At 34.9% G+C, this 67,720-nt stretch overlaps 4 protein-coding genes across 6 annotated transcripts; 2 read left to right on the top strand and 2 right to left on the bottom strand.

Moving 5' to 3' along the window:
* Nucleotides 1–32,893: 32,893 nt before the first annotated feature.
* On the top strand, nt 32,894–35,112 carry LOC133309208 (transcription factor TCP13-like). Of its 2 annotated transcripts, none has more exons than XM_061509957.1 (2): nt 32,894–33,079; nt 33,598–35,112. In XM_061509957.1, the coding sequence occupies exon 2, from the start codon at nt 33,760–33,762 to the stop codon at nt 34,747–34,749; it is 990 nt and encodes a 329-aa protein (XP_061365941.1). In that variant the 5' UTR covers nt 32,894–33,079; nt 33,598–33,759; the 3' UTR covers nt 34,750–35,112. The 2 variants fall into 2 exon arrangements, with proteins under 2 accessions (XP_061365941.1, XP_061365940.1); XM_061509956.1 differs by having other exon boundaries at nt 32,894–33,091.
* A 4,910-nt stretch (nt 35,113–40,022) lies between these two features.
* On the top strand, nt 40,023–45,432 carry LOC133309209 (transcription initiation factor TFIID subunit 8-like). 2 transcript variants are annotated; one of them, XR_009751291.1, is made up of 3 exons: nt 40,023–40,255; nt 40,444–41,851; nt 45,077–45,432. XR_009751291.1 is itself a non-coding variant. In XM_061509959.1 (2 exons), the coding sequence occupies exon 2, from the start codon at nt 40,548–40,550 to the stop codon at nt 41,691–41,693; it is 1,146 nt and encodes a 381-aa protein (XP_061365943.1). In that variant the 5' UTR covers nt 40,023–40,255; nt 40,444–40,547; the 3' UTR covers nt 41,694–41,903. The 2 variants fall into 2 exon arrangements, 1 of the variants encoding a protein (XP_061365943.1); XM_061509959.1 differs by lacking the exon at nt 45,077–45,432 and having other exon boundaries at nt 40,444–41,903.
* Nucleotides 45,433–47,433: 2,001 nt separating this feature from the next.
* Nucleotides 47,434–52,441, bottom strand: LOC133309243 (protein LONGIFOLIA 1-like). The gene is made up of 5 exons (XM_061509999.1): nt 52,303–52,441; nt 50,591–50,643; nt 48,603–50,516; nt 48,377–48,530; nt 47,434–48,221 (listed from the first exon to the last, which is right to left on the bottom strand). The coding sequence occupies exons 1-5, from the start codon at nt 52,439–52,441 to the stop codon at nt 47,434–47,436; spliced, it is 3,048 nt and encodes a 1,015-aa protein (XP_061365983.1).
* Nucleotides 52,442–62,261: 9,820 nt separating this feature from the next.
* On the bottom strand, nt 62,262–64,762 carry LOC133309242 (uncharacterized). Its single transcript, XM_061509998.1, has 7 exons — nt 64,759–64,762; nt 64,235–64,549; nt 64,042–64,123; nt 63,891–63,957; nt 63,352–63,537; nt 63,190–63,250; nt 62,262–62,641 (listed from the first exon to the last, which is right to left on the bottom strand). Exons 1-7 carry the CDS (start codon nt 64,760–64,762, stop codon nt 62,475–62,477), a joined length of 882 nt encoding a protein of 293 aa, XP_061365982.1. The 3' UTR covers nt 62,262–62,474.
* Between the last annotated feature and the right edge of the window lie 2,958 nt (nt 64,763–67,720).

The following is a 67,720-nucleotide window of genomic DNA, read 5'->3' as shown; positions in this document are numbered from 1 at the left end:
TTGCAGTAGGACAAGTTATTTATAAGACTATGGTTTTGGGTGACTGTTTATTTGTTCCAGATTTCAAGAGGAATTCAATTTTTGTTAGTTGTTTTGGTTAAAACATGGGTTGACAATGCAATTGATTCCTCAGTTACATTTCGAAGTTCATCTTCGTCTTGTTTGTTCTGGTACATTGTTTAAATAGTCTTTATTACCTATGTCCTATAACCTTTTTAAATTTGTTATGTTGAATGGAAATGATGATGAACAAGGATTTTCACCAAAGAAATAAAAGTTTCAAAAGAAACATAACTTTGGCCTTTGTGATTGAGTCACATTATCTCAAGTAGAAAATATGTTTTAGTTAAAAGAGGAACTGAAAGTTCAATAATCTTTTAACTAACAGCTACATGTTAGTCCTATTTGGAAGGTAAAGTGGCCAAGCAATCCTGCAAGGGCCAAAAAGGTTTGCGCAACTATTCAACTGGAACTGGTACATACTAATGTATGTGGACCAATTAGCGTTCAGACCAGAAGAGGTGATGAGTACTTCATTATATGAATGTTTACTTTGGATTTGGACAGATGAACCAAGTGCCCCATAAGTCTAAAGCTTTTGGAAATTTCCAAGAGGTTTAGTCTGAGGCAGAAAAGCATGTAGGTGTTCAAATCAAAACACTTTGGTCTACAAGTGTTTGGCTACCTGTCTGGTAATTTCAGGTCTTACCTGATTTAAGAGGGGATAGTTTTTGTAACTGTCAACTCTAAGAACGCGTTAGTTGAATGAAGTTGCAGTATGCGAAAATCAAACATTTCTAGACTTGGTGAAGATCATGTTCAGTTATTCATCTTTGTCAATGTTGTTCAAGGGAGATGCCTAAGAGAAGGAAATCTACCTTCTTAACTTGGTTCCGTCAAAGTTTGTTGTAAAGACACCTAAAGAATTATGGAAGGGGTGCAAGCCCAGATCAAACCATATTCGAATTTAGGGTGCTACGGCACACGTCCTACAACATCAGTCAAATGAGATGGAATCTTGTATGGAAGAGTGCATATCTTTTGGCTACCCTAAGAGAACTAGGGATGATTTCTTATTTAGTCTTAAGGACAAGATAATCTAAGTGAGCACTCACATGATTTTCTTAAAGGAGGACTAGATAAGAAATTATAAGCTCTTAAGTTAGGTTATTCTTGATGAGATTTATCTCAGATCAAGAATTTTCAGAATCTCTAGAAGCTTCATCCACTGTTCCCTTGATTGTTCAAGAGGGGATAGATATATCTGTAAGTGAACAAACAAGAGAACCATGATTGGAAATTCAACATGATAATATATAAGTGAAACTAGTAGAAATTTTAGTATCACATGTAAAGGAACAATATCAAGGATAAGCGGATCCTCAAGAGATTGAAGATCCATCATTTCACCCACTCCTTGTTTTACCTATAAATACACAAGGTCTAGTGCAGTACATTCGTAGTGGGAGAAAACCTTGTTAACTCTCAAGTTGTCTCTTGTTGAGTGATATTGATCCTACTAGTTACGATAATGCACTAGAAGATGTTGGTGATCAAGTGTTGCTCAGGCTATGAACAATGAGATGAAATACTTGTATTTCAACTCTGTTCGGTCCTAGTAAAGACACCAAGAGGGGTAAAACCCACAAGGTGCATGTGGACATAAAAGGCAAAGAGAGGATGGACAGGAAGGTGAAAACCTTTAAAGCTAGCTTGGAGGCAATTTTTGCCAGACGCCATGCTTGAGTCTATCCAGATTCTCTTAGTTGCTATAAGTCTCAATTATGAGATTTCATTTTGGGAGTTGGATGTTAGGATATCTACATACAACAACCAAAATGGTTTATAGCAAATGGGTAGGAACACACGGTATGCAAGTTGTGAAAGTCTATTTCATAGACTTAAGCAAGCATCCAGGTCTTGAAACATCAGTTTTGATCAGGTTATCAAAATTTTGATTTTGAGAGAACCTTGATGAATGATGTGTATTTGTATGTAAAGGATACAACGGAATACAGTAGCTTTTCTGGTACTTTATGTAGATGATATGCTCCTTATTAGAAACAATGTGGAGGTAATATCAAGCATAAAGAGTTGACTAAGTTAGTGTTTTGGTATGGAAGTACTGGGGAAGCCAATTATATTCTTGGTATAAAACTCTTATGAGGCCGGAAGAATAAGTTGTTGGCATCACCTCAGGCTACTTACATTGACAAAACTCTTGCCAAAATTCAACATGAGAATTCTAAGAGAAGAATTATAATTCTCAGATGTGGAATTCATCTTCCTAAGGAGTGACCAAAGACTTCTAAGAAGGAAGAATGCATGAGCAAGTTATCTTATGCTTTGGCAAAGGTAGACTCACGCATATCATGTTGGGCGTAAAACCAGACATCTGTCACGCAGCGGGAGTAATGAGATAGTACCATTTTGAACCTAGAGGAATACTAGATTATTGTTAAGCATGTACTCAAGTATCTTTGGAGAACGAGAGATTATATGCTGGTATATTCTAGTGGGAGTCTTGAAAAGCTGAGTTTTCAAAAATTCAGTTATTTCAAGTGGATATTGACTCAAGAAAATCAACCTCGAGCTATGAGTTTTTCACTAAACTCAGATAGCATTAGAGGTGGATCTTGCAGACCCAGTTACTAAGAGTTTTCCTGAACTTGTGTTCGAGAGGCATGTTACTTCTTTGGGTCTTAGGAGGATCCCAGACTTGCATTAAGCAAGTGGGAGTTATTGGTTTCATTGTGCTCCTGGAGTAAGACGATGAAACAATAAAATAATTTTCTGAATTTCATAAATAAGGTTTTATTTATTTATTTTGCGCACTATTTACAAACATCAAGGTCCGGATCAAATTGTGGAGTATATGACCATATGGATACGTTCATGGAGGACATGATCATAGGTTCTCACAATTGATGAATGGAGTCACAGTCGTTAAATAAAGTTGGGCACTTTATTCAGGCTGCAATATTTTATGAAATGGTTTTGTCCGAATCATTGTAAAATATTGGTGTGAATTAACATTCACATTGAAAGGATCAAGGAGAGATTTGATTAAGGTTGTTTTTCTGTCATAAGGTATCAAATCTCCAGTTAACTATAGTTATGTGATTGCTCTTAATCCTGAGTTTATTATAAATAGGTAATCAAATAGTTTTCATTCTTTGATTTACCAACGGGTGAGGTTCGATCTATTGACGGCCAATAACTCGGTATTTTGGGAGTGAGATTATTTGATTATCGGTATTTATGAGATTAACAACATGGAATTTGTAGGATATGTCCCCTTGATATGTTTCGGTACTTGGATATTAAAGACACTGGCCAGTGCATGTAATCCATCAGAGAAACTATCATAGTCAAGGGAATAAATAATTGATTGAGTTACAGAAAACTTGTCAATCAATTATAGACATTCTACAAAGGGGCGATGCATATTCATGTTATAAGTGTTGTTAATCTTGGAGTTCAAGTTCGGGCTTTTAGTGGAGTAGCACCGAATTAGATAATCATTCGTTGATTATCAGGAGCCTTGATTAATAACAGATGGTAGATCCCCAAGCTAGCTTGAGACAAGGGATGGGGTATTTTTCGGATAGATGATGACTTATGGGTTACATGATCTTGGGTTTTACGACTCAAGTTTGTATCCAAAAGAGCAAGTGGGAGATTGTTGGGTTTGCTCTTTTACTAAAGCCCAAATGGGTTATTAGTATGAGAAGAGCCCAAGGAACCTAGAGCCCAATGAGTTAGGATTTCTTGGAACCCATATAAATAGTACCTCTTAAGTCATCAGCCAAAAAGGTCTTTTTGTGAGAAAGAGGCAAGCTCTGAATCTAATCAGTGCCCACACACTTCCCCTTCCTCCTCGAGAGATAGTTTGGAAGATCTGCCACAGTCCAGCTTCAAGGAGGTTGTTCGTGCTGCGGCGCTGAGATGAGCTGTTCGTGAAGAGGAATCCTACAAGGGAAGATTCTACACGAGACCTGCGCACCGAGAGGTAATTGTGAAACAAGGATGATTCGGTAAGCATACCAATGTACTAGGTCCTACACCGCTTCCGCATAAATCTAAGATTTCCTACAAGTTGTTCACTTCGGTACCCATTTGTATTAATGTATTTCTCTTAAAACCCTCAAATTAAGAGTAAACTTGGAATCTTGCAGTGATCTTACCTCAAATTTAAGCCTCCCAACAGGATCTTGTCATTTCTTTCGGAACGTTTTCCTCCTAATTATCCTTGTTCAGAACTGTTAAGCTCACATAGGGGGAACTAAAAAAGATACAACTAGGGGTGTGCAAAAAATCCAATTGAACCAAACCAAATAGAAAATCAAATCAAACTGATTCATAAAAACTGATTTTTTAAAATGGTTTTAAAACCAAACTGTTTCTTATTTTTGGATATGGAAAATGGTTTTAAAAACCAAATTATTTCTTAATTTTTGGATATGGATGAGATCTTATCTTTTAAAACTGGTTCGGATATCATGGTTGACCAATCCACTTTTGCTAGCCATAATAATCTGATATATATGTATGTATATATAATGAAAAATCGAACAACAATACATTATTACGTTCTAATATAAAAATATCACCATATCAATTCAGTAACAAACTCATTAACTTTTATACATTAAGCTTCACAAAAAAGTAAAGACGGAAAGTTCCTTTATCTCTTCGTTTTTAAAGTCTGAAAGGGTGAAAGAAAGTCGGTCTATTAAGTTATTTTCAACCATTTTGCTTATTTTTTTTTTTTTTTATAACAATTTTTTTTTCTTAGTAACTGGTTATTATACACCCAAAAAAAGGTTAATGATATTTATGGACACAGTAAATAAAGTTGCTTTCTCTTGGATTTGAACCTGAGAAGAAAAGAAAAATCCATGTATGGATTTGATTTGATTTAAAGGGCTAATGATCCTTAGATTTGATTTAAAATCGGTTTCATAACTGATTATAAAATTGATTTAAAAAAATTAGTTTAGAACTTGAAAATAGATTTTGATTTCAATCTGGTTATGATTTAAAACCTTGTTCTAAATTAAAATCCGTTTTGAAACGGTTTTAAATCAAAATTGGTTATGAACCATAAATTGGTTTTAAAACCGGTTAAAAAAATCCAAACCGATTTTATATAAAGAAAAATTGGTTTGTTTTAAAAACCAACCAAACTGTTAAAACCGGTTTGGTTTTGTTATGGACCTGACAAATGCCCGTATTCTAGAAGGACCAATAAAGGACAGCACAAAAGGAAGGGAATCTCCTATTGATGACAATCATATCCAGACAACTAAGCAGTTGGACTTGGGCCCCCCAATATTCCAAAGAGGCCCAAAAGTACACTCCTTCAGGTAACCCATCTATAAATACGGGATTAAACCAATAAGGTACACACTCTCTAACCCTCTCTCTTAGCTTGTCACTGTGCACACACCTCACGCCTTGACTATGTCGATTATTATTATGCACAGTGATTAGCCTACCCTCAAGGGTATCTCTTTCATAGATACTTGAGAGAGGGCTTCTAGATCCTACATAAAATATATCAGCCACCGGTTGGACATCTCTGTCTTTCAGACAGAACATTGGCCCCGTCTGTGGGAAACGATAAACTTCGATTCCCACCCAATAATGGTGAAAGCGCAACAGCCGCCGCCACATTCAAATCCTAATAAGATGAGCGCAAAGTACAAAAATAAAACTCATCAACCGTTCGAGACCGATCACAATTCGCAATGGCTTTAACAAACACGACGAAACCAAGATAAGGGATCATGATTATGGTAAAAATCGAGATTGGTACTGGATCAAGATCATGACCATGATTATGACCATCATCACCATCGTTGAGATCAGGCTGAGGTCGAGATGGAGACCGAGACCATGACCGTGGCCGAGATCGGGTGTAACAAAAGAAAAGGGCAAAAGTTTTTCTCCCTTTTTCTATTTGCATAAAAAAAAAGGATTCACCTTTTTTAATATTATTTGAGAAAAGAATCCATCTTTTTGAAATATTATATATTAATATATGTATTCAACATATAATGGAAATTCAAATGGCAGCACAAAGGGATACAATCACTCGAGCCCAAAATAATATGAGCTAGGGTGGAACCCATCAGATTGCAAATTACAGAGTATTATTCATCTTTAAGATGATGACATGAGATTTTCGTTTTTCATACATTTGATTGGCATTATTTTTTCCTGGTTATATGATAACTGTTTCTATGGGTTTAAACTTAATTGGCATTATCAACACCGTGACAGCATATAAAGGAAGGTAATCAAGGCTTTTTCTTTAAATACTAAAAAATAGCGTGCATTTTTCCAGCATTAAATATCAATCATCATGGTGATATTAATACTATTCTAATCATGTAATACCTTGATTATTTGCGTGATTTTTGCACACTGTAATTTGACTGGTTTGAACTGCAAATATTCTTGTGATTATTGGCAACCTGGATAAGGGAAGTGCAGATAATGTCATTACAAGAATACACACAGACTGCACCTCGAACTGGTCCACATATGGTCTCCAACATGTTTTGGAGATTTTCATTAGCAATAGAATATTTTAGGAACATTTTCATTGGAGATTTTCATGGTCTCCACCAAACTGCTCATTGTCAATAGTAAGCCAATGAGAGAATGTCTTTGTGCATAAAGCAAAAATATTGAGATCACTTTAAAGGTCAATCACCTTATGAGGAGAAGGCCAAGGAAGACAAATCCAAGATTGAAAACCAGAACATTAATTCATCTTTGGTGGAACTGTTAGAAACCATGCTTTAGAAACTGCAATATTTTTAATTATTTAGGAGTCAGTTCTTATTTATGTTTTAATGAGTTGTTAAGTAGTGAGCAGTTATTTTTCTGCTTTAATGGGTAGTTATTGTGAATCACAGGTCCTCTAATGGTGTTTCTCTCAAACACTTAAAACACACAAAGAGTTCTCTGAATATACCTCTTTGTATATCTCTCAAGCCTTACATACAAATGATTTACATGGTACTATTTAAAAGCAATAGCAAATAACTAGAAATACTAATGACTAACTTAGGAAATCTAAACACATTAATTGTCCACTAACAAATTCCTAAGGGACACACCTCTTCACCAAAAAAATCCTTTCATTTTCTATTTTCTTTTATTCAAATAAAGTTTAAAACCCAACAAAACTCCTCCTTAAACTTTAATATCTCTACCATCCTTCATTCCCATCTTCTTCTTGCAATTTTCAAACAACAACGTCGGCAGGGGCTTTGTAAAAATATCTCCAACTTGATCTCGACTTGCAACATGAGTGAGCTCCACTTTTCCTTCTTTGACTTGATCTCGGATGAAATGAAACCTGACATCAATATGCTTACTCCTCTCATGATTGACCGGGTTCTATGCTAACTCGATTGCACACTTGTTGTCAACTCGGATTTCGGTTGCGCCGACTTGCCCTTGCTCCAGCTTGCTTAGTAAATTCCTTAGCCATATTGCATGGCAAACACACCAAGATGCCGCAACATACTCGGCTTCACATGTAGACAGGGTCACAATGGGTTCCTTCTTTGACACCCACGTGAAAGTCGTGTTTCCCATGAAAAACACATAGCCAGCCGTGCTCTTTCTATCATCAACATCTCTGCACCAATCACTGTCTGAATAACCCGTCAACTTGTATTTGTCTGACTTCGAGTAATGAAGTCCTTGTGAGATTGTTCCCTTCACATATCTCAGAATTCTCTTAGACGCCTTCCAGTGAGTGTACCCCGGGTCTTCCATAAATCGACTTATGATCCCAACACTCAGACACAGATCCGGCCTCGTACACGTCAAGTACCTCAGACTTCCAACTAGACTCCGGTAGTAACTCGGATCAACTCTCTCTCCTCCATCATACTTCGAAAGTTTCAAACCGGGTTCCATTGGCGTTGAAACCAGGTTGCAGTTTGTCATTTTAAACTTCTCTAAAATTCCTTTTGCATAGGCTTCCTGAGAGACGAAGATCCCGGATTTGTCTTGTCTGACCTCCAGACCAAGAAAATACCTCATCAGACCGAGATCCGTCATCTCGAATTCTTCCGTCATTTTCTTCTTGAAGTCTTTTATCATTCTTTCATCATTACCCAGAAAAATTAAGTCATCAACATATATGGCAACAAGTAAAATTTTACCTTCCTTCTTCTTTACATAGAGAGCATGTTCATATGGACACTGCTCAAATCCATCCTTTTTGAAGTAATTGTCAATTCTTGTGTTCCAGGCTCTTGGGGCTTGCTTCAACCCATACAAGGCTTTCTTCAGTCTCAACAATTTTCTTTCTTGTCCGGCTTTCATGAATCCCGGAGGTTGTTCCAGATACACCTCCTCTTCGAGTACTCCATTTAAGAATGCCGACTTCACATCCATCTGATAGATCGGCCATCCGAATTGGGCTGCTTGAGAGATCAACAGCCTGATTGTCTCCATTCTTGCTACGGGTGCGAACACCTCGTCATAATCAATGCCAGCCTTCTGCCTATACCCTTTCGCCACTAGCCGGGCTTTGTATCTTTCGATCTCCCCCTTAGCGTTCATTTTCTTCTTGTAGACCCATTTCACACCAATGGGCCGACTTCCTCTGGGCAGCTCGGCTAACTCCCACGTCTTGTTCTTTTCTATCGCCTTTATTTCCTCCTCCATGGCTGATTGCCATTTCTCATCTCGGATTGCTTCTTCAAAGCTTACTTCTTCAGAATCTGCCAACAGACATACCAAGTGTGCTTCACTGGTGGAATCATACAAATCTTGTAGACTCCTCAATCTCAGTTGTCTCTGCTCTTCATCACTATCTGAGTCATTCGGATTCTCAGGAATCCGGGTCGAAGGTTGTCCGACCTCAATTGATTTTAGTCTGGGTTCCATATTGACCCCGGATGGACTACTCCAGTCCTATCCATCTTCCTCATTCACTTTTACATCTCGGCTCACCAACACCTTTTTATTGACGGGGTCCAGCAACTTGTACCCCTTCGTCTTCTCATCATAGCCAATAAACACATACTTCTTACTTTTATCTTCTAGCTTTGTCCTCAATTGATCTGGTATGTATGCATACGCAACACTACCAAAAATCTTGAAATGAGCCACTGATGGCTTTAGACCACTCCATGCTTCTTGTGGAGTTCTATCATTCACACTTGAGTGTGGACATCGGTTTTGCACGTACACGGCACATTGCACGGCTTCTCCCCAGAACTCCTTTGGCATGTTCTTCGTTTTTAGCATAGATCGGACCATATCCAGGATAGTCCGGTTCTTTCTCTCAGCTAATCCATTTTGCTGGGGCGAGTACGGAGCGGTCAGGAACCGCCTTATCCCATGTTCTTCACAATACTTCTTGAAAGCTGTTGACACGTACTCCCCACCTCGGTCTGAGCGGACCAACTTGATATATCTTCCAGTACCATTCTCTATCATTGTTTTGAAACTCCTGAATGCCTCTAGCACCTCAGATTTTTCCTTCAAAAAATATACCCAAGTCTTTCGACTAAAGTCATCAATAAAAGTTACAAAATATTTCTTACCACTGAAGGACCCTGGAGTAATGGGTCCACACAGGTCGGTATGTATCAACTCCAGAGGCTTCCTAGCTCGGTATCTTGCCATCCTTTGGAACGGGCTTCTCGCATGTTTTCCCAATACGCAGTCCTCGCAAAATCTTCCTTCAGAATTAATCTTCGGTAGTCCCACTACCATGTCCTTCTTCATCATCTTGGTCAGACCACCATAATGAAGGTGTCCAAACCGTCTATGCCACAAGTCCATTTTATCTTCTACCCCGGCTTGCAGACAGCCGACCTCCATGCTCCTTAGACTCAACTTGTACATTCTGTTCCTTTCCATCTGAACTCGGACTATCAGACGCCCTTGTTTATCTTTCAACAGTAGAACTCGGTCTGTCAATAGAACCGAGTAACCCTTCTCCATTAGCTGTCCAATGCTTAATATGTTAATTTTGAGCTCGGACACGTAATACACGTCCCGGATTGTACCAACTCGTCCATCCTTTTGCAAGAAACAGATCGTACCCCGGCCCTTTACTTCAATTTTGGACGCGTCTCCAAAAGAGACATGTCCGGCTTCCACCGTCTTCAACTCCTTAAACAAGTGTTTGTAACCACACATGTGATTACTGGCACCGGTATCCAAATACCACTCTGTATCATTCTTTGAACTGGTTTCACCATGGGCTAGCATAATAACTCCTCCATCTCCTTCTACAGCGAGGTTTGAAGCCTCATCAATTCTTCTTTCATCTCGGCAATCCTTAACGAAATGCCCAACTCGGCCACAGTTGTAACATTTGTCCGAGTTGCAATCTCTTGAGTAATGGCCATACTTGCCACACTTGTAACATTCCACATTTGTTTGATTTGACCACCGGCCTCTTCCACCTCGGCCACGTCCTCTTCCTCTCTGACTCGACTCAGCTTTTTCTTCATTTCTCCCCTCATGACCTCGGCCACGACCACCACGGCCATTTCCACGTCCTGCTCGTCCACGACCTCTACCTCGGACATTTTAAGAATAGAGCGCCTTCTCATCTTTAATGTTTGCTTTTGTCTGGAGTGCTTGCTCCAGCGACTCCTCTTTTTTCTTCTTCTTGCGCTGCTCATGCGCCTCAAGGGAACCTGCTAGCTCTTCAACAGAAAGCGTAGCCAAGTCCTTCGACTCCTCAATTGCACATACCACATTTTCGAAGTCGTCGGTCAGCGACCTCAGAATCTTCTCAACAACTCTAGTCTCAAATATCTGCTCACCATTCTGCTTTAACTGATTCACCACGGCTTGAACTCGGGTGATGAACTCGGATACACCCTCTGAATCTTTCATCTTCATGCCTTCCAACTCGCCACGTAGAGTTTGAAGTCGGACCTGCTTTACTCGGTCAGCACCTTTATAGACATTTTCCATGATGTCCCATGCTTCCTTAGACGTCGTTGCTCCTGCTATCTTCTCAAATCCGGACTCGTCTACAGCTCGGAAAAGCGTGTATAAGGCCGACTTGTCCTTCGCACGCGTCTCTTTCAACGCCTTGGTTTGAGCTGCTGTAAATCCTGCATTGGTTGCAGGTTCAGCAAAACCGTCCTGAACAACATCCCAAGCATCCTGGGATCCGAGCAACGCCTTCATCTGGATACTCCAATTCATGTAATTCGCCTTTGTCAGGCGGGGCAACGACATACTGGAAGTGCTCACACTCTCCATAACTCAAGCTCTGATACCAATTTGTGAATCACATGTCCTCTAATGGTGTTTCTCTCAAACACTTAAAACACACAAGGAGTTCTCTGAATATACCTCTTTGTATATCTTTTAATATTCAAGCCTTACATACAAATGATTTACATGGTACTATTTAAAAGCAATAGCAAATAACTAGAAATACTAATGACTAACTTAGGAAATCTAAACACATTAATTGTCCACTAACAAATTCCTAAGGGACACACCTCTTCACCAAAAAAAACCTTTCATTTTCTATTTTCTTTTATTCAAATAAAGTTTAAAACCCAACAGTTATGAAGTGAGCAGTTTTCTTTTCTATTGATAGGAAGTTATGTAGTCGTGAGCAGTTTCTTTTTATTATTTTTCTTTATAAGTTGTATTGTTATGCTTCAATAAATAAGTACTTCATTTCTCAATTATATTTTTCATCTCCAAAACCAACAATTGGTATCAGAGCCCTTTTCTCACGGGACCTGTAGAATGGATTCTGAAACAAGTTTTTCCCAAGCAGCTCTTCCAATTTTCAATGGGGAAAACTATGATCTTTGGGCCGTCAAAATGGAGGCTTACCTAGAGGCTTTGGATCTTTGGGAAGCTGTAGAAGAGGATTATGAAGTCCTTCCTCTGCTGGACAATCCCACCATGGCCCAGATCAAGAATCATAAGGAGAAAAAAAACTGAAAAGCAAAGGCAAAATCATGCCTTTTTGCTGGTATCTCTACAACCATCTTTACTAGGGTCATGACTCTCAAATCGGCAAAAACAATTTGGGACTATCTAAAGGCAGAATATGCTGGAGATGAAAGAATTCGAAGCATGCAGGTGCTTAACTTAATGAGGGAATTTGAGATTCAAAGGATGAAAGAGTCTGAAACAATCAAGGAATACTCAGACACATTGTTGGGCATTGCCAACAAGATAAAGTTACTGGGCGGTAATTTTGCAGATTCCAGAGTTGTTGAGAAAATTCTAGTAACAGGGTACGAAGCATCTAATACTTTTGCACAAAAGATCTGTCTAAAATTACTCTTGCAGAAGTGCTACATGCTCTCCAAGCCCAAGAGCAGCGAAGATTGATGAGGGAAGATTATGCTGTTGAAGGTGCTCTTCTAGCCAAGAGCCAACAAACTAATTACAACAAAGGAAAGGGTGAAAAGAAAAGTTACCCACCTTGTCAGCATTGTGGCAAAATGGGTCACCCTCCATTCAGATGTTGGCAGAGACCTGATGCTAAATGCATCAAGTGCAATCAAATGGGGCATGAAGCAGTCATATGCAAGAGCAAAAATCAACAGCAAGAGGAAGAAGCTAAGGTTGCTGATCAAGAGGAGGAGGAGGAGGATCAACTCTTTGTGGCAACGTGTCTTGCAAGCAGCGAAGAGAGTGAGAGTTGACTGATTGACAGTGGCTGCACAAATCATATGACCAATGACATGGAGCTTTTCAAAAATTTAAAGCCAACCAATATCACCAAAGTCAGAATAGGCAATGGTGATTATATTTCAGTCAAAGGAAAGGGGACGGTTGCAATAACAAGTTGCTCAGGTACAAAGTTTATTCCTGATGTCCTTTTTGTACCCAAAATTCAACAAAATCTGTTGAGTGTTGGCCAATTGATTGAAAAAGGATTCAAAGTGCTTTTCGAAAATAGAGTTTGTCTCATTCACGATGAGAATGGAAAGGAAATCATCAAAGAAAAAATGAGAGGCAAGAGTTTCTCATTTGAACCAATCAAGGAGGAGCAAGCTGCTGTTTCCACAGAGGAGAATGTGACTGAGACTTGGCACAAGAGACTAGGCCATTGTCACCTCTCAAATATGTTGTTGATGAAGAAGAAGGAGCTGTCAAATTATTTACCAACCTTTGCAAATTGTAATGCCTTTCAATTTGGCAAGCAAAACAGAAATCCATTTCCTAAGTCAAGTTGGAGAGCCTCCAATAAGCTGCAATTGATCCACTCAGATGTTTATTTTCATGAAGATAAGAAGTGGAACTGGACACAAGCACAAGAGGCATCCATGAGTAAGCAGAAATCAAGTCCTCTTATCCAAATAAGCAAAGAGCAAGGAGTGGAACATTGACAAGAAGAGTTAGAAGATGACCCACCAATTCGTGGAACAAGGTTGCTGTCCAATATTTATCAAAAATGAAATGTAGCCATTTGTGCACCTGCAAGCAAATTTGAAAATCTAAGGAAGAAGATTGGTGTTTGCAGCTCCAAAAGCAAGGAGAAGTGTTAGAAATCATGCTTTAGAAACTGCAATATTTTTAATTATTTAGGAGTCAGTTTTTATTTTTGTTTTAATGAGTTGTTAAGTAGTGAGCAGTTACTTTTCTGCTTTAATGGGTAGTTATGAAGTGAGCAGTTTTCTTTTCTATTAATGAGAAGTTATGTAGTCGTGAGCAGTTTCTTTTTATTATTTTTCTTTATAAGTTGTATTGTTATGCATCAATAAATAAGTACTTCATTTCTCAATTATATTTTTCATCTCCAAAACCAACAGGACCCAAAGGCTATGGCATCCTGTTTTTTTATTAATAAGGACCAGCAACGATAAGAATGGTGCAGGCCTACCTAAATCATGATGGCAACCGAAATCATGGTGCGTACCAACGAGGTTTGGAGAATCTGAAGGATGCGTTCTCCGTTTTCGACATCGATGGCAATGGCTCCATCACGGTGAATGAGCTGAATATTGTAAGAAGGAGCTGCAAAATTTGATTGATAAATCACTTACCGGTAATATCTGTTCCATTAATTTATACATTTTACACTCATAGGAGTCCATAACTTTTGCCTATTAGTTTAAAATATTAAAGTCAATGTTTCAATATCCACTTAATAATATTAATTGTTGATTGCATGTAATATTGCATGAAATTAATTGCTCTGGAAGCAATTTGGGAACAATTAAACTAATCAAAGAATTATTGTGATATACACATTTCTTGGTTCAAGAGATCAGTTTCATAAAATTATTGTGATGATATTCACATCCCTTTTTCAATAGTTAATGACATTATAAGTATGCAAATGCTGGATGTGATAATTGTCTTTGGCATTGCAAGAGTTAAATTTTGAAGTTATCATAGCTTGTTTTGATAAAGCTTACTGATGTGTTTTCACTATGATATATTATGCAAACCCATATTGTGATAAAGTAAAATTTTTACTTATGTCGCCGTAAGCATACTACATACAACCTTGAAGCTGTGTCAAATTTAGAGCAATATATTATTATTATTGTAATATTGTATTGTGATAAACTAAAGTTGTTGCTTTCTTTATGAATTATCCATGTCGGTGGGTGGAAAACTTCTATCCTTCTCAACATAAATGGAGAACATGGAAAGACCATCCCCTTTTTTCTCTGGCAGCAAGCAGTGGTCATATTATTGAAGTCATATAAAAGCGTACAAAGGATGAGCTCCTTACAAGATGTGATTGTAATCATAAGCGAAATTTAAATGAAGGCAGACTCTGTAAGATGATGTCGGAGATGTAACAAGGTGGAAAATTGATAGCCCAAAAATATGCCACGTGGCCTATTAAATAATGTTACCTTTGGAATGTTGCAATTTCTCTACTCAAGCACAAGCACTAAGTAATGATTACCTTCCAGCAAGGATTATGTTTGGCGATTTACTGGGAACCAAACTCAGAAGAGTGCTCTCAATATATCAATAATGAGATGGCAGCAGAGTGCTCTCACTGCACACATCACTTGCCGATCATAGTAAAAGAGATTCATGATAAAGAGCTCCAGCCGTTCAAAATATCAGATCAGAGAATAAAACTTATGGGCAGTAAATGTCTGTTCCAACATATAAAATAGGCATATGTTGTTGGGATAAATTTTAAATATCCATTTTTAGCAGTTTTGATTTTTTAGTTTCTGTGTCATTTAGAATATTAATGAGTCAGTTATGTCAGTTAGAATATTAATGAGTCAGTTATAAAGTAATAAGGGTGTTATGTGTGGAGTTATGTTGGTCAGTTTTATAGCTTATAAATAGCCTTTGATAGTTTGTATGAAATGTGGTTCAAGAAAAGAAAAAGAGAGAGAGCAAGAATAGAAAAGAAAAGTTTTTTTTTGTAAATAATCTTGTGTGGTTGGATATTCAATTCTAACATATGTGAGACAAGACGAGGAAAGCTAGTGCAACATGGCTCTAAAATTATGCAGCCAGTTTATAACAAAAATAAATATATGTGAAGAGTTCAAGTGCAGTACTCGGCTATATCTCAAGCTATATACCCGTGATGGCACGTTCCTCGTTTCACAAAAGCCCCCTCTGCAACCTCATCCTCGATGAAAAGAGACAGACCTGGTGCTTCATCACGCCAAGCAAGCAAAAGCTAAGTCTTCTTTCTTTTTCTCTTAGTTGTGGAAGGAGAAAGTATACTATAAAAAAACATAGGCATCCATCTTTTTGGCATTGTTTTACAATATATATTATTTAATTATTATTGGTGCATTTCAAAATTTTGAATGCTTTAAATGTGCCTATTGCTAAACTAATATTGGAAAGCGAATTTGAATTTGCAAGTGAATAAAGAATTCAAAAAAATCAATAGTGCAACACAGCGTCTTTGTGGTTGCAATTATATTTGCTTTCTTACAGGAAATATAACAAGTCAAATTGGCTTTTAGGCATCAAAGGTGGGTTCTAGCAAATGATTCAAAAGAATTTAAATTCTTTAAAGCCATTCAAAAGAAGTCAAGCCTAGCAAGATGGTCGAAGGCGACATGGGACTATGAGATAGTTTCCATCTTAAAATAAATAAATAAATAAATGTGTAGACACCTTGTGGAAATTATCATACACGATCCTATCACAATGATTGCAGTCAAGTCTTCTGTTGCAGATGTGTTATACCAATCATCATGCCTTATATATTTTAAAGGATACGACATATGTAAGGGTGCATGATAAAGATTACGTGCAGTTCCAACAAACAGGCTACGTCAATTATGGTCTGGTTCCAAGAAGAGATCAAGAAGAGATATTGCCAGAAAAGATGAGGATAAGCTAAGTCCCCTTACTTATTTATTTTCAATTTTATTAATTGCTAAATATCCTTGAATGCCAATCAATTAGCAATTCCCTGAAAAGTAGGCTATTATCTTTAGATTGCATAATTTTTTGTGATAACAAGGTTGGCCTGGGTTGATAAAAGGAAGGAGAAATATCATAATGACCAAATCATGAAGCTATTTCTTCGGGGTGGCTTTAATATTATGTTGGCATTTTGTCTTTTGTTGATAAAGATCTTCAGGCCCACCAGCAATACCAAAGGCAGATAGCAACATGGGACCTACCATATGGTCAATATAAAAGAGCAACTTAATATGGCATTAGTTGTTGCTGGAAACCCGGACAAATAGATTACAAAGAGACAAATATTGAAAATAGTTGCCAGGTTAATGAATATGCGCATTCTGCCTTTACAGAAAGAAAAAGGGAGATTGACATAAAGGTGCAAATGGGCAACTCTGAGACCAGTTTCATTAACCGTCACCATGGATAATTCTGGTACCTATGGGTTTACAAGTCTCATGAACCAAAATGCTTATTTTGTAAACTGGAGACAATGTTCTTCGGATTGATAAATCAGAATCCACAAATGACTTTCGAGTCCTAATGGTCTCACAACCAGGCATCCATTCAATAGCAGGCAAAGGTGGTGGATATTCTTAGAGATAATAAGCAAAAAAGACATCGTGATGATTGTAAAGATGAATCTCAACCTTTGAAAGAAACCCCACCGACCTGTCAAGGGAGTCAAGCTTACTAACGGTTGAAATCCTTGCTACCAATGGCTATAATATATTGTCACCAAAAGGAGTTGTGAAGCAAAGTAGCATTTCAAACACGGTTGATTTTAGCAACCTCCTCATTGACCATTGCAAAAATCCAAATGGTGCACTCCCACAAATGGTTTCGCTACAGGAAGTTTTATTCTCCATGTATAAGTAATATATCTGGGATCCATTGATGAAGATGCTTCATTTTTCACTTATGGTGAATAGAAAGCGACCTTCACAACTGGTCCGGCGGTGCAATCGTACCATTTTTGCAGCTTGTATGGATCATATAGCAATCATTCCAGCAGAGATGAAACTAATGTGCTCCAAAACAAAAGTCCACATTTGTTTCGGCAAGAAGGGACCAAATGGAGCATCAGGTTTCACCACGAGGCCACGTTCCCTATGTTCACGAAGTATAAATAAAGATCAAGAAAACGAGGGAGCATGGAGCTTTAGGATGGGTGCTCAATCAGATCATATAGCATATGGTCAAATATAATTTGTTGATTGAATTATCATGGATTGCTGATTGAACCAAAATTATTGCTAATTATCTTCTTCATACTGTGATGTAAGGAATAATTAAACAGGTGGTGTAGAGATCCCCTTTAAAAAAGGAAAGAGATCCGGATCCACTCAAGTAAGGAAGGAAATCCATCTAGATGAATACAAAACTTAGGCAAAAGAAGCCAAGCTGAAAGAAGAGCCGATGCAAGAGAAGCCGGGCTCGAGAAAAAAGGCGAATACTGCCGGCCTAAACTTGAAATCAAAATGTTTACATTTCACTTTTGTAGGTTGTGAAGAGACAATCAAAATGAAGACCGGCCCACCGGAATATAAATGGTTTATTATTAAGAATGAAGACAGGTTTGGAGAGATGTGGTCCTAGAAAAAGGATTACACCCCAATCCACGATAAAAACCCAGGATACAAATCCGGGGTAAATGAAACTCTGGCAAGAAGCCGATTTAAATATTATGAGACCGAGGTATTTGAACCCCCTTTCCAAAATGAGCAAGGGCGTGAGTGCTAGCCCAGTCAAACAAAAACGTCGAGGTATTTGAACCTTCTTGCCTACGGGCAAGATTGCGAGTTCTAGCCCGGCCTAAAAACGTCGAGGTATTTGAACCCTCTTACCTACGGGCAAGATTGCGAGTTCTAGCCCGGCCTAAAAACGTAGAGGTATTTGAACCCTCTCGCCTACGGGCAAGATTGCGAGTTCTAGCCCGGCCAACAAAACTGAGGTATTTGAACCCGTCTTGCAAAAATAGTAAGAACGTGAGTTCTAGTCGAGGTAAATAATCTTAGAAGATAGGGGGACGCCCTTAGATCCTCAAGTTCTTGCGAAGAAATCAAAATTATTGCTAAGAAAGCAACAAGTCCAAGTTTTGATAAGAAATCAGACTTGTGAAATAAAATGAAGAGATCGCTGCTCTTACATCCCGACAGCCTGGACAACCAAACTACCGGGCTGGGGGGCAACTGTTATGGACCTGACAAAGGCCCATATTCTAGAAGGACCAATAAAAGACAACACAAAAGGAAGGGAATCTCCTATTGATGACAATCTTATCCAGACAGCTAAGTAGTTGGACTTGGGCCCCCAATATTCTTAAGAGGCCCAAAAGTACACTCCTTCAGGTAACCCATCTATAAATACGGGGTTAAACCAATAAGGTACACACTCTCTAACCCTCTCTCTTAGCTTGCCACTGTGAACACACCCTATGCCTTGACTATGTCGATTATTATTGTGCACAGTGATTAGCCTACGCTCAAGGGTATCTCATTCATAGATACTTGAGAGAGGGCACCTAGATCCTACATAAAATATACCAGCCACCGGTTGGACATCTCTGTCTTTCAGACAGAACATTGGACTACATAAAATATACCAGCCACCGGTTGGACATCTCTGTCTTTCAAACAGAACAGGTTCAGTTCAATTTTTAATAAAAACCTAATCGAATTGCTCTATGCACACCCCTAGATACAACCAAGTTTTCTTATGAATGGTCCAATGTGTGAAAGTGATTATTTCCATCCTGTATTATGATGGAGAAGGAGGGTGGTGTGTTTACATTCGAAATGCTTGAAAGTATTAGTAAACTGCCAGAATGTAAGATGTCCTTATAGTGCGGAAGCAACATAGGTCAACAAATGGAGTATACTAGCTCAACACTTGAAGGTCGACCTCTAGTCAGTAGGTCCACCTTGATCGCAGGAAAACGAAAATTATAGAGATAGAAAGATGGAGAGAAATACACAATGATTTTAATGTGGAAAATCTCTACTAATATAGAGCAGCAAAAATCATGAGATTTAGTTCAAGATATCTTTCACAATAAAAATAATGTGATTACAACACTCAAACTTCTCTAGTAACACAGTGAAGGTTTGTTATTATTACGCATGGTATTAAGCGCAGATATAAATAGCAGAAGTAAGTTGGAATTTACAGATAAACTTTTTGTCTTCTTAACATAACATAATTTCGCATTCAATTCCATTACCATACTCAATTAGTACTCATGCATTCTCACTTATACTATAATTTACTTTCTATTCTTTTTCCAAGATAGGAACATTTGATATTCCCTATACATAGGACGTTCTCGTTCCTTGAACAGAGGATGTTCTGGTTCCCTAAATAGAAGACGTTCTCATTCCCTGAACATAAGACGTTGTCGTTCCCCAAACAAAAGACGTTATTGTTCCCTCAAGGGAAGACATTCTCGTTCCCTACTTTCTAAATAGGCTATTAAATTCTTCATAGTCAGTGAAATAGTTTATGGAAACTTCGGTTCCATGCTAAACTGGGAATGTTTCTCTGCCCATAAAATTCTGAAATTTGGATACAAGAAACTAGACTTCTAAGGCTTTAATTTGATATATAATATGCCCCTATTGGTTAAGAGTTGAATAAGTTATGGGCATTTCAAATGGACCATATTTGACAGCATTAAAATTGACAGCACTTGGCTGCATTTAATCATGACAGGATATTTTCTCAAGCTCATTTTGAACCTAATTGACCATGGATATTCATCATACATTAATTTATTATGCCTCATTGGCTCACCTAGCAACCTATTTGCATAAGATCTCATTTACATATGTACATCCTTCCTTGCAACTTTGCATACACAATTGAACATTGTTGTTATCATACATAATTATTCAATTACATAATCCATGCTCATTGTTCTCTAAACAAATATACAACATAGGATTATACAAAATGTGTATAGCGATCATCTAGGCCCTCAAAATATACATTCTACATTGACATTGCATAATCCCTATACATCATCATCTATTAATGTACATAAAGGCTACAAATTGCAAATAGTCATGGTACAATGTCCTCAAAATATATAATCATGTAACTAGTCAAAAATTTGTTTACATCATCTATCCACATCCAAACATAAACATAAATTCATATGCTATATGATATGCTCTGCACTGGCTTCTTGCCAAGTGAAACTCCATCTCCATCTGTGGAGGTACCTGGAATGTATTCTCGAAACATGGGGTGAGATAAATCTCAGTAAACTAAAGGTCCTTGAAGGATCACTCCACTATATAGTTTACTTGTTGTGTATAAATAATATATGAACATAATATACATACATTATCTCATAATCTAGGGAATTTCCAAGAGAAACCTTTGTCTCCTAGGCTGTTATCTCTTAGGAGGTCCTTATCGGCTGGCTCCAAGGGAAGCCCTCCTCTGATATAGTCCTTTCATGAGCTACCTTTGTCTCATAGGCTGCTACCCTTATGGAGGTCATATTACCCTTCCCATGGAAAAACCACACATACAAAATACTTTCAAGAGCAAACTTTGTCTCCTTGGGTGCTACCCCCATGGAGCTTATACTGCCACTCACATGGAAAACATTTGCATAAATAATTAAAATCTACTTATCAAATACATCTAAACTTGCAGGGAAATTCCAAGAGAAAACTTTGTCTCTTTGAGTATCTGACCACAAGGAGGTCCCCGTCGGGCTAACTCCAAAGGAAGTCCCTATAGTATGGTCTTTTCGAGAGCGACCACTCTCTCTTAGGCATCAAATCCCCAAGGAGTTCCTCAAGGGCTTACTCCAAGAAAAGTTCATACATGCAATATACTTTCAAGAGCAACCTTTGTCTCTTAGGTATCTGACCCTAAGGATGCCCATGTCGGGCTCCAAGGAAAGTAACTGCATACATACATAAATCTATTGGTCAGAGATACATCTCAAACATAATATCATATTATATGTCATTCATCGTGCATCATTCATCTTATAATGCACTCTACTATACCATGATATTACCATGCATATTTATCAATCAACCATTACTCCAGTGGAGCATAGTGTAACACACAAGGGGGCTAACCCCAAGGTCCTCTCATAAACCTCCGTAAATTGCTTTTTTCTTCTTCAAGAGCCAAGATTCACCACAAACCATGCAAGTTCAACCTATGGAAAAAGTTGGAATGTGACAATCAAGACATATGACATATGAGACATCAAGTAATTGGCTAGAAACTCATCACAATAAATGTATTCTTTAACACTTACCCTCTTTGGTAGAAATCAAGAACCTAGGTCTTGAACAAGTATTGTTGGTTCCAATAGATGATCCTCAACCCCAATGTCTCTAGGTTCAACACTATATCATCAAACAACACAACAACAACCATCATATTCCACCCAAAATTACTTCACAAAGTTACTATTCGTTAAGAACTCCAATATTTCAAATCTTCATAAAACTTGAAATGAGTTGTGTTTTCTTACCACAAATCCCTCTAGGATGTTATCAGAAAGACTTTTCAAGCTTTTAGGAGTTGAAACCATCTTCAAACTCCAAAACTTCAAGATTTTCCCTAAGTTTTGGGAAAAGATGATCTCTTTCTACAAGGTCTCTCAAAGGAAACTAGTTGGTGGGTTTTGTTCTTGGGAGAAAACTAAGCAACTTTGGCTTTGGAACTTTTTGATTTCATGGCCTCTAGCTCAAGTTAGGTTTTGGAGCTTTCTTGAAAATGATGGTTCTCTCACTGTAAAAAAGAAGAATCGATAGAGGCTTTGCTTTTATGACTTAAGTGACTATGCTTAAGTGTCTTAACTTAAGTTGACTAAGGTCAACACTTATATATGGGAAATTACTCTTTTCCCCTTCTTTCATGTTCTTTTCTAACAAATTTAACTTAATATTTTAATATGTATTAAACTCATAATCATAATAAAAATAGTCTTTTTGTACACTATTTTTTAGTTTCGGGTAACTTTTACCTATTTGCATTTTTACTCCCAAAACTTTTTGTAATTGCATTTTATTAGAAAAGTGACTTAAACTGTAAAGGTTAGATTTTGTACCTAGTTAATTGTAACACCCCGTATATATCCGGCATGTTATCATATCATTGTATTAAGCTGCGCTTAATTAAAATTGTAGAATATCTTTTTCTTTTCAATTATGATGTCATTAATCATTACCAACTTGTTTATTAACCAATTAATAAAATATTGCCTGTATGTAAATTGCAAAAGACAGCTAACTGAAATACCTCATTAATTAAACAGCGTAAATATGTCTCTAGTCACGAAACAACACACGTAGACCGGACAAACTAACAGTTTATACAACTCCAACTAAAGTACTAACATCAAGTGGCATGGACAAACCCCATGCTCACACAAATAAGGCAACAAGCCCAACATAGTCTCATCATCAGCAACATAGTAATAAATGGCAGAAAACATAAACAACATCTTATCCAGCATCCAAACATGTCAGCAGATAAACAGTAATATCATAATCAGCTAAGCTCCGGCCTCCTGCCGCCAGAGGCATCAGCCCCCAAACTACCTGAACCTGAAAATGGTGCCCCAGACATGGGGTGAGATCTCTAAAAAGAAATCTCAGTAAGACAAGAGGTCCTCAAGGATCTTCCACCCAAGCTCACTTACATGTGCAATATAAGTTCAAAAACAGTTTAACAATATAATTTCCAAAACAGTGCAATGCAGCAGATAATCATGTCATGTGTGTCAATACTATTCTACTGGCCAGAGAAATGCAGGATTTATATACGTCTAATACCCATAAATAGTGCAAGACGCTACTTGCATCCACCCCGGATCACCGTCTTGTATGACGCTACATACTCAGGCTTACCGTCAAGATGGAACAACACATGCATATTAAAAGCCATTACACATAAAGCTCAACAGCATTTCAAAATATCCAAAGCATGTAACACAGCATGCATATAACCAGATTCCCATGGGACATGGTGGAACCACAACATGGCTAAACCGAGGACACGAAAGCTTACCTTGCAAGCTAACTATCCAATGCCAAGAGTCCACACAAGCTCAAGGCCCACAAACAGCACAATCACAATCTGCCCATACCATAATTAATCATCAACAATCATAGTTCAGATTCCACTAAGTGATTAAGGCTTTCTTACTCATTTTAACTCATTTCATGTTGTTTCTGCAGGAGGTATTCGAATACTCCACGAGTAGTATTCGAATACTCCAGCTCTTCAGAAAATATTCGAATACTACCAAGTATCCGAATACTTTTCCCCCCAGTATCTGAATACCACAGTATCTGAATACCAAACCTCTCTGTATTTGAATACTTTCCAGTATTCGAATACTTCTTCAAAGGTACCCGAATACTTTTCTTCCTAGAAAAGTATTCCAATACTCCTGCTAGGAGTATTCGACTACCAGATTAAAACTACCATTGCAAATCCTTACCAAATACTCTAAGATTTTATTATGTTAAACTAGACATCTCAAGATTTCCAACGACATATCTTATGCCTCAATCGGAGTTGTATAAATCCGGTTATGATTTTTGCAAAGTTCTTACAACAAGCTGAATTTCCAGCAATAGGGTCTCGACTTTAAACATACTCAGAGAGAAATCCACTTATCCAATGGATCTGAAAATTTAGAGGGTTGTATCCCTATGTGTTAGCTTCACATAGGTCCAAACCTCACTCAATTTAGAGCTCTGAAGCTCGAGATATCACAATTTTACTAAACTAGGTCGCTGTTGTCTCATGAAGTATTCGATTACTGCCTTTTTCCAGGAAGTATTCGAATACTGCCCGAAAAGTATTCGAATACTTCTTCGACAGAATGCAGAAAACTGAGTTTTAAAGGTAAAATCGACCTCCAATGATCCAAACTTGATCTGGAGTCCAAGAACTCCTTAAACAGATGTTTATTAACATGTTATGAACCCAGAAACACATTCCTTTTATCAAATGGTTCAAGTTACGAGTTTTAATTGCTTAAACAAGCTTAAAACATCAAAATACACAAGGATGATCATGGTATACCTTCCAATGCTCAAAACTTCGAAAATGGCACTGACTTGGAGCCTCCAACACAGCTCCAAGGTACTGACTTCCCCAAGATACGAATTTAACACACCAATGTTGGTTCTTTAAGCCAAAAGGTTACTACTTGGCAACACAAAAGTCATGAACAAAGCCTCACCAAGGTAGTTCACAAACTCAGCCCACAAACCACCACTCACAGCCACTAAACTGACTTCCCACAGCCACCACACTCAGAAAAAGTACTCCTTTCACACTCACAAGTCCAAAGCACACTCATACCAAGAGATTTAGTGAATAAACTATGGAGAAAGGTGATCAAAATGGTGATTTCTCAAGCAAGGAAGAGGGTGGCAGCAAGAGAGGCTCAAGGTTCAGTAAGGAGGCACATAATGTTAGAGATTTCTGACCTAGAAATGTAAGAACCCGCACCGTTAATAAAGGAATATAATTAATAAATTATGAGAAAATAGGAAATAATTCCATAATTGACCCTAATAATTATTATGAGATTTTAATAATTATAGTAAGTGAGTTATAATGCTGAAAGTCGCTTTTCGGAAGAAAAGTGCAGATACCGGTTCTGCTAGTCGGTATAAATGAGTACCAAAAAAGTATCCTGGAAAATTAATGTAAGTGCATGATAATTACTAGAATGATATATAGGACTGTTGAAACGAGTTTCAAGTCCAAATAATGAGAACTGGTGCTAGAAACCGGTACTAGCTTGGAAAAGCGCGTACCGAAAAGGTGCTCAGAAAATTATAAAAAAAATATGATAATTCTTGTAAAATTGAGTAGGTTAAGAATCCATAGTTTGAGATTAAAATGCTAAGCGTAGCAATTAAAGTTAATACTGTGTGTTAATTGGGTAAGTGACTATAAATACTCTTGTTAAGGGCACAAAACCCTAGGTATTTTCTGTTGCTACGTGAATGCTGGAGTGGCTGGTCAGTTGCTACTGTTCCATTGAGCTTTCTTCACCATTATGGAGATCAAGTGTCACTTTTGCTTGGTTTCTTCACCTCCAAACACTTGAGCCTTGTGTGAGTGGCCTTTGTGAGTGTGTAGAGTGTTTTGGTTCTGAGTGGAAGGACTGTTTGAAGTCAGTTTGTGGGCTGAGTGGCCTTGTGTGAGGGTGAGAGCTTCCTACTTGGCTTGTGAAGCTTCAAGAAGCTTCTTTGTGAAGAAAAGACCAACCTTTGTGTTACATTTTCGTTCACCTTATTTCCAGAACCTGTAGAGGCAGTGTGGTGAGCTCCATGAGCCATTGATCCTCTGTTTTGAGCTTTGGTGAGTTGTACCTACCTTGAGCTTGTGTTTTAATGGGTTAAAGGTGTGATCTTTGTATGTTTAAAGGGTTAATCAAGTAACCAACTGGGGTGTGGACCTTAATCAGTATAAAGATGCATGCTTTAACGTAATTAAGTGTTAAAAATGGAACCTTGGAAGGATATCTTCACGAAATGCATTTTCTGCATTCTGTCGTGAAATATCCGGATATGTGCCCGAGGAATATCCAGATATGTGATATCCGGATATGGGTTTTGAGTATCCGGATATTCTGGGATTTCGTAGAACAGTAGCTGTGCTGTGTGTACAGTAGGCTATTGGGGGGTTTGTGGACCCTAGATTGATGAAGTTGAACTTCTGTAATTAATGAACTAAGTCAGAATCGTTGTGATTAAGGACTTATGGCTTGGTATGGAGCCTTAAGACGTAAAACGTAAGGAAAGACGTTGTCTTTAAGTTATATGCTTGTGGTGCATTATTATTGATATAGTATTGGTCCATAACAGATTGTGAATCTGCTGTTTTGGAATTTGAGCTGTGGACTCTCGGCCTTGGGTGTTAGCTTGCAAGGTAAGCTTTCGTGTCCTCGGTTTAGCCATGTTGTGGTTCCACCATGTCCCATGGGGGTATGGTTGTATGCATGCTGTGTTACATGCTTTGAATATTTGAAATGCTGTTGAGCTTTATGTGTAATGGCTTTTAATATGCATGTGTTGTTTCATCTTGACGGTAAGCCTGAGTATGTAGCCTCATACGATATGGTGATCCGGGGTGAATGCAAGTAGCGTCTTGCACTAGCGTAGGTATTTGGCGTATGTAAATCCTGCATTTCTCTGGCCAGTAGAATAGAATTGACGCACATGACATGTTTATCTGCTGCATTGCACTATTTTACAACTGATGATGATATCTGCTTTTAAACTTATATGGCACATGTAAGTGAGCTTGGGGTGGAAGATCCTTGAGGACCTCTTGTTTTACTGAGATTTCTTGTTTAGAGATCTCACCCCACGTTTGGGGAATGCTTATTTCAGGTTCCGGTAGTTTGGTGACTGATGCCTCTGGCGGCAGGAGGCCAGAGCTTAGTTGATGATATTATGTTGTATTGCTGCCATGACTGGTTATGGATGCTGTTTATGTTTTTACGTTATTTATGTTTACGTTGTTGTTGAGACTGATGTTGGGCGTGTTGCCTTATTTGAGTGAGCATGAGGATTGTCCATGACACTTTATGTTAGTGCTTTAGATTGGAGTTGTATAAACTGTTAGATGGTCTGGTCTACGTTGTTGTAGTTCCGTGACTAGAGCCACACTTTTTTTATCTATGTTATGAGGTATATTCAGATAGCTGTTTTATTGCAATTACATACATGCATTGTTTTATTAATTGATTAATAAGCAAGTTGGTAATGATAATGACATCATAATTGAAAAGAAAAAGATATTCCGCATTTTTATTAAGCGCTGCTTAATACGATAGTATGATAAGATTGCCGGATATATATGGGGTGTTACAAGAAATCTGTGCCAAGGCCTTATATAGGCCACTTAAGTTTTAAACACTCAGTATTAACATTAATATCTACGCTTAGCATTTTAATCTCAAACTTGAAATTATGAACCTACTCATTTTTCTAAGATTTTTCATATTTTTATTTTATTTTTTGCAGCACCTTTCCGGTATGCGCTTTTCCATAGCCAGTATCAGTTCTGGCACCAGTTCTCATTATTTTAACTTGAAACTTGTTTTACAAGTCCTATATATTATTCTAGGAATATTCATGCACTTATTATAATTTTTCGGGATACTTCATCGGTACGCATTTATACCGAGTAGCAGAACCGGTATCTGCACTTTTCGTGCGAAAAGAGACTTTCAACATTATTACTCACTTACTATAATTATTAAAGCCTCATAATAATTATTAGGGTCAATTATGAAATTATCTCATAATTATCTAATTAATTTCCTTAATTAGCGGTGCAGGTTCTTACATTAATCTCTTTTAATCTTGGAAAAATTCCTAATTTCTCATTATACATGTTTGGATTATTATAGAATACATGAGCTAGTTCTAGTCTAATTAAACTGTCTAGCCTTACACATAATTTTCATCCCTTTGTATAGATGGTGTAAACTTTTCACCTTCTTCCTACGAGATTGGTTACATTTATATTATACACCAATAAATACTTTGCATGCTTAGCCACCAAGCATTGAATTAGAAACATCCCAACATGTGATTGTTGAAAGGTTCCATAATGGTAAGGTGTCACCAACCTGTTGTGTGATGGGAGAATCACATTGTGAGAATGTGATTATTCGTAGCGAGGGGAATATTATCTTTGTTGGAAAGAATATCTTTAAGATATCTTTATTATTTGTAAAGATATATTTCCTTATTTCATTATGATTTAGGTTAGGTTTGGACTAAGCTCATTAGTATTTCTTTATATATTGTTCTCTCTTGAATCAATTCAATATAAGATTTATTTCAATGTTCCTCTCGTCTCTTGTTTCTCAACATGGTATTAGAGCCTAACGAGAGGAATCCTTGTACGCCTTTCCGTACTCTTTTTTATAATTTTAATATGGTAGTAGAGAGATATCATGCTTCTGTGAGGGATTGACTTTCCCGTCTGTTCCCTTTTTTTTTTTTCTCTTTCTCTGCTTCTCTTAGTTTCTTCTGACTGTGTTTTCTTTTTCTTCAGTGATTTATTATTTTTATTTTGATTTTCTTTTATGGCTTGTATTTTTGGCCAATTTTATTTTATTCCCACATATGTTTGTGGTGTTATTCAAGTCTGATTTGACTTGTATTTGATTTCTTTTTGCCACTATTTGAATTTATTTTGGCCTCCCATTCAGGGGGAGCATTTATCTTCGTTGTTGTCTGGTCTGCGGATTATTTGAGTTACACTGGCTCTGTCGGCTTGTATTCCAGTTGAAGCATTTATCTCTGTTGTTGCTTGGTCCGCGAATTATTCTGGTTACACTGGCTCCGTCGGCTTGTATTCCAGTTGCAACATTGTCTTTTTTCCGGCCCTTCCTTGGCTGATGTCTATCTCGCCCTTCCTTGGCTATTGTCTTTTTCTTCCTTTGTTGATGTCCATTCCAACACTGTCGTCTCTTTACCAGCTCTTCAAACTGATGGTCATTCCAGCTGTCGATTTCTCCGACTTATATTCCGTGAAGCTTCGTTTTAGTTTTCTTTCTTCCCAAGATGAAGTGTCCCTCCATCTTGAGGGAGAGTATTCGAGATATAAATAATATTTTATTTTAATTTATTATGTTTGTTATTTTTCTTTAGGGTGAGTTGTAAAGTTGTTACAACTCCCACTTGTTTATTTTGATATTATGTTTTTTAGTCTTTCTCATTCAAACTTATTACTTATGATCTATACACTCCAGCTTGAGGAGGAGTGTCGGAAAGAATATCTTTAGGATATTTTTATTATTTGTAAAGATCTATTTCCTTATTTCATTACGATTTAGGTTAGGTCTGGGTTAAGCCCATGAGTATTTCTTTATATATTATACTCTCCTAAATCAATTCAATATACAGAATCAATTTAGTACACAGATTTATTTTCTATGTTCCTCTCATCTCTTGTTTCTCACAATCTTATTTGGATATTTTATCGTGCAATGAGAGTAATGAATGAGCCCCACAATCCACCGTCCATAATAATCCCACTCACCGCGTGGTTAGTTTTCTTTCTAGTTGGAATTTCCCTATTGCCTATGCATATAGGACGCATGATCCTTCAGCGATTGCGATTTGAAAATTTGTAACATAATTGTAGTGGTGGTGCCTTGGTCCAAGGGATTAGGCAACTGTTGTTTAATGGAAGTTGCTATCCCTAGTTCAATTCTGGTGGAAGAATAAGATATCCCCCACTCCCTCCCTCTCTCTCTCACCCAACCTTCAGACCTGAATTTGTACCTAAACAATGAAAATTATAATTAGCTACATGCTGTTGACTCTTTCAGAGAAAATGAAACCTAGCCAAACTAGATTTTGCTTTTAGGTTTTGAATTAAATTAAAGTTTAGCTCAAGCTCATCAGCTGATTCATTCAAATGGTTATATATCTAGCTACTCGCAAATTGTTCACAACTAAGAAAATAATGGATTAAAGTTCATTTAACTTTTGTGACCTTAATCTCACTTATGAAATTCCAGCTTAAACTTAAACAAAAAGAAAAAGACAATGTTACAGACATGGCAGCTGCTGCTTCTGCTTCTGTTGCATTCTGGCTATTCATAAAAGTGAGAGTGATTATTCACGAGCTAGCTCTGACCTAGGGCTTCAGTTAGGAATCTGGGGACCATTTATTGGACAATAATGGTACCCTTACCCACAACACTGTTATTATTCAGTCACCCTCTAGAGATTCCCACCACTGCTTGTTCAGAGTCTGTTAGCCTCAGATGCTAGCCCTATTCAGTTTTCTTTAATATTTTTCTTTGTCTCCCTCAACCAAGCCACTCTCTCTGCTACAAGTATCATAAAGGAGTAGGAATTTCGTTTTTGTCTTTTATTTCACCTTCATCCTTTTGCTCATATAATCGTTCTTTTTTCTTCATACTTCTCCTCCTCTTAATTCGTCCTTTTATTTTGTGTTTTTCAGATTAATGGAGTGTATATATGTATGGTGGGTAAAATGAATATTGTGCTGTCTGAACTGCAAAACTGGATAGCCTTTTGTATACTGTCTTCGCTAAATCTATAGTCCAGTTATTGTTTCTTGAATTTTGTTTGATTCATGAAATTTCTCATGGCGGAGATGATATATATAATATTTACTTCCTTCTTTAGTGTTAGGACTTTTATTTTTCCGTTTAAATAGCTATAGAGAATTAAATGTACTAATGGTTTTGAAATGTTTAGGTTCTCTTAGTGTCTAAATGGTACGGCTTCGACCTTCAACGGCTGATATAGTTCTCCAACATTTCAGGTTTGCAAGGGTATCCACTCTCTCAGATAAGCACACATAAACAATCATGTCTTAGGGTTTTTCTGTAATGTATACGTGTGAAAAGGAATTGGAGCAATAGAGTCACTTTCCTTCTTCTTCTTCTTTTTTGTTGGACTTAAAAAGAAGGGTCATTTCTGTAATGTCCCACATCGGTTGGAGAGGGGAACGAAGAATGTCTTAAATAAGGGTGTGGATACCTTTCCTTGTAGAAGGCCTTTTGGGGTAACCCAAAACGTAAAACCGTGAGCTCGACGGTGCTTGTGCGCGGGGCAAAGCGGACAATATCCTGCTACAGGGGTTTGGGGCTGTTACATTTGGTATCAGAGCCTGGCCCTGGACCGGTGTGTACAGCGGGGACGCTGTATTCCCAGTAGGAGAGGATGTAATGTCCCACATCGGTTGGAAAGGGAACGAAGCATGCCTTAAATAATGGTGTGGATACCTTTCCTTGTAGGAGGCCTTTTGGGGTAACCCAAAACGTAAAACCGTGAGCTTGACGGTGCTTGTGCACGGGGAAAAGAGGACAATATCCTGCTATAGGGTTTGGGGCTGTTACAATTTCTTTTTTCTTTAAAATTAAAGAAAGCTATATCTTTCGAAATATTAGTCTAGTTTTTTATTTTATTTTATTTTATTTCAAAGTTATGCAAACATGAAGAGACTTGTTTAGGGTATTCAAGAACTCCATATATCATTGTTTTACCATCCAACGAGCTTGATTAAAATTTCTATTCTCTAATGAAAGAGAAATGAGGTTTCTCCTTGTTTGAGTGGCTCGATCCTGGTTAAGCAAAGGAAAGGAAAACTCTGATGATGATTATTTTCTTCACAGAGGGTTTATGTTGGTCAATATTTTAGGGTTTCGGAGTGGTGAAGGCTAAACCATTTCCAAAGGTGAAAGCACATTTGCGTCTTTGCCAAATGAAGAGGAGAAGAAAACTTGCGTACGTTTTCTGCATCTTTCACATGATTAATTGACTTTCTTTTGAAAAAAAAGCATGCGTCATACGATTAATCCCAAGCTCAGTGAAAAGCTTCAACTTGCTCCCCATGCATATCTCTCTGCAAAAGTTGTGTGGTCCTGCTCGTGCTCATAGGGTGTCTTAAAAGATATCAAGACATAATTGGTCCCTCACCCATGAGTATCTATCATACACATAGACATGACAATGCTCTTGGACTAGACACCACAACTTTTTAGTCTCACCCTTAGTTATCTAAAGTGGATATCCCTCTTTGTCTTCTAAATCCTCTCCGTGTGATGCTTTCGCGTGTTTTTGTTTTATCTCTTCTTCTTTTTTTCTTCTTTTACCTTTTCATTTTATTTTTGAGCTAGAAAAAATCAAGAGCCCATTATCCTTAATATTATATAGGACATAAAAAAAATAAATTAAAATCATATAGTGTAACTAATTAAGAAACATGCGGAACGATCAAATTATAATTTTGCAAGTTATTTTGTCCGAATTTTGATTCATGATCAATGTGTGTTTAATTTGATGCAAATGCTACGGAAAACTTCATATGTTAAAGGCATGCAAATGTTAGTTAACGCTGCTTTGCTCTTTATAGGAACAATATTTTCCAATTGATGCTGTTTTGGCTTGCTTGCTTCCATGGACCCCCATGTGACGCGCTCAGTCACAAAACCTTTTGTAGTTGTCGATAAAGTGTAACTAGCCGCTTTTCGAAGTGTGTAACAATGTATATGGTCCCCTTTTGAGGTTATTAACTGTGTTCATTTGTGAAAATTTTATTTAGCCTTTTGTAGTAATATAAGTAATGTGTTTTTACCTAAGGCCCACACATACAGTAAAATCTTTTCTACGTTAAATCAAGCCTGTTTTTTCATAACAAAAATTAAGATAGTATAATACATGTTTAAACCATTTGTCAAAGTTGTATCTCAGGATATATCAACAATATATATATATATATATATATATATATATATATATATATATATATATATATATAACTATTGTAATGAAGAAAATTATGGTCCATTATATTATGCCTAACCATAAAATGATAAGATGTAGACTACCATATTTATTTGACCAATAGAGACATGTGCCACGTGGCTAACCATGCACCATTGCTTTATCTTTCGGTGCGGCGTGGTTAATTCAATTCCGGCATCTTCCTTTTTCCAAGCTGCGGGCTCAACTTCTTCACCAAGTTTATTCTGTGCATTCAAAGCCAAGTCAAGCTTGAATGAAAACTTCAAATTTTGTTCTAGCTTAATTGGTATCTAAAGCATAGTGCAAACTTTCATTCTTATACCTTATGGTGCAACTTCATCCTTCTACCTTATGGCGCGTGGCATCAAATAGTGGTAGGCGTTCATGTGAGTTTGCTAACTAGCTAGATACGTATCTTTCAACTATAACTAGGGTTTTCATGGTATACTCAATTTCAATTCTAATTACATGTTTCGGATCTAAACATATGCTAATATTGCATATTATTTTGTTAAATAGTTGCATTGTTGTCCCTGTACCCCATCTTGATTCAAATTTTTATGCATGATGAATATAGGAATGTTTTTCGATGATTATAAGAGTTTATTTTCTGCATTATATATTAATCAAGTGTTTTTTTTTTTTAAATTTATCTAAACCCCTCAAAGATTTATATGATATTATTTAATAGTATCCATTAATTAGTTGGTGCATGTCAGCAATCTGTGTCATTTGCATGTTCTTCGTATATCCACTTCGTTGGGGGAGTAATTTGAAGTTTAAATATCTTATAGGAATCTAATTAACAGTTTTGAATTTCGATAAATTTAATGGAGAAGCAACTTTCCACCCATTTCCTATTATTTTTTTATTTCATGGGTTTCTGATGCAGATACTATATAGGAGACACAACCTGCAGCAAATCCAACAGTGGAGTTAAAAATTTAGCAGCTTTTTTCATATTAATTGTTGATGGTGGTGGAACAGAAATTGGACAATCCAAAAGTGGAAGGACAAAATTCTGCACCTGGCAACCAGCAATGAGAGACATAAGATGATTAAGAGCCCAAAGAAAGCAGATTTTGGATTAAAACAGGAGGGTCATTCAATTGATGAAAAAGAAAAGGCATCATCAAGCTCAGCACAATGGCCAAGGTTGAAGGATCCAAGGATTGTTAGAGTATCAAGAGCCTTTGGAGGAAAAGACAGACATAGTAAGGTTTGCACAATAAGAGGATTAAGAGACAGGCGTGTAAGGCTATCAGTACCAACTGCAATTCAACTATATGATCTTCAAGATAAGCTAGGGCTTAATCAACCAAGCAAGGTTGTTGATTGGTTGCTCAATGCAGCTAAGCATGAAATTGATGAACTTCCACCACTACCAAATATTCCACCAGGGAACTTCACCTTTAGTTCTCCATCTGCTGTTACTTCAAATGAAGCTAATAGCATATCTCAGCCTAATGAACCACTGTTTAATATCAATAGGAGCATTGATTGGGAAGGTTCAAGCCAAAATTCTATTTGGAAATTAAAGCATAAAGAAGTTTCAGGTGAAATGCTTGCTGATAAAGCACACTGGATGAATAGAAGTGAAGAGGATAAGCAAGGAAACAATGAAGGTCCTGCAGGTGCACATGTTTTGCCAAATCATCCTTCATTCCTAGACTTGCTAAATACTGTGCCACTTGGTTATCAATGGGAGCCTTCTGGTGATGTTTCTCATCACTTGGGAAACCATGGATTTTTAAGCCAAACAGATACACACAGCATTAATGTTGTACCTTTCCCATCAACATTGTCTTTATCAACTGGGAATTCTCAAATTGTGGTGTGTCCTCCAGGAGTAACACAGGCATATTTCCCTTCACATGTTGCAGCAATGGACATGGATCCTAGACAAATCAACCACTATCAGATGTTGAGTTCAAGTTCTCAAAATCCATCCTTCAGCTTGGCCATGATGACTCCAAAACTTTTCCATTCACCCAACAACAGTGAAAGCCCATCTCACAAAGACCAAGATTTCCCTTCCAAGTGATACACAAATTCAAAGGTTATCTAAATTCTCCTCTCAAAATATGCATGGATCAGGAGGAATGTGACAAAGCTTCTTTAATTAGTTATTCCACGTAGGGTTAATTTGAATAATCATTTTCTTTCTCAATGCATTTTGGATTTTTTCTACTGTTTTTAAGGGTAAGATAAGCTCTCTTTAACCAAGAGAATATATGTGCTGATCTGTTAACTCTACCTTCTACAATGAGAGTTGTCCTATTTAGAGAACACATGCGCAAAACTTTTGGAATTTTTTTTTGCTTTCACGAAGTGTCATCTGCTCTATATGTCTTACTATTGTTTCATTTGTGAACCTTAATTTGTTTCTGATGTTATTCTATGAGATGAAATACAGCAATTTTTTTTTACCTAATTTGTGCTAGCCAGCGCATCAAGACCATGGATTAGTCTCTTAAAATTAACCGTGACTATATTGTCCCTGGCAGTCACTAAAAGGTTACACACATGAAAGTAACATATCTACAATTGCTGTCCAAAGGAAGGAAATTCAAAGAGGGAGATTGTTTTGCACGATAAGGGAATATTTTGACATTAGTCGCAATATTATATAGTACTAATTGGTACTTTAAAGAAAAACTGAGCAAGAAGACAGAAATTCACAGTACTTATCCCTTTCTGTATCCTTTGTCTCTCTGAATAAAGCTTACGGGCTGTGCTTGTCCTTTTAAAAGCATCAACTTGGAAAGAGAATGAAAAGATAAAGTATTAAGAAAATAAGATAAAAATTGAAGGAGAAAACAGAATACAAGGACGTTTCATTATGGCTTAATTAAGCATGCACCACTTTATTTGAATGTATGGTGAAGATAGTTGCAGAACTTTTTACTTCAGATGGCGTTTGATTGAGGAAATTTTTTTGGAATACTAGAAAAATGTAATAGATAGAAAAATGATTGGAAAGATAGATAAAGTGAGATAGGTAGACAAATGTAAAAAAAAGTTGTTTGGTGGGGAAAAACTTTATTTGGAAAATTAGGTAACTTTATGAAATCAACAGTGCATTAAAGCCAGATAACCGGTTTTTCAAAAAATCTCACCTTCAAATTGAGTTTCTAAACAGTGCGGATATATATATTTCTCATAAATCCAGACAAATTGGATAGATGAGTTTTTGGTGAAAATACGTTCAAACAAACATGGTGTTTCTAAAAGCCATACTTGAGAAACATAGATATCCGCTGAAAAGCTCCCAACCAAACACCACGTTAGGGAATTCAACAATTTATCGTTGATGCTTATATATATAGTCCTCTAGATAGGTCGTCGCGCGGATAACTGCTGCATTATGTTGTGTACTCAATTAACAATTTATCATAAGAGGCGTTTTGGATGGAAAATAAAATTCTCTATTCCATTATCTTAAGTGATCATTTCCCACTTCTCAAGGGAGAAACAGTCACCATCCACAACATTTTTTAACCAATACCATGAATAAATTTGGACGAGTTTGAAACGGTTGAAAATGAAGAAAAAAGTTGGATTATATACTAGGTGCTTATTGTTTCCCAAGTTGCTTAAGATAATTTTATCTCCGGCTACTAAATTATAATCATACAAAAATAGATCAATAAAGAAAGAGAGAGAAAAAAAAAATCATAATGTCATCATTCAAAGTTGAATCAATTAATATAAGGAAATAAATAAACAAAATTACGTAATTTTTTGATAGACGGAGATAAATATATCTCAAGCTACTTGAGAAATAATTTTCTCTTATATACTATTACAAAGAGTATTTTTGACTTAATAATATCTATAAATAAAAATGTACACGAATTTGGATGGAAAAATATCACAGGAGGTAGTGATAAAAAAATTAACAGCTAACTGATTTTCGAACAAACAATAGTGGAAATATTTAAACTTCATTCTAAATTAAATAATGTGAATCCTTATTTAGGAATGTTTTAGAATTGAAACATGCCCAATAAATTTTACCAAAAAAAAAATGTCCAGTAATTAATAATCACTTCATTATATATATATATATATATATATATATATATATATATATATATTAAACTTAACTCTCCTAAAAGAAAATTAAAATTTTTAAATATGAAATTTTATATTTCTATCTACCTCGAATTTGTCTTGTTAATCAATATATATTGCTGTAATGTACGTATAGGGAGTTTAGAATCCACTTAAAATTAAACGAATAAAGATTATATATTAATCTGAAGTCCAAATAATATGAGGACGCATCGTAGTTTTTTCCACTTAAAAATGGTAGAGGAATTTCATTAGGCAAGTGCAAGATTTTCATTACTGTACTAAACAGTTTTTACATGTAGTATTCGTCTATAGTATGTTATGGTATATATATATATATATATATATATATATATATATATATATATATATATATGGTCGTAGATATAATACCTAAAGAGAATTTTTAAGTATTTATTGATTATTGATTTCAAAATAATTGTTTATTAAATATAAATAATAGTCAATAAAATATTTGGCAAATCAGCTTAAGTATCAAACTCCGAAAAAATGATGAGTAATGCAGTAATACTCTTTGTTGACATAGTTAGATTTCATTTGGTGTTGTTTTCTCTATCTCTATTGTATCATTTTTTTTTAATAATTATCCATTTGTTATATAGAGGTGTATTTATTCAAAACATAGTTTGAGTACGTGAAAATAATAATAATCCAATAAGCTTTAGAGATTATAATGCATATTAATCAATACAAGTAAATCATGGGATGATGACCCTGAATATATAGTGGGTATATACGAAAGTTTAATAGAAGTTTAAAATCATCTGGCCCTGAATTTGAAAGTTCAATGTGACTATGTCAAAACCAATCAAGGTTTATGTAATAAGGTTTTAGTAACATACTGTTTTGCCTTGTTCATACTTCATATTGCAAGAAATTGCCTTGCCCTCAACCCTCCCCATTTTTCATTGGTCAATATATACCACAAGAAAGAACCATACAAATTTAAGGAATGTTTGATCCCTATAATAAATTAAGCAACAAATTAAGATTTCATCGTGATATACAGTAATTTCGCGGTTGTGAAATTTTTCGCATCATTCGATGTGTCAAACAATATTAAAGTTGGAATAACGAATTAACTATGCCTCATTTCATTTCCTTTATTTGATATTAATAATTATCTCCAGTTATTATCTTATGACGGATTTTTCAAAATTAATCCAACAAACTTATGTTGTATTGTAAAGAACTACTTCAACCCAAAACCTTAAGGTATTGGGTGAAACTACATTAATAGTTTTATATATCTCAACACGCCCCCTCACACGAAAGTCCACTGGGCTTGAAGGGTGGACAATGCACAAGCCCACCTACCTGTGCGAACAAAAAAATTCCACTTGAAAGAAAGTGGGGGCGGTGAGAATCATGTAAAGAACCAATTCAACCCAAAAGCTTAAGCTATTTGGTGAAGCTACATTAATGATTTTATATATCTCAAGAGTTATGTTTGTTCTTAATTTTTCCATTTATTGTAATACTTTCATTATTAACCCATATTTTAAAATAAAAAGTACACATAAATTATGTCAATTAAAACTTTAGGAAGTAAATGAATCACACATAAAACAAAGTTGAATGACTTTGTTTAGTCTTCCCCCTTTCATGACGTTTTTTTTAATTTGATTTTGCTTTTCCCTGTTTTGGTTTACATTGGTGAATTTGACACTTTTAAAGTGAAAAATGCACTTTAAAATAAAGTGTAAAGTTATAACTATCAATTGATTCAACTGTAAAATTAAATACTAAAATTGTAATAAATATTCACAATAAATTTGAAAATTATTAAAATTAATAAAAAATATTATATTTATAAACTATTTGTTTACAACCTTAACTATGTATTAATCCAAAAATTACAAACACCTAAATATGTATTTCTCGAAATGCATAATTAAATTTAGGGAAAAACATTTGTCATTTTAAATAATATAAAATTATGTCATATATTATAAGAGAGAGGTAGACACAAAATAATATATTTTTATTTAAAATTTAAATTAAAAAAAAACCATCTACTTTCTCTCTCGTGATTTTCATTTCTTGTGTCTATCTCCTATGTTGCATCGACACTGAAACGGGACACGACACGACACGTCCACACGTTAATTCTAAAAAATGTCATATTTCGACACATTGGGACACGTTTTGATATTAAATAATATTTTAATTTATATAATATAATTTATATTTAATACATATAACAACCTATAATAAGTCATATAATCAATCAACTATTCAAATTTCATTACATAAATATAAACAAAAATAATTTTTCGTACCTTGTTAATTTTTCATGTCAAATTTCATAAAAGAAAAAAATTGATTTATAAATTATTTTTTTATATTTAGTTAATAAAATAAAATTAAGACCCAAAAAAAATGTGTCAGAGCGTTGACTGTGTGTCGGAAAAAGTTGACTGCGTCGAAATGTGTCGGAGAGAGTTGACCACATGTTCCAAAATGTTGATCGCATGTCGGACGCTTGTCAGAACTTATCGGAGCGTGTCGGTTTCCGACACGCAATTTTTACAAAAATTAGCATGTCCGTGCTTCGCTATCTATCTCTCTCCTAAAATGAAATAATTTATGTCCTTTAAAAGGTCAAATATCAAACCCATAATTTTATAACAAAAAATTATATAAATGTAACTCTCCTTATGGAAAGGTTATACTTACTACTTTTTTTTTCTTACTATCAAATTTTAACCGTTGATTTTTATCAATCTAACAATTATAACTTATTGGATCACACTTATTAATTAATTAATAATTTCCAATAAATTAATAATTAATGGAAATAACATCTTTCATTTTAAAGAATATAAGCTTATATCATTTTAGATTATAATCGTTGATTTTCGTCCATCAATGATAGTAATTTATTGGATCAAAATTATTAATTAATAAATAATAAATTTAACCCATTAAATTTGACATAATAAATTATAATTGTTGATGGACGAAAATTAACGATTAAAATCTAAAATAATATAAGTTTATATACTTTTCAAAGATAGATTATTTTCCCATAATTAAAACGACTCCGCCCTTTCAAATACTACGTTTGTGACATTGTAATTGTTGATTGGCCCGTATCTTTAACAAAAAAACGACGGCGTCTGTGGAGGAATATTCATGATTATTCTAACTTCAATTTCCACAATTAATTTTAATTTATTAGAGGGTTCAAATCTCAAAATCGCATCGCGTCCATGAGCATAATCCTCCTTCCAAAATTCAACTTCTCTCTCTCTCTCTCTCCCTCTTCCTGTGAGTGTGTCCCTCTGCTTCGATTGCTACCATTGATCGAAGGGTTTGCGAGGGTTTAAGCTAAACCTAACCCAAACCCTAAATTTCCCAATTTCTTCTCTCGATCTTCCACTCACTCTCATCATCCTCGAAATTGCTAAGCGATAGTCTCTCCCTCCATCCCTCAGATCCAATCAATGGTAAGCTTTTTTCTTTCCTTCTTCGATTTTCATTTCTGAATCTTTTCACTCGAATTGGGATGAGTTAGGGTTCTTGCTTAATTAAATATATTTGTTGGAAACGTGAAAATTATGACCTTTGCATTGAGCTCAAGTTCTGTGTGACCTAAAGTTCAGTTTTTTTTTTTTTTTTATTACGATTATCTCAGAGGTGGCGTTGGTGAGGTTTGATTCTCGGTGAGTTTTAAAGATGAGGAATAATAGGGATTTGGGGAATGTATGTTGGATTTTCAAGTGATATGAAGTGCTGAATATGAGCAATGGTGGTGGGAAGACTGGAAGACAGCTTGAACAGCCTACCACATGCAGGAGGAGAAAAGTGGGTGGTGGTGATGATTTTGCCCAAGCAATTGCAAAGATTGCAGTAGCACAAGTATGTGAGAGTCAGGGTTTTCAGGCATTTCAGCAGTCAGCTCTCGAGGCATTATCTGACGTTGCTGCTCGGTATATTTTGAACGTTGGGAAGTCTGCACATTACTATGCTAATCTTGCTGGTAGAGCTGAATGCAATGTTTTTGATGTCATTCAAGGGTTAGAAGATATGGGATCAGTACAGGGGTTTACAGGTGCCTCGGATATTGATCATTGCCTTGTAAGTTCGGGCATTATTCGGGAAATTGTTCACTTTGTTAATGATGCTGAACCAATTCTGTTTGCACACCCCTTTCCTCGGTTTCCAGTCGTGAAAGAACGGGTGCTGACTCCTAGTTTTTTGCAAAGAGGAGAAGAGCCTCCTGGGGAGCATATTCCTGCTTGGTTGCCAGCATTCCCTGATCCACAAACTTATTCACGGTTACCTACAGTGAATGGAAGAGGGAAAGAACCTCATGCTACCAAATTTGAGCAAGAAAGAGAGAATGGCAAGGGGGAGCGGCCTCTGTTAAATTTGCAGCAGCATATGGTCTCAAATATGTTTGAAAAGTCCACCTTGATCGACCCTGCAGATGCTAAGGCTAAAGGAGTAGCAGCGGAAAGGAACCCGTTTCTTGCTGCACCTTTGAGAATTGAGGATAAGGAAATTGCTTCTGTTGCTCCTCCAGCTAAGCTCTTTAATGGTGTAGCTTCTGACAAGCCTGTTGTGGAAAATTTTGTTGAAAATGAACCCATTTCAGTATTGGAGACATTTGCTCCTGCAATTGAAGCAATGAAAAGCACATGCTGTCATTCCAAGGAAGATCAGACGAAATTTCGTTTGAATGAGAAGCCTGCTGTGCGTTTTAAGATTGGAATTAAAAACAAATTCTTAGGAAGGTCCATTGGTTTGATTCCTCAAAAAGAGGAGCATAAAAAGACTTTACCGTGGTTTACAATGGAAGATGGGAAGGATGACAGGCAAAAGAGAGCCGAGAAAATTCTGAGGGAATCTTTAGAAAACCCAGATCAGCTTGTTCAGTTGTAAATTAAATTGCTTCAATTAGAATCTGTATACTTGATCAGGAGAATGTCAGAATAGTTAGTTTTGGGATATTGAAATCTAGGTAACTGTCTGCTTATGGGCATTATAGGATGGATGTTACTATTTTGCTCAGACATGTTCCCATTTTAACAATCTTTCAGGTATGTGCATGTCAATTGCTTGGTAGATCAATTTATGATTCTTTTAATTGAAGTCCGTCTGACTTGTGGCAGTTGCTCGGAATTTGTGTGCTAAACCGTTTTATATTAAAGTTTATGCTACATCTACAACTAATTTCCCACAGAAAATCACATTCCTTTCTGATTATAACCTACGTTGTCTTAATTATTTATTTATTTAAAAAAAAATACTCCCTTGCATAATTGCAAAGAGGCTGTTTTCTATATTCGAACTCATGACCTTTTAGTCATGAAAGAACAACTTTACCACTGCTCCGGTTCGCTCCCTTTTATTTATTTTTTAAAGAAAACAAAAAATTTAACATCCTGTCAAAATTGCTAAATCAACTCCCACGGCTTCAAATCACATAGTATATTAACTAACAATTGAGAGCAGTTTACATTAAGTTAATTAGTAGTTACGGATAATAACTGTATGCACGTTTTATTGTAGTATGCTCATGTATAAACAAGTAACATCTAAACTTCATGCCCAAAAGATACAGAAAAAACTGTTTTTTTTTTAGTCAGCATCTTGTGTATTTTCCAATATTTCTTCCTTATAAGCTTTAATTGTTTATTGTCTTGGAATGTCCTCATTCTGCTGATTGAAAGAAAACCTGGGTTTTACACTACTTTTTTTTTTTTTTTTTTCATTTTTCATGTTTCCAGTCCATCTTATCCTTATTTTCCATTTTTCAATCTATAGTTATTCTCTGCCCTAGAGTGTAGTTGCCTATTTTTCAGGTTTGCTTCTGAATTGTTCTACGGGACATCTACTAAAGAGCACTGCTCTTTGGTAGTGAACGTTGGACAGGGAAGTACTAACAAGAGAAAAAACTAAGTGAAGAGGAGATGATAATTTTCAGATGAATAATGGACATGCAAGATTAGATGAGGAATGAAGGTATTTGAGAGAAAGTTAGAGTAGTATCTATTGAGGAAAATATGATTTGAATTTGCCTAAGGTGGTTTAGTTTTGGTCATGTGAGGGGAGGATCGGTAAAGGTTTTACTGAGAAACGTGGATCAAATGGAAGATACTTCCATTAAAAAGGTACAGGAAGACCAAATAATTTTTTGAGTAAATGCTCTTTTTCGTCTCTGGCAATTTTCACGAGGCACATTTTAGTCCCGAACAATAAAAAAGGCTCATTTTAGTCCCTAATATTTGAAAAAAAGGGTCACGTTCGTCCTTCCGTTAGTTGGCATCTGACGGCCCAACTAACGGAGCACACGTGGACCGTTACTTTGCTGAGTCACCGTTAAGTATGCCAACGTGGAAGTAATATGATGCCGTTTTGAACATGTCTTATGTCTTATTGGAGTTTTGGAAAGCTGAAGGTCCTATTTGGTTCCTGACAAATTTATCGAGGTCCTATTTGATCCTTAACACTAAAAAACCACCATTGCAGCAAACCTTTCAAACCACTATTGCAGCAAACCTTTCAATCCATCTTGAGTTTCCACCCTAGAGACATCAAATGAAGCAACTTTAACAGATAAAGAAAACACAAAACAAATGAACATATAACAAATGTGACTATAAAACCAACAACGTAATTCAGCTTCTTATACTGAATAAAGGAAATCTTAAATTTGATTGGGAATGAAGGATGAAACATCTAGTTAAGAAAAGTGCATGAAACGAGAAAACCAAAAAATATCCATAAAAGGGGAAAGAAGATATGGTCAGTGAAGAAAAACGCCTTAGTTGAACCAACATTGACCAGCCACATGAGTTCTTTAGTAAAAGAAAATAACACAAACCTATATTTGAATGCCTGAACATAATATTCCATAAGCACAGACCCTCAAATATATATGATGCAAGATCAACATCGTATGTTCTTTGGCAGGGGAGGCTATGGATGTACTTTCTTGTAGTGTGAGTGCAAAATATTCTGGAAATGTCATAATTAAACTCTTAATCAATAACAATAAACAATTCCACACTTATAATACACACATCCAGTCTGTTTGTGCCCTTCAAGTGGATAATATGCATGTGTATGGATACATGCGCACAGGCATACTTAGCTATGCACAGGAATGATTGCTCTTATGAACTGCACACTTAGTACTATTTACATGTCAATGAACTTCATCTCCGAAAACACAGTTGGGAAATTTAAGTTTTCAAGCACTTAAGAATTTTGAGAGAAAAATAATGAAAACAATAACAAATGCATATTTAAAATGTACCCCAGCAGAAAATATAAGTTAAAAACTCAGATCTGTACCAGTAAAGTCATGGTGGCTTGTCCGCTCTCCAATTAATGGAACGCATCCCTTTTCGAACACTATTGAATGCAATTGGAATGTCCTCAGCAAGGGGCAAGTCACAAAGCTCCTTGACTACTTTTCCATCAACACTTCACAACTCTACCTTCTTTGGAAATCTTCCACAAGGTACAATAAAAGAGTATGGCCAGTGAATTGAATAAATCAAAATGTACTGATGATCTGGGGAAGGGTCCATAGAAGTATAAACAGCTGGTGGACCAATATCCTTTGTAGTACCATCCAAAGAAGCTAAAACAAGCTGCAAGGTTGCATAGTAGTCAAACAGATCTTCATCATATTCATCCTTCAGCAAATCCTAAAATGTTCTTACTTGAATAATGTTTTTTTCCTCATTAGACTGAATTTTTGGGCCACCGGGAACCAAAGGTTTCTTTGGTGGAGCTCCACGGGATGATGGAATGGTGCAAACTAACAATGAAGAGTTACCTACCCAAACATAATTATCAAAAACTGCATTCAAATGTACATTAGGTGACTGAAATAAAGGTCTAGCTTTCCATGTTTCCATATCCGCAATCTATACTCTGAATTTACTACTATCTCTGTCCTCCTCATTCACACGAATGCTAAAGGATAAATGGCAACCATCAGGAGACCAAGTTAAAATTTATCTTCGCACCATCAGGGAAACCATGCACCTCCGTCTCGGGGCCCAATGTACCATCAGGAAGAATTTGATAGATCCCTACACTGGTGTAGAATGACATACGACTCCTAGAATTGCAGTTTCCATCAATACGTATACCAGCTTTCCAAGAATTTAAGATTTCCTTTATTCAGTATAAGAAGCTGAATGTTTTTCCTTGCATTTACGTTGTTGGTTTTATAGTCACATTTGTTATATGTTCATTTGTTTTATGTTTTCTTTATCTGTTAAAATTGCTTCATTTGATGTCTCTAGGGTGGAAACTCAAGATGGATTGAAAGGTTTGCTGCAATGGTGGTTTGAAATGTTTGCTGCAATGGTGGTTTTTTAGTGTTAAGGACCAAATAGGGCCTCGATAAATTTTTCAGGGACCAAATAGGACCTTCAGCTTTCCAAAACTCCAACAAGACATAAGACACGTTCAAAACGACGTCGTATTACTTCCACGCTGGCATACTTAACGGTGACTCAGCAAAGTAACGGTCCACGTGTGCTCCGTTAGTTGGGCCATCAGATACCAACTAACGGAAGGACGAACGTGGCCCTTTTTTTTTCAAATATTAGGGACTAAAATGAGCCTTTTTTATTGTTCAGGACTAAAATGTGCCTCGTGAAAATTTCCAGGGACGAAAAAGAGTATTTACTCTAATTTTTTTGAAGAAATTATAAAAATTACTTTTTCCAATGCAGATTTATTGAAATTGTGGTTTTGACTGAGCCCGATGACATTGTTTGATTCACAATGTTTTTATCAAATTCCCCTTGATAAGGCTTGGTTGACGTTATAGTTGTTCTGGATGTATGTTGATCTTATTGTTTTGCTGGTGATTCTTAGTTGAGATGTGTGTTGGACTTGCAAGGGCTTTTAAACTTTTGTTGCTATGCTGTTATGCTTATGAAATTGTAGAATTTATTCTTTTTTGCAATTTCAATTGGTGTGGTGTCTTCAACTGCTGCTTCAGCTTATGCGCCTTAGATCTTTGATTGGTGCTTAGCAAAAATATTGATGTATTTTGCTATTTGAAACATCAATATCAATAGCTTGGAAGGAATTGCTCCATTAATGGTTCAGAAGCTTCCTCTTTTCTCTCTTGCCAGTAGTACAGACAAATCATTTGCATTCGTTGGCAGAGTGTCACATGGCCTTCTCTTGCTTCAACAAAGTCATTGCTTAAAGTATTTTCTCTTTATATTAAATTGTTGACATGAAATGCGTGTTGAACTCCAATCCTCTGATCAAGTCGTGCAAGGGTAGCCTGATGACAAATTCTAAATTGGAGCAATTTGTTGTTTATTGACTGTGCTAGTTAACACAAACCAGAAATTTGTTAATGCTAAGCCTCCTCTGTTTTCCCCATTATCATTTTGAAAAATGTGACCTGAATATTTTAGGATATGATCTGTTTTGTGTAATATGTAAACTATTTGCAACATTGAAGAATTGAGGTTAGATATTAACATCCTCATCTCACTCCTCATCTCTCTCTCTCTCTCTCTCTCTCTCCCCCCCCATGTCTTGGATGAGCAGAATATTAGAAAGGTTGATAGAAAGAGTGTATTAAAAGATTTTCCATTACGACCTTCTACATTTATTGTTGAAATTGCATTAATAATTTCTCCTAGTTATATCCCTTTGATTTTTTGATATTTAGTAATTTTTTGATATTTAGTACAGCTATATAAAGAACTTGATGAATACATAGTTTTATAAAAAGTAAGGCAAAGTAAATTGTGGGAAGACTTTGGTTCGTTTCGGTTTGGAAAATAAAAAATTAAACAAATAAAATCGTCTATGCATATATTAGTAATATATTGCCTTTTGTTTTTGTTGGTATCAATTTATTATTGCTACCAAACAATATGGATAAGAGACTGGTTTATGTAGTATTGTTATTCTAGTTGATTCAATCTTAAGAGTGCCTGTTGAATGCGTTGAGCTATACTAGCTAAACTTGAGACATTAAATAATCAACGATGGCTTGAGGCTAACCAAATTGTGAATTGCGTTATGGTTTGATTCGAAGCTGAGTCTACTTCGGTGAGTGTTCTCGTACTCGGTTGCAATTAATATATATTGTAATTTCATATGAAACTTATAACCAGAAGATCACGGGTTGAGTTTGGGAAATAATATTTTTGCAAAAATGCAAGAATAAAATTGTGTACATTCGACATTCATCCATATCCCCCAAGTGGGAAAGTTCTGTATACCGAGATCTGCCCTTTTAATTAATAGCCATTTCGATTTAGTTGTTTTGACATAAGAAAAAAAGGGATTTTTTGTTTCATATCGGACCATAACCATTCTACATATAGAGAACGTGTTATGTTCGTGTAATATGTAAAACTCATTGCAATATTTTCAACAGCCCTGTGAAAGTGCACACTGATATACGTTTATCTGTATTTCTGCATGTATTTATGAACATAGATTATAAATACATGAAGAAAGACAAAAAAGGTACACATAAATGTGCAAGAGTTTGTACAAAACAAAGGTGAAACAGTCAATTAAGCAGCTTATTATCCCCTTCAAACTATATCTATGGCTAGATTACAAAGGTGGGATATGAAGACTGAATAATTTTTCTCAAACTGCTTAGCCAAATATCCTACTTTGGAAACATCAATTGCCTGCAATGCCTACCAGGAAGGCTTGCTACTTCACCTCTCACAACTTCAGTTATCAAATCTTTAAAGATCAACCGTTCAATATGCAATACAGTATTTGGTATCTCACTGCAGCAGTTAGTCCAAATTGTGTGGTGATGCTTCAAATCTTCCCACAAGAGGCTTGTCAAATTCTCATCCTCATGAACTAAGCTGACATTCCTATTTTGAGGTTGTAACTGATCTATTTCTGTGCATAGCTCATCCAAAAGCTTCTGCCCTTTTAGTTTTCTACCTGCTAGTTCATTTGGTAGGAACCATAAAGTGGAACAACTCTCTAATATCAGTTTTTGAACTAAAATGTCATTAACGACATCAAATATGAGTTTCCTTTGCATTTGCTCAGGGTTAATAATGCTGGGAATCTTCTTGGCACCGTCTTCAATATTAAAATGCCTCTTGTTTGTCTTCATTTGTTCAAGTGCAAAGAATAACTTTGGATTAATCAAGTGACCTGCTGAATGGAATATCTGGCTAGAATTGGGACCACTGAGCAAACCTGAAGCTAGCAGTATTTCTGATATATATTTATGGTCAGGATCCTTACTGTCAATGTAATTGATGAATTTCTCATCAATCCAATCAGTTTCTTGTAGAATTTGAACCAAATTCTGGGTGTTCAAGTCTTTATCACTAGATCTATTGATGAAGTTAGCTTTTGTGGTGATGGATAAAGGAGGATGATCCACTGAGTTCTTCTCACTTTCATCATCAGTTCCTAGAGCTTCATCTGCGGCAGAAAATTTGAAGGAAATCAAAATGTAACTCAAAATCCTTTGCTGAATGATTTTTGTATTTTGTAATGCCACTAAAATGTATATTGGCTGCAGTGATTCATTTGAAATATGAATGTAGATTATCCACGATTCAATCTATGTTGCTTACCTAAATCTTTTGAAATGTCTGATTTCTTTTTCATTGGAGATGGTGGGTCTTCCCTATAGAATGCAGCATCAAGAACAGACACAGGACTTGGTTGTTCAGCAGTTACTATTTTCTCAGCCTTAGAGCTTTCCTTGCTCAACTCTTCAAATGCATTCTGATCAACAAAAGACTGTTTAACCGGCTGATTTAGATGCAAAATCTAATTATGCGAGGAAGAAATACTTACATTTTGATTCGGGCCTCTCAGCTGGATGGAGGTGCTATTGATCCTTCTTGATTGATCAACGCGAATGACTTCTATGTCACTAAGAGTGGCTGAGTTTCTTTTGGTGTCAAAATCTGGAGAAATGACATTAACATGATTCTGGAAATCCTTCCAGTGACAGCTGATCTCACTGAAACGTTCATTTCTCTCCTGTAAGGTAGAGAGCTTTTGTCTGGGTGTTGTACTTGGAGAAGACAATTCCACAGGTTGCCTATTGAGTTGTCTTCTGTTAATGCTGGAATCTGATGCTGGACTGGTTGGTGGAGAACGCCTTTCCAAACCAAATTTCTTTTGTAGTCTTGGGCTCCCAGTCACTGTTATATTACCAGAGTTGGTAATATTTTCTCCATTGCTGTCTTGAAGAACTTTTGAGGATTGCATCAACTTTGAAGTTCTCATGCTTTTATTCTTATCTGCTGAATGGACTGGTTGACCAAAAGGATCCTTGATATTTTTTGTTGTTGAACTGATACCTTTAGCAATTTGTTTCTCAACCAGTCTTCCATTTGTGGGATCACTCGGGCAACACTTGCTGAGACTAGATTTACATTGAATTGACAACTCTCTGGAAGAAGGATTATTGGCTTTTCTGGTAACTTTTGCTGGTTTCATGATGACAATTGGCAACTTACTATCCCGGGTTGAATTTGATACCGCAGCTGGGACAGATGCTGGGTCCTTTTGTCGTATTCTTGGGCTTTGTTCTTTGAAGCTTTCATTGGGAGTACTATTATTCTTATTGTTAGATGGAGAATTTGAAGCCTGATCTCTTGTAATATCTGATGAATCTTTATATCTCTGCATTGCTTCAAGAATCTGTTTAAGGGCTCTGAGATCCTTTCCAGACTTTTTGAACTCAAGTTCTGTCAGCCTTTTCTCAATTTCCCCATATACAGAAAGAGAGGACTTTAAGGCTTTTATATCAGATTTACTTCCCTGGGAAGCTTGTACTTGAGAACTTTGACTTGCATCATCATGCCTCAACGGAGTTGATTCTAGTGCAAATCGTGTATATGGTGATACATTTGTGATTGAATCAGCCCTACTAGACTGAGGCAAGGTGAACCCCTGACATGTCCTAGGCAATACAGAATTTTGGTGTTGCTTGCATTCATCACTTATGAAGCAGCTAGAAGTCCCCACTGGAGTCCCACAAGTTTGTGCGCGGTCTGGGAGGGCTTCTAGACCCATTAACTTAGCTACAACACTGGATGATCTTTTGGAAGTTTCTGGTTCTTGCAGCTGGTTAAGCATTATGCTGGAGTTCCTCCCATACCCTTTCTGTGGACCCTTTAACAGGTTGCGAGACTTGTTTCCTTCATTGGAACCTCTAATGGAACCATGTCTGCTGTCCAAGGAAAGCCTTGGGAGTTCCTTATGCTTTGTGGCAGATTTAAAGGTATCATGTATCTCCCTCCCATCATAAGAGAGTCGTGGTGAGTCCCAAGGTGTTCTCTTGGACTTAACAAGAGCATGGAATGGTTCATTGGCAACCATAACTCCTGCATTGACAGATTTGTGGTACTGCAAAGGCCGGGGGGAGTCGATGTGTTTCAAGGTATGAGTCTGACCCTTCTTTTCCTCTTTAGCCACAGTCTTCACAGACATTCCTTGAGCTTCTCTATGCATTGACTCTTTGACAATATCATACATGTCGAGGGATTGCTGGCCTGGGGTATCAAGTTGCTTCATTGCTACTTCTGAATTTGGATTTTCTGGAATTCTGATTCTACTGGTTGATGGTGATTCTGTCTGAATTGTTCTGTTAAACTCTAGGGATGACATGCTAGATGAACAAGATGATGAAGACAAAGAAGTCATTGATGACTCTGTAGAGAATTGTTGCTTCTCTGTTGCAATCTTCAGATTCTTTGCCTGCATTCATACTCACAAGTTCTTAACTGATTTTTGGTAAAATTCTCCAGAGAGTAAAACTACAGTTATCTTACCTTAGTTTTGTGCATTGCACTATTGAGCTCTTTGATGTCATTACTGCTTCCACCTTAGAAGGGAAGGAAATTTGAGTTAGAAATAAGATGAAAAGCCCTCAAACTCTAACTTCAACTATCTGTTTATTCTATTTAAATCCTTTCTAAAATATCTGGTAGCATGTTTACATGCTCCACATAAAAGCATAGAAATTGATATGATATAACTATCAAGGATTTGAGCGCACCATAAACCTGGAAGATGTGGTGAGAGAAACAAGGATGTTGAGGCTCACAAAATATCTTTAAAATATCTAAGGAAAATACTAAAAATAGAATGTTTTACAGTTTTACTCTTCCTTAATTTATTTATTTATTTTTTGGCAGAATAATGGGCCACTAGAGAAAATTAATAGGAACTTTAGGCATCCATCGTGCAATAAATCAGAAAAATGAAACAATTCTAGGTGAATTATAAGGTACATAATATATATATATATATATATCAAGATCAAAATATGTCACTCTAAAAAGTTAAATTTTTCTTTAAACATCTATTGGAAAATGTTCATATAAATTTCAAAGATTCATATCTTGAGATCTGTTGACTTCAAAACGAGATTCATATATTGGAACGGATTTTATATTATAGAAACTATAAAGGAAATTTCCCTATAGAATTTATTGGGTATGATTCATACTTTGAATGCTGACGAGGGTATTTTATTGACGGAGTTAGCAGAAAGACAAATAAAATCTCGTAGAGATTAGGTATTGTCATAGGTCTCTGATTTATTTTATTTTTTTAATAATTTGAACTTGGACCCATGAATAGTTGTTATTAGAATTTTTTAATCTTATTTATATTTTTCTTATAAACCGAGTGACTTGTAAATAGTGGTACAGTGCAGACAAATTAGACGTAACCTACATTAGATTAGATGAACTAAGATAAATCACTATATCAATCTCTCTTCCTTTTTTTTCTTTTATATTGAGATTTGTGTGCTGAATAAATTTCGATTTCCAATCAGAACTCTCGTCAGCCAAATCAAAATATGTAAATATAGAAGGTCTTAAAGTGATTGAGAGTCTTTCTTAACCCTAGTGGAATACTGGTATTTAACCTTATTTAAATTTTTTTTTTTACTAAGAAAATGAAAAATATGACTTTTAACATTGGCAACCAAGAAACCAAAACGAAATTAAAGATTAAGAAACCAGAATGGAAAAAAACTGCCATAATTTAAGTAAAAGGCTTTGTTTTGTCTTGTAACTAGGTGCAGTTAAAGAACCTGAACCAACCCTCTCACTCACCCCATAAAAAAAGCTAAATAAAAACTGAAGAAGAAAAGATGACAAAACAGAACAACGTCAGAGGACACTTTACTAAACTTAAAGGAACAGGCCATTACGTCAGGCCATTACTGTACAAGAAAGCGATTCATTTTTTTAATAAAAAAATGTTTGCTTTGCAACCAGAATTTCTCACATACATCATGAAATATCTATTGGAACTGTGACATGTCTAAGAAATTTTGTACGTTTATCTAACATTTTCATTTTAATATACATGTCAATCAAGTTTTCTCTTTTAATCATGCTTGTATGAAAATCTACCAAAAAAAGAAAGAAAGAGAGAAATTGAAAATATAACAAAATTAACAAGTGGTGCTGAGACTATTGAAATCACTTTCAAAATGCAGAACAGAAACAAGGATATTAAAGAATACCTGAAGCGTAGGTGCTATTGTGTTGGCCTGTGAGGTAACGATGGCGGTCAAAGAGCTGAAAAAAACCAGTGATGCAGCCAATCTGCTTCTGCAAATCTGGGTTTTCATCCTTCGTTGATTTCAAAGCCTTCTCAGACATTTTTATTCCCTTTAAGCTTCAACCGTGCTGAGTCTACAAGGCTTCTTCTTAAGCAACAACTATGTCCCTATTGAATGTAGAAGAAAGAGATGTTCTGTTCTTGGGATTCAGTGAAAGTTAAAGAATTTGCAATGTCAAGAACTATGAATTGACCTTCGGAATCAGAAGTTTTAAAACAGGACAGAGACAGTTCATTGAGACAAGAAGTTGCCTATGCTGGATGGAGAATTTGTCATGCAAATTTCATTTGGAGTTTGATTTTTTGTGTTTTACATGTGTTTGCATGTGAACAGAAGAGAATATCCTATTCCTTGGACAGAATCAAAGAGAGAAAAAAAGAAAAAGAAAATACAGAATATCCACTGCAGAAGCAGAAGGAACAAAAAGAAGTGGAAACAAAGCAATTCCAAAGTGCTAACACTAGCATCCACCTTCTATTGGCTGGCATTCACAAACTGAAGAGAAATTCGAGAGACCCAAGAAGAGATGTTTTGTTCTCTCTGGGTTTGCCCACAGAACAAAGGATTACTTTAGTTTTTTTGTTATCTCAAGGAGAGGCATGTGAGAGAGGAATTATGGTGTATTATATAGTAGAGGCAAATGTTGAAAAATGGAGTTGCTTAGAATATATAAAGAAGTGACAACCTTTTAATTACATTACGTAAGAGAGAGGGAAATATGGATCGAATTTGGGGTGTCAAAATCTGAGTCACTTATCAAATGGTAACTCAGTTGCCCTTACATAAATAACAGCCCTCTTTGGATATTCAGCCTCTTTGATATTCTTAATTTTAAGTTACAAGTTATTCACAAGTTAAAGTTAAAAAAACAAAAAACTTAAAAAAAGAAATTAAAAACTGTTTAGAAATTACATAAAAGTTTTAGCTTAAAAATTATTTAAAAGCACATATTTCAAGAAAATTATATCTCTCTCTATCTTTATCACTCTTCATTTAAAATAAAAGCACACAATTCAAGAAAAATAGATAAGAGCTTAAAAAAAGCTCCTCCTATGAGCTTTTTATTTTTCAGCTTTTTTCTTCATTATAAAAAAAAAAAGTTTTTCGTTATAAGAGTTTTTCCCAAAATCTGTTTGGCCTAGCTTATGCTTATAAGTAGCTTCTAGCTTAAAAAAGAAAGAATCCAAACAGGCACTAAGCATGTAAGGGTGATCTTTTTTTCAATATTATCTTTGAAAAAAGTTTAAAATTTTAATTTCGAGACCTGTTCCGAATCATAGCAAAGCGACGAACATATTAAAAAATCTCTAAAAAAAAAAATATGAGTTCCTTAGAAGAAAGAAGTGTTAATTTTTTTATATTATCTATTAATTTATCGATTATTCAATTTGTCCAATTCAAGTTGGGTAGGATTATAAGGGAGACAAATTCTTCTTACAAAATTTTGGTATAGCTACATTTCTAGGCACTCAAAGTAGAGACTATTGGTTAATTGGAACAACCCCTAACAATTGGTTCATATATTTGGTGCTAAACAAGAAATTAAAAGAAAGTGAAGAGGGAGGAAAAAAAAAGGGGGGGTAAGGGGAAGTGGGATAGATGTGTGTGAATGTGTGGGTCAGATGACTCAGATCTGCTCTGTGGTCATTTCCTAGCACTTCCATTTGGACAACACAACGTGGGTGGGTCTGTGGCTTGGACCTCTCTCCATGAGCATGTGGAGTTTGTCAGAGAGGGAAATAGAAAAAAAAGAAAACAAGTGAGGAAGTGGATTTTGTACCAAAAGCAAAGAAAATTGAAGAAAAGTGGATAGAGATATTCAGTGAAAGCCTGCAGGATCTAAAGCGCTTGTTCAACCATTCCCATACATATCCCACTTTACACGAAATTGCACTTTGATGGGTTCTCAGCTTTTTCTCCAAACTTGGGACCTGACCTCAAAATGGAGATGATATGATATTAGTTCACTTTGCCAATAAAAAAGCAAAACAGCCTTATATTGTTTTAGTAATGAAGCATTTATTACATGAATGTTACATTTTACCTTAGAGTTGGGGAATTGCATTTGCAGAATTGCAGTACACAGTACTGTACATAAACATGCCTATTGAATTCTATGAAAGGTAAATTATTTAACCTTACACGACAACCATTATAATAATGGGAATTGAAGAACATATTATAGGAAAAGGATTACTAATCGCTCTGTTCTGGTGTAGTTACCAACCTAGAAAGTAGCACAAGCCAATATGGTTGGTCTTGTGCTTTTTAGTTGATACATTTCAGCAGAAGAATGGTCCTGGTCCAATTTGTGTTGTCACAAGTATCATGCAAGGCCACACAGTTTACTAACTCTTGAATATGTTTGGACCATTAGCATTTCCAAAATAATTGATTGAAAATTAAGATCAAATCTTGAGGAAGTCCTTTTGGAAATTGTGTATTGTTTCCGCCGCAAAGTTTTGGCCTCTTGGCTTCCACTTTGCAGATGGTACTACGTTACAAGTGCAACATCGCTATCGATGGTTACTGCTTCGGTTAGATTTCACTTACGACTTACCTATGCATATTTTCCTATTGGCCTAGCTGTTAAAGAAGAGGAAAATGAAAACTATAGTGTGATAAAAACCAGGCTCAAGTTTCAGCAATGTAAATGTATTGAGTACAAAGATTCAAAATTTTCTTCCCCATGCTGCTGATTCAAATTTTATTTTCTATTATAAAACCAGAAAATACTTAGGTCTATAGCTACAAGAATTTAGCCCTTCACTAAGATAGATTACAACTAAATCAATGAAATGTTAATGTGTGATTATGCATCATCAAGATCTAAATCTGGGAGATACTATCCTTTAGTTTCTAAACTTGATAAGAAATCAAATGAGACGTATTTTCTTCACTTTTCTTAAAATACAACTTGCATTAATTAAGTGGCTTGTATACCTAACCTAAAAAAATATGTGTCAGCCATAATTATTTTGTTCCGTTCAGGATGGAACATTAGGATAGATTTTATATCCCATATAATTCAATCTATGATAGAGCTTCATAAAGTGTCTGAGAGAAAATTTAAATCGGTTTTTGTACGTGGAATTGGTATATTATATGTCAATACATGCATAATGTATCAGATAAAGAATATCAGTGTGAAATACATACCTTTTAATATTTGTAAGCTCCATGTTGTGCATCACAGTTGTCCAATCGACGGTTCTGACATTCTGTAAAATATACTAGAAATTCTTTTTTTCGAAACACAATACTAGAAATTCTTAAACTGCCTAATAAATGAGCAAAATATACTTGTATCATTCCTTTGATATTGCTAATTAAATGAAGGGCAATAATTGAAAGGGATTTGTTTTTTTTTTTCGGTAATATGGGATTTGTGTGTCTTACGTTGTAGAATATAATTTTATCTCTTATACACGTAAAAATATGTGAGACACATATTCTTTTCTCTTTCCCTTCTCTTCACACGATCTCATTCACTTTTATATGTGCATAGGAGATAAAATTATATTCTAAATATGAGAAACATTATTCCCTAATTGAAATCATATTAATCAGCTAGGCAAGTTTTAAGAATTCACCTCCTTTTCATGTACATTTATTTGTTTATTAGATTAACAAATTAAAAAAAAAATGATTCATCATGGTATTAAGAAATTATTTGTACTCAAGTGTGGTGGCTCAGTTGGTAGCATGTGGACTGAGTGGTGGGAGAGGATCTCAATTTGAATCCTACCAATACCATCTGAGGAGAGGCATAAGTACCGTAATCCTTGGACTCGCACCCGAACTCTGGATTAGTCCCATAAGCGGCTCAATGAGTCGAACCCGTGGGATACCAGGGGGTTCAGATTCGCCTCAAATAGATAATTAGGATCAGTTTAAAAAAAAAAAAATTATTTGATGATGAATTCTTGGCAGAAATTGTGGTCCTATAAAACACTAGCTGCTGAATAGACATTAATACTTGAGTGAAACTCTGCTCAAGCACCACAACAGTGATTTTTCTATTTGAGGTGATTTTTGCTTCTGATCTTTAAATTTTGTCGCCAGACAAAAGCTACTGCCTAAATATTCGTCTTACGTATGTAATGGTAAATTGGGCTAACAAATTGTCATTAGAGTGACTTATCGTTTTGGATTTTTAGTAATTGCATTCACCTAATTAACCAGTGACCTAATATGTTTGAGGTTTTGGACCAAGCATGAATGTAGAGAAACTACATAAGCTATATAGCTTCTGCACCGCTGAGTAGACTAAACCATAGTATATATTATATGTCCATGGACGGCATTGTCGTGTAAATTATAAATGCTACCATAATAAGTTTTAGCATCTAAATTAGCATTATAAATTAAAGGTAAGAGAGTAAGAGAGAAAATGTGGTTTTCCATGATTAGTTTAAGCCAGCTAGAAGAGCAATTTATAGTCATAATTTTGCACATAGTCGATGACCTAATAAATTAGGTTTAGTCATAATTTTGCACATTTTGGCAAACTTTTGCACGCTGTACTCCATGAAGGCAATAATTGTCCTCTTGAATCTTTTGACGATGTCTAAAATGAAGTTCATTAGCTGAAAAAAAAAAAGGAATTGATAATACAATAAGGGGGTGTTTGGTTCAAGTTTTTGGAAAGGATTACCGGTAATTCTTTTTTGGTAAATGTAATTACCACGTTTGGTAGAAGGAATAAATTACGATTCCCGGATATCCAAGGATTACCGGTAATTTGATTTATAAAGAAAAGTCACTATTCAGATTACCAAAAATAATATGATAATTCGGAATACCAATCAGAATACCAAGTAAAGGGAAAGCACAACAATAAATTTTGAGACAAAAATACCCCAATACACATAAAAATCTAGACCCAATCTATCAATTACAAAAGTAAAAATAGTTTGGGGTTATTTTTGTAAAATAACCTCATATTCCAAGTCATATTTCGTTCTAAACCAAATATGGAATCAGTAATTTTTACCCAGTATTCCCGGTAATATTTTGGCGAACCAAACACATCTTTCGTAAGATTCCAAGTAAACTCAATTTCTACTGAATTCCCATTAATCATGATTCCCGGTCACCAAAAAATTTCTCATGTACCAAACACACCCTAAGAGTTAGTTTTTTCCACGGTTATTGCAATAAGTTATCTACAGTAAATCTAATACGAAGTTATTTTGGTAGCGGAAATCATGATATTTTTGTAATTTTAATTTATTTCAGAGTTATTATAATCTTTATAATTATAATTATTTAATCTTTCAATTCCAAAACGATATCGTTTTGGGAGTAAATGCAGATTGCATTAATTGTAGAAATATTATTATGATACAATAAATATATTAGGTTATTTTGAACGATGAAAATTCAAAATTTCCCGTTCAGGCATATAGATGATGTAAATACAGATATGCCCATTAGATATTGTCATATCGCAACAAGCCAAGATGAAATATCATATGCTAGAGGATAGCTTATCAAAGTAAAAAAGCATACGAAGAACCGATTTAGTTAGTTAAACTAGTAATAAGCTAGGTGTGGCATGTGACACACTTTCATTGTCCTCGTGACAATGTCTAGGTTTCAATTTATGGTTAATTCAATATATGAGTAATTATTGTGTAATAAATTAATACACTATGATGATGTCATCGATGACCATGATTGTTCAATAGGTTTTAAGTATATATAATGGGATGATTTTTTCTGCAGTTACTACATATAAGTTATCTGCAGTAAATTCATTACAACGTCATTTTGGAGCAGAAATTATGATATTTTTGTAATTTAATTTATTTTAGGGTTATTATAATCTTTTTATAATTATAATTTTCTAATCTTCAATCCCAAAACGACATTATTTTAGAAGTAAATGCAGATAACTTATCCACATTAATTACAGAAATATTTTTCTGATATAAAATATGAGAAAATATTTTCTTCTTTTAAAAGAAGAAAATATTTCTTCTGCTAGTAACGTATGACATAAGATGGGTTTACAAAATAATGAATAGAAAAAAAAATTAAGATGAGACTCACTTATACTATGAATCACTAATAAAAAAACAAAATTTCTCCAAAAATAAAAATAAAAAATGATTGCCGATGTAATATCTTAGCAAAAATAGATAAGTCCAAAGTTCAACCATATAATTGGTTTAAAGATGCTGCAGTATGCCACCTGCATGGAAATTGGAAAGATCAAAATATTATTTGATTATTAATTGTTTCAGATACCTACCTAGAGAAAAGGGGATCGATGGTAATCAAAGGTTGAAGTGGAATTTTGAAAAGGGATATAACACGACCACATGGAAAAAGTGGAGCATCACGGGGTACCTTACTTTTTATTGGGTAAGATCTGACAATCGATCTCCATCATCTTAATTCCCAAACTAATATTCCAATAACCTTTAACCCCGTCATGCATATTTTCACATGATGTTTTTATCTAAAGTCTCCACCCATTACCATGTTCTTAATTCAGCAAAAATATTAGTTTTAAGTTAACAAGGAGAAATGGGTTGACTTAGCTGGTAAGTATATATATATTATGGGTTCGTTTAATCTTATGTTGCATGAGATATCTTCTCTCATGTTGTAAACACATATATGATAGGGCCCACCATTTAAAAAAAAAAGTTAAAAAGAGTGTCACAATTTTCGATAAGTGTGTTGGAGATAAACTACTCTTATGTTGCATAAGAGTAGTTTTTTCCATATGACAATAATCATTGTACTCCTATTTTCAAAATGTATATCAATTTGTTTTTTTTTTAAATATACCAATCTATTCTTATTTGATCAAAATTTAACTCATATTTATTCGAATAAATGATTTATAAAAACTAAAATTTGGCCAAATAAAGACATTAATATATAGGAGTAAGGAAATTCTAATTACCAAAAATTCTTACTACCCATCACATCATCATTGGATCAAAGAGAGAGAATGTTAAAAAAAAATTGAAGAGAGAGAAAATGTTAATCTAATGGTGATTAGATAGGTAGTAAGTTGGTAGTGGAAAATTTTGGTAGTAAGAATATCCCTCCTCAATATATAGTTTAAGAAGATATGTATAATTCAAGAAAAAAATAATAAATTACTTTTTTTGGGTACATATAATAAAAATTTAAAAATAAGGATAAAATGATCAAACAGTCTAATTATTTATAGTTGAAACTTGTATATGTCTTATTCTTATTAAAATATATTAATAAATAGGAACAATATCAAGTATCTTAATATATATCTAATCCAATATAAAGTAAAATAACCAACAAAATCAGAACAGTTGGTAGTTGGGTGGGTCCCATAAGCATAGTGTCAAGGATTTGATTACTGATCATGTGTATGAAAAAAACTTTATTGACAGAGGCAAAATTCACTTCGGTGATTTCTATATCTCAAAGAATTAATCTTCGACTGTCGGCAAAGGATATTTTGAGGAAACTCAAAAAAAAAAAAAAAAAAAAAAATACACAATATTTTTTCCACTTTATTTTAACATACAAATTAATCATTATACTATATATCGGTTGTAGCAAATAATCATTAAAAATAAATTAAATCAACATAAAATATCAATTTTTGTTTCAATTATATTAAGAAGTTCTCAATAAAATATAAACTGTTCTTATAGAGTAATGTCACGATTAACTGAAGTAAAAAAAAAAAACATTTATTTCTTTTCCGTTTTACAATTAAAACTGATTAAACATTGCTACCCAAAAAAACTTATTAAACGAGTTTCTATATAAAGATTTATTAAACAACTGAATAATGTACTGGTGAAGTCAAGATTTATATGTTAAAAATATAATGAGTAGTTAAGTGAAGAAATAAATTAATTTAACAATGAAAAAAATAGACTTATTTTTTATAATTGATAGTACTGTAAATGATTAACTCATTAAGAAAACTGAAATATATTTTTCAACTTTTTATCAATTTAAAAAAAAAAACATAGAGAATCACAATGAGGGAAAGAAAACGATCTTAAGAAAAAGGAAATTCAAAAGGGAGCTAAAACTAGAATCTTATTCACATTCAAAGGAGTGCCCAGAAGGGTCCCAAGGTGGTATGACCGTTAAAAAAGGGACAGACCACGTTAAAGAGGCATATTGAAACTTTTTTATTCTATCTTATCCTTTTATCATAAGTCACATGAGAAGACAGCCTTTCAAATCTTATGTGTAAGTTTCTGTGTGTAGTAGATAGAATATCCAACCCGCTTAACAATATTAAGTATTAACACTAACTTGATTCTTTTTTTCTTCTTTGGCGGGGTACAACTTTGAATTAGAAGTCATAATACTTGTTCCCTTTCACTTTCATTAGACAATTCCAATAATTGAATCATACCTTTTCTCTTTCCTAATATTTTAAGGGAATTAAGATGAAGAGAAGGAACTTGACAAGTGATAAAATACATAGCTAAATAATCATACGTGGGACATTGTGGACCTGGCTAATTGATCACTTGCAGACGCAAAACTTCAGAATTTTGTGTCTTCTTTTTTAATACAAAAAATAACAAGAGCATAAAGTTGATATCAATAAAAAGCGGCACGTGTACTAAGCGTTATTTATAATACATATAATTTATTTCTGTGTAACGCAATCTATCAGAAAGAATATTTCAAAAATAAATAATACAGTTCATAACAATTTGTTAATAACAAAAAAGTCAAAAATAATACTTAATAGACAGGTCATTAGAACCAAAAAATGCTCAGTGTCACATGCCCCATCTTAGGAGAGTATATTTTTGACTCAAAATAAGACGATTCCATTGTGTGTGTGTTATTTTGTCAATAAGAAATTCAATTGCTTGCAGGCGCATACCTCAATATATAAGTCCAATTCTAAACAATTGATACAGCAAACTCCATTATGCGACTTTATATATGCACACACACATACACTTACTTATGACGTTCAATGTTTCCTGTTCGATAAATTTAAAGGTTAAGATCCTATTTCTAAGCCTTCTAAACATTGACCTGATTATTCTTCCAAGGCTTATCTACAATGGTATCAACAACTGCTATAACTTCACTTATATACCCGAGTTTAAATGCTGTTATTTCTTAATCTTTTGTGCAACCCACTTGGTTTTTTAAAGTTAGATAAAGTTCATATTTCTTTAACCATGCCGTCAACTACTTCTGCAAAGTTATTATTGTGTGTTACAATAATTGTATCAAAACGGATATTCCTAGGGTATTTTTATTTTTATTTTATTTTTTGTAAACAATAAGGCGCTAGATTAACTTCTTTAACCACAATTGTCTTGGAAAGTATGAAAATTGAAAAATCTTTACCTATTTTGCACTACATCGAGGCTCCGATGTAGTTGTTCTAACTGTTTATTTTATTCGGACCATATAAATATCAGCACAATAATATCGTTAATTGATGTCACAAAATAATATTTCAGAAAATTTTAAATTGATTACCAACACCGCCTATTACAATTCTTTTCTATTATATATAAGAAAATCATTGCACTAGAAAACTTTTGCCCACCCCCCAAACAAAATTTTATGTATCCCAAAACTAGAACAAACGCATACCGATGCCAGCCTTGAAAAACATTATTATGTGGTTATGTGTATAAGCGAACAATAATTAGAGAAGTATATGAGATGTGTTACATTCAGACTCATTAATCATACTCACATTTATAGTGAAACTCTCCCTGTCCAATTGCTTATCTTCAACAATGTCTCCAATTGATTTTAAAAAACCATTTCACATGTATAGAAAGGCTGAAGGTTTGCTATCAATTTCGGTCTATTCCATGTGGACCAAAAGAAACTTTAAGCCCAGAATCGATTGTAAAGGATCATATTAATGTTCATCAAAACAAAAAGGAACCCCAACATTTGGTCCATAAAGGATACTTCAGCCCTTATACATTTAGTCCATAAAAAAAACAGTAAACCATAATCAAAATAGGATAGTTAAATATTGTTCATAAATGACAATACTTTCTAAAGGAATCCTCAACAACCATATTAGAAATATAAAAAGTACATCATATTGAAGTTCAACAATGACGGGCGGAAAGACTATCAATTACCTTGACATAAAATTTCCAAGATTGACTTCTTTTAGTGACACGTTCTTGACCAAATTGGTGTTGCTCAACGTACTTGAGCATATTTTCAACATTTGCCAATCCATAAAGATACAGTCGCAGATCACCTCCAGCAGCTGTCATAAATCACTAGTCAACACTACAAACCCAATTCAACAAGAAAACATAAAAAAAGGAGTACTCACTAGTCACCATTACATACCCTTCAACAAGAAAACAAATGGTCCATTAATGTATTTTGTGGTTGAAAAATTATAAATGCACCAAAAAAAATACCATATATACACTGGACAAAGCTTTGATGCATCAGAAATATCCAATTTGATACATTTTTTTTTTTCACATTTGATAAAAATTTCACTTTATAAAATAAAAAAATTCCGCCACATTAAAAAAGTTTCTTCTTTTGAAAAAAAGATGTACTCAGTTGGATACATATGATGCACCAAAGATTTATTCATATACACGATTATACAAGGATATGTCATATATATATATATATATATATATATATATATAGCTAGGTTCTACAAAATTTGTTTTGCCTTCCTCAAGTATACAAGAGAGCAATAAAAAACGGGTGCCTAGTCCAATAGCAAAATCTGGCCAAGCCTCAAGCAAACCCTTATAAATATGAATGCTGGAAGGTCCTTTTGTACCATACCTAGTGAATTGTCGCTCTGATTCTGAAAACGGAATGTATGCGGAAAAATTGAGTTGTGTGGCTAAAAAATTTATGAAAACATTCAACAGCAAGTTAGGAAATGAAACCGTTATGTGCTGCTGCTGCTATGGATAGAAAGAAAGAAAAAGTTAGTTTATTTACAGGATTAAGCAATGCTTTGTACGGAGAATCATCCAACAGCAATGTATTTGATTCATTATAGTATCCCTTCTCCCATGGAAGATTAGGATCTTGCTTCTCCCAAATTTTCCTTAAATCCTTAAAAACCAGGGGCTTGTGTTTGTTTTCAAGAGTTTTGAAACTTGTTGCAGTACAATGAGAAAGATCCTGCCAAAATGAAGAATATGTAGAATGAGATAGAAGAAGTAACCAATTTGGCTTGCAAGTTGATGCATTTTCAAATAAAGTAGCAAGATCACTAAGGAATAGAACTATAGAAGTAGAACTGATCAAAACCGGGATAATCCCTGTTCCTTAACATTGAAATAAGTATGAAAAACACTATCAAATACATGACAAAAACAACTCAAAACAATGACAGCTATTACTCCACATACATGAATAAGTACTTTATCCATAATTTACTAGAACAGTTTCTCTGGAGGAAAAATTATTTGAAAATGAGGAACAAGAAAAAGTTTAACATTTTGGAAATCAAAGAAAACGGATAAAGTCCTTACCCAACAAAAAAGCAACCTGTGTTTCATTTTTCCCATCAAATAATCAATGACTGCGTCGATATTTTTCCTACACAAATCATAAAACCCAAACGTTAATATGCTACACCAGAAGTTATTAAGTGACATTTTATAAAAGATGTTTGAAGAGTACTTGGTTCTTGAAGACCACACACCCACTTCAAATTTCTCAAAGCAGAAGTTCAGAAACTCAAGATAAAAAGGCCTCTTGAATACTGAAATGAAACACAATAATCCATTTAGTAAACAATGAATAAAAGGCATATATAGACCATTGCACCAAAGGCTCACCCAGTGAAATATTACAAAACACAATCTTTTCTTACTTGCTCGCCCCACTATGATTGCATCTGCTTTATGAGACTTTGGAGGGGGGAAAACTATGTCCGCAAGAAGCCCATTTACATCAAGAACAAGAAGCTTTTTCTTCAAACTTACAACCGGTTTTTCAATTGAAGAAATTCGCAGAGTTTTTGACTTATCTTCTTCATTCATGACAGAAATAGATAACTTGATCATTTCATCAGCACAAGTAGAAACTTGTTTGTCACTATATGTTTCATCTGCTATAGTTGCCTCAGTATCCTTTGTGTTTTGGATACTTTTCTTTGGAATGTTGCAGACTAGTTTTTTGCTTTGCTCTGCGTGAGGTTAAAGAACAAGTCATGGATACAATTCTAAAACAGAAGCATAAATGGACAAGGAATCAAAAAAATTGAACAGGTCAAAATTGTAACATAAAAGTCATGACTAATATAAGAATTTTAGCGAGTTTGCTACAAGAACAGCTACAACAATATACAGCTGCTAAGAAAAAACACCAGAAAGGAAATTCGGATTAAGCAAATACCCATGAGATAAACAAAGCCTCCAAAATATTATGCAACTTTTGTTTCTATACAATGGTGATTAAATTCCTCACCACTTTCAACACTTTATATAGGAAACACCTTGTTAAATTAGAAACGCATGGACAGACTTTAAAACTGAAAAAGTGCGTGGAATAAATGCAATTAGGTGAATAAACATGCAATTAAATAAAGAAGAAGTAGGTAGAATAAATGTTATTAACTTAGATAAAGAGAAGGCTTTTCAGCTTTCAGGTTGTTGGTTTCCCTTTTGGAATAGTTTGAGAAGTGGAAAATGGTTCACAAACAACAAAGCGGGCAATTGAAAAGTTTAGAGCCCATAAAATAAAAGCCTGAGACAAAGATTTAAAAACTTCATAAAAAGAAAAAAAAATAATTAAGAAAAGAAAGTCTAATTTAAAATCTTTTTCAAATTACAAGACCATTTATTTCTAAATTTTTTATTAAAAAAAAAATCATTTATTTCCTTTAGTTTATGTTCAAGAATATTTTGATCTTGGAATTAATAAAAAAGTTTTGAGAAAAATTTAACAAGAAAGACTAAAACAAAGACTTTAAAAAGTTTAGAAATATTATTCTATCCTAGTGATAGAAATGTCTGGGACTAATGAGTTTATCTTGGATGACTTTCTCAAGTATCTATGGAACATATACCTTTAAGGGTAGCAGATCATTGTGTACAAGAGAATACTGGTGTAGCCAAAAGAGTAAGTGTCATACCTGTAGCCAAGGGGGTGGTGTGTGTGTGTGCACAGTAACAAAAAGTAGAGAGAGTAAGTGTCATATTTATGCGTTTTATATTTTATTTATAGAATTTAATTGTGGACAATGAAATTTTGGACCTTTAATGATTTTTTTACATGATTCATTGCCGTCGCACTAAGATTAATATCAATTAAAAAAAAATTCCTTAATTTCTTTTATTTTCCTCTTTCCTGTTGCTCTTATTGGGCCTTCTTGAACGTGAGCCTTTATGATGAGCTCATATCAAATCTCATTATATGTATTTAAAGTTTGAAATTAAAGTACAAAAAAAATAAGGAAATAAATCTTATGTGAAAAAAAAAAATGATATGGTCATGTGAGAATATCACAACCATATAATGATGAATCAACATTTATGATTTTGTAACTACCTATTTCAATATTTTTTCTCTCTTTTTATTTATTATCATTGATTCACCTTTGTATGATTATGATTTCTCAAATAACCGTATCATTTTTTTTCACATGAATAGATACATATTCAAAAATTATACATCGAACGGAGTGAATTGAGGTTTTTCCTTAAAAGAAGCAATTACGTATGAGAAAAATGTTTGTCATTTTAAATGATATAACACTCTGTCTTTTTAAGAGAGAGACAGACACAGAAAAAAAATTATTTAAATTTTAAATTAAAAAAAACCACTCACTTTCTCTCTCCCATGATTTTCATTTTTATGTGTCTATCTCTCTCCTAAAATGACATAACTTATATCATTTAAAATGACAAACAGCAAACCCATTACATATTTACATTGATCAATTCCAATTTCATAACTAAATAACAGCAAAAAAATTACTTTTTTTTTAGAGATCATGATTGGCGTCTATAAAAAATATAACCTATAGTTAATTGATTAATATACATGTGTCATTGTTATTTGGTGCGCTTAAAATGTACCGGCACCAAAAAGTAATTATCACATTGCAAAAATAGAAGTAATAACATTTTAGGGTTTTATAACTCTATTGTCATTGCAAAAAAAACCTTCCGCAACAACACTAGGATATGGTTCTATATCCTAATGTGTTTTTTTTTTATTTAAAAAATAAACAAATGGAATCCATTTACTTGTGTCTACTGCGACCAATAAAATTTTGCAGTAACTGCAGAAACACAAGTCCAACATTTTAATGTGAAAAAATTTGCAGGGAAATAAATCACAGGATTTTTATCGACTAATTAACTATAATAAGTACAAAATACACATTAATCCAAACCATTATCAAATTAATAAAAATAAAATAAATGAGTAAGAAAATCATAAAAAAGTCCAAATTGGAATTCAGATTTATTACTCTATAAAGTTCCAAATTATAAAATGGCAATTGGACACAACCAACCATGTTATTAATGGATATTAATCGAACAAATTACATATATATATATATATATATATATATATATATATATATATATATGGGATAGGATCAACTTACACCGGTGTAAGAATAATAAATCTTACACCAAATCTTAACCGTTGATTTCCGTGCATCTAATGGTTGAGATTTATTGGGAATTAGGAGTTTGCATTTATTATTTAATATGACACAACAAAGTTTTTTACAAATACAACATTAAAGCCTATATAAAAATAGAAGTTTGCATTTATCATTTAACATGACACAACAAAGTTTCTTATAAACACAACATTTTGTGAGGCTCACACTTTTTGAAGCCTATTTATAACTAACAACATGTTATGGCTTAATGGTTGGTGACGAAACTATACAAGTGGAGCGGCCAGATTTGACACCCAACACATTTAACCAATCGCACCGGCCGATTCAATCCGGTTGTAACAACACTCGGGTACGAAGCAGTGTGTTGGTCTGACCATGAATTTAAGATAGGTGAATTGACTTTTATAAAAATAATTTATTAATTAAAATTAACTCAAAGCAATAAATCAAGATAAGAATAGAGAGTATTAACACAATAGTTTTGTTTCCTAGTCTACTCTTTATGTAAATTTTCAACTGATATCCTAGTTTCCCAGTACAAAATCTTAATCCTTTAGAATTTCGAAACTCTATCACACAAGGGTTCTCAAGTTACTCTCAATTTTCAAAAAAAAAAAAAATAGACATCCTGGTATCCCAGTTTTCCAGCACAAGAATTGGTATCCAAGTTTCCCAGTATAGACCTTCAAAAAGGTAAGAAAAAATTTACAATTA

Source organism: Gastrolobium bilobum, unplaced genomic scaffold (assembly GCF_033153095.1).
Source record: "Gastrolobium bilobum isolate Gb01-03AN ecotype WA unplaced genomic scaffold, APGP_CSIRO_Gbil_v1 utg7600, whole genome shotgun sequence".
Lineage (NCBI taxonomy): Eukaryota > Viridiplantae > Streptophyta > Magnoliopsida > Fabales > Fabaceae > Gastrolobium > Gastrolobium bilobum.
This window is presented reverse-complemented; position numbering and strand designations above follow the sequence as displayed.

Coding starts and splice junctions, on each gene's coding strand:
- LOC133309208 (XM_061509957.1), top strand. CDS start 33,760: ATGATTAAGAGCCCAAAGAAAGCAGATTTTGGATTAAAACAGGAGGGT.
- LOC133309242 (XM_061509998.1), bottom strand. Junction 63,958..64,041: donor GTGTGGTCTTCAAGAACCAA/GTACTCTTCAAA, acceptor TGATTTGTGTAG/GAAAAATATCGACGCAGTCA. Junction 63,251..63,351: donor ACAAAGCATTGCTTAATCCT/GTAAATAAACTA, acceptor TAAATTTTTTAG/CCACACAACTCAATTTTTCC.
- LOC133309209 (XM_061509959.1), top strand. CDS start 40,548: ATGAGCAATGGTGGTGGGAAGACTGGAAGACAGCTTGAACAGCCTACC.
- LOC133309243 (XM_061509999.1), bottom strand. CDS start 52,441: ATGTCTGAGAAGGCTTTGAAATCAACGAAGGATGAAAACCCAGATTTG. Junction 50,517..50,590: donor GTGCAATGCACAAAACTAAG/GTAAGATAACTG, acceptor GTATGAATGCAG/GCAAAGAATCTGAAGATTGC. Junction 48,222..48,376: donor AGACATTTCAAAAGATTTAG/GTAAGCAACATA, acceptor TTTCTGCCGCAG/ATGAAGCTCTAGGAACTGAT.